At 49.0% G+C, this 68105-nt stretch overlaps 2 protein-coding genes across 2 annotated transcripts in view; one reads left to right on the forward strand and one right to left on the reverse strand.

Moving 5' to 3' along the window:
- Window positions 1-18325: 18325 nt before the first annotated feature.
- Window positions 18326-58306, reverse strand: COTL1 (coactosin like F-actin binding protein 1). Its single transcript, XM_060253931.1, has 4 exons — window positions 57901-58306; window positions 57188-57270; window positions 28590-28747; window positions 18326-21407 (listed from the first exon to the last, which is right to left on the reverse strand). The coding sequence occupies exons 1-4, from the start codon at window positions 57975-57977 to the stop codon at window positions 21297-21299; spliced, it is 429 nt and encodes a 142-aa protein (XP_060109914.1). The 5' UTR covers window positions 57978-58306; the 3' UTR covers window positions 18326-21296.
- Window positions 58307-65653: 7347 nt separating this feature from the next.
- Window positions 65654-68105, forward strand: part of USP10 (ubiquitin specific peptidase 10) — a 37606-nt gene continuing 35154 nt past the window's right edge. The window contains exon 1 of the mRNA XM_060253856.1: window positions 65654-65699. Within this exon, the coding sequence (XP_060109839.1) occupies window positions 65654-65699 (46 nt within the window). The remainder of the gene's footprint in view (window positions 65700-68105) is intronic.

A 68105-nucleotide genomic window follows, 5' to 3' on the forward strand; every position in this document is an offset into this window, starting at 1 on the left:
GCGGCCAGGACACTGGCACTGCTCCTTGGAAGTAAATTGTCAGCCATAGGGAAGGGCTTCAGAACATTGCCGGCGGGGAACAGTTGGTTAGCAGCAGCTCAAGGGAGTCTTTAAATCCACTCACTGGGTCTCAGAGGGATCTGGCAAATGGGTTAGCGGTTACTGAAAACATGTGGGCCTTGCAAAGTCTGCTTGCAAAAAAAGTCCCAAACATAAGTGTTATGCAGATGCTTAGAAATACTTGGCTGGGTCCCCAGACCTTATTTTTGCTTCCCCCACTTTGCATTTCAGAATGCCTTAAAAATAGACTTTGTGAATTGCATATCGCAGAATCTCAGCCCCTGCACAAGCATGCCTGCGAGGGGGCTTTGAGCTTGGGAGACTCAGGTCTGACTGACTACATCTGACTGGGGAGGTTCACGTCTGGAACGTTGGTTTCTCTCACGAGCAGTTCTTGAAAGAGCTCTCTCACAGCCCCACCAACCTCACAGGGTGGCTGTGGTGGAGAGGGAAAGGGAAAGGAGATTGTAAGCTGCTCTGATACTCCTTTGGGTAGGAAAGGAAAGGAAAGGTCCCCTGTGCAAGCACCAGTCATTTCTGACTCTGAGGTGACATCGTTTTCACGGCAGACTTTTTACAGGGTGGTTTGCCCTTGCCTTCCCCAGTCATCTACACTTCCCCGTGGCCCCCCCCCCCCCCAGCAAGCTGGGTACTCATTTTACCGACCTCGGAAGGATGGAAGGCTGAGTCAACCTTGGGCCGGCTACCTGAATCCAGCTTCCGCTGGAATCGAACTCAGGCCGTGAGCAGAGAGTTCAGACCACAGTACCGCAATACAGCTGCTTTAGCCGGCCCAAGGTTGACTCAGCCTTCCATCCTTCCGAGGTCGGTAAAATGAGTACCCAGCTTGCTGGGGGGAAAGTGTAGAGGACTGGGGAAGACAACGGCAAACCACCCTGTAAAAAGTCTGCCATGAAAACGTTGTGAAAGCAACATCACCCCAGAGTTGAAAACTCTGAGCCGCCCTGAGCCACTTGTGGGAAGGGCGGGATATAAGTTACCAAATAAATAAATAAATAAAACGACTTTCCTTGGACCTTTCCTTGGGTAGTAAGGAAAGGAAAAAGAAAGGTCCCCTGTGCAAGCACCAGTCATTTCCAACTCTGGGGTGATGTTGCTTTCGCAACGAGCAGAGAGTTCAGATCACCGTACTGCAGTACTGCTGCTTTACCACTCTGCGCCACGGGGCCGCATCTTGAGTAGTAAAGAGGGGTATAAATCCAATTTCTTCCTCCTCCCCTCCCCCCCTCTTCTTCTTCTTCTTCCTCCTCCTCCTCCAGGTTTGCAGTTTGATTGGGCAATCCCCCGAAATGTTAATATTCATTTGGCAGTTTCAGATGCAGTCTCTTTGTCAAGTCGTCTGGAGAAGGACTGTTTGATTGGTTAATGGTTTCCTCCACATACACTTGGTGGCATGACCTTGTGTCGGTCACAGTTTTCGAAAGAGCTGCTCTCTCAAGAGCAGTTCTCTCAGCGCTCTCTCAGCCCCACCTCCCTCACAGGGTGTCTGTTGTGAGGAGAGGAAGGGAAAGAGATTAGAAGCTGCTCTGAGTGAAAGGCGGGGAATAAATCCCACGCTTCTACTTCTACCGTGCGGTCAGCTGTCGATTGGAAACAGTGTTCCCTCTAAGCTGAGTTAGTGTGAGTTAGCTCACCGATTGTTAGCCTCCAGCTCACAGATTTTTGTCTTCGCTCAGGAAAAATGGCCCCAGAGCAAACGAACGTATGCAGTAGCTCACAGCTTTCGTGCCACGAAGCAGAATTTTCGTGTCTTTCGTGTCTCTCACGAAGCAGAATTTTCACTCACAAGACTCTACAGCTTAATCATTGTTTGATTGTAACTGCAGTTAGCCTATGTACAGGAGAATTCCCTGCGCAGGACGAATTTTCACCCTCAAGCTGCAAATCTGAAGGGAGAAGGGAGCTAATGCACTCAGCAGCAGGGCCGTCCCAGCCACAAAGCAAACTAGACGGTTGCCTAGGGCGCCAGCATTCTGGGGGCTCTGAATTGGGTGTCCCTCAAGTGACTTGGTGACGTTGTCAGGGGAGGGGGCACCAGAAGTTGGCCATGCCAAGGGCTTTTTTTTGGTAGAGAAAAGCCCAGCAGGAACTCATTGGCATATTAGGCCACACCCCCTGACACCAAACCATCCAAAACTGTGTTCCTGCTCAAACAAAGCCCTGGATGCTAGACAGTCTAGGGGCTCTGCTTAGTACTGGAATGCAAGGATGTTTCTGCCCTGTGCCCCAAAGGGCCCTTCTGGCCACAGGAGTAGGGCTGCGAACCCCCGGATGGGAGCCTGGAGATAACCGTGTCAGAAAATATGAGGTGCAACAATTCAGTGCACTACCATATATTATATACCATGTAACAAAAACTATTTCTGAATTCGTTAACAGTTCCAAGTTGTTTGGTGTGGTGGTGAAGTGCATGGACTCTTAACTGGGAGAACCGGGTTTGATTCCCCACTCCGCCGCTTACAGATGCTGGAATGGCCTTCGGTTAGCCATAGCTATGGCAGGAGTTGTCCTTGAAAGGGCAGCTGCTGTAAGAGCTCTCTCAGCCTCACCCACCTCACAGGGTGTCTGTTGTGGGGAAGGAAGGTAAAGGAGATTGTGAGCCACTCTGAGGCTCTGAGATTCAGAGTGGAGGGCAGGACATAAATTCAATCTCTTCTTCTTCATTGATTTTAATCGCAACAGTGTATCAATTAATGAATTAAATAATGTTGCAAATTCAGCCTTTGTTCGTTTAAGGATATAGCGTCCATTTTACATAGGAAGCATATCACTTTAATTCTGAAGCTTGTTCCTAACCTGAAGGGAATTGTCTGCACCTGTTGGGTACTTCTGTATGGAAGAAAAAAGGGAATTTTCATCTATTGTGAACCCTATATCCTTAAACAAACGGAGACTAAATTTGCAACATTATTTCATTCATTATTTGATACACTGTTGTGAGTAATATCAATATTGAAATTCTTAACAAATTCAGAAATAGTTTTTGTTATATGGTATATAATATATGGTAGCTCAATGAAGTGTTGTACCTGGTATTTTTGACATGGTTATCTCCAGGCTCCAACCTTTTCTGTGTTTTTCCCTTATATGGCCAAGTGCAAAGTAATGCACATTGGGGCCAAAAATCCCAGCTACAAATACAAGTTGATAGGTTGTGAACTGGCAGAGACTGACCATGAGAGAGATCTTGGGGTCGTGGTAGATAATTCACTGAAAATGTCAAGACAGTGTGCGTTTGCAATGAAAAAGGCCAATGCCATGCTGGGAATTATTAGGAAGGGAATTGAAAACAAATCAGCCAGTATCATAATGTCCCTGTATAAATCGATGGTGCGGTCTCATTTGGAGTACTGTGTGCAATTCTGGTCACCGCACCTCAAAAAAGATATTATAGCACTGGAAAAACTCCAGAAAAGGGCAACTGGAATGATTAAAGGGTTGGAACACTTTCCTATGAAGAAAGGTTAAAATGCTTGGGGCTCTTTAGCTTGGAGAACGTAGACTGCGGGGTGACATGACAGAAGTTTACAAGATTATGCATGGAACAAAGCAGGAGTCAAGTTTCACCTTTAAGACCAACCAATTTTTATTTAGAACTTAAGCTTTCGTGTGCTCTTAAGCACATTTCACCAGACGAGGAATCCAGCACAATGAGCAAAGCCATACATAGCTGGTAGGCAGTGGCCCAGAATGCAACATGGTACAGATTTAAGAACCATTTAAGAAGATTATGCATGCAATGGAGACAGCAGAGAAAGAAGTACTTTTCTCCCTTTCTCACAATACAAGAACTCGTGGGCATTCAATGAAATTGCTGAACAGTCAAGTTAGAACAGATAAAAGGAAGTACTTCTTCACCCAAAGGGTGATTAATGTGGAATTCACTGCCACAGCAGGTGATGGTGACTAGAAGCATAGCCAACTTAAAGAGGGGATTGGATAAAAATATGGAGCAGAGGTCCATCAGCGGCTATTAGCCACAGTATAGTATTGGAACTGTCTGGGGCAGTGATGCTCTGTATTCTTGGTGCTTGGTGGGGGGCAAAGTGGAAGGGCTTCTAGACCCACTTGTGAACCTTCTGATGGCACTTGGGGGGGGGTTGTGGGGGTTTTTTGCCCACTGTGTAACACAGAGTTTGGACTGGATGGGCCATTGGCCTGATCCAACATGGCTTCTCTTATGTTCTTCTGTGACAGAGTGTTGGACTGGATGGGTCATTGGCCTGATCCAACATGGTTTCTCTTATGTTCTTCTGTGACACAGAGCGTTGGACTGGATGGGTCATTGGCCTGATCCAACATGGCTTCTCTTATGTTCTTCTGTGACACAGAGCGTTGGACTGGATGGGCCATTGGCCTGATCCAACATGGCTTCTCTTATGTTCTTCTGTGACACAGAGCGTTGGACTGGATGGGCCATTGGCCTGATCCAACATGGCTTCTCTTATGTTCTTCTGTGACACAGAGTGTTGGACTGGATGGGCCATTGGCCTGATCCAACATGGTTTCTCTTATGTTCTTCTGTGACACAGAGTGTTGGACTGGATGGGCCATTGGCCTGATCCAACATGGCTTCTCTTATGTTCTTCTGTGACACAGAGTGTTGGACTGAATGGGCCATTGGCCTGATCCAACATGGCTTCTCTTATGTTCTTCTGTGACACAGAGCGTTGGACTGGATGGGTCATTGGCCTGATCCAACATGGCTTCTCTTATGTTCTTCTGTGACACAGAGCGTTGGACTGGATGGGCCATTGGCCTGATCCAACATGGCTTCTCTTAAGTTCTTATGTGGAGGCAGGGGATCCCCTGCTTTGGAAGCCCTCCCCCTGCTTCAGGGTCATCAGAAAGCGGGGGGGGGGGAGGAAATGTCTGCTGGGCACTCCATTATTCCCTGTGCGGACCAATTCCCATAGGGCATATTGGAAAATTGATCCATGGGTACTTTGGACTCTAGAAGGGCTGCTTTATGAGGTAAAGCCACCAGATTTGCAGCATAATATCTGATGCTTCTTCTCAAAACACCCTCCAAGTTTCAAAATGATTGGACCAGGAGGTTCAATTCTATGAGCCCCCCAAGAAGGTGCCCCATCCTTCATTATTTCCAATAGAGGGAAGGCATTTAAAAGGTGTGTGGTCCCTTTAAAAGTGATGGCTAGAACTCCCTTTGGAGTTCAGATATGCTTGTCACAACCTTGCTCCTGGCTCCACCCCCAAAGTCACCAGACATTTCTTGAATTGGACTTGGCAGCCCTACACAGGAGGGAGATTTTTGCAAACTGGGACGACACCTAGAAGCGGAGCCTTCCGTCTCTCCTCCAGCTTCCTTGCTTTTAATGACAGGGGGAGATGAGGACAGTAAACCTTCAGAGCGTGAGAGATTTACAACTCCCGCATAAACTGTGCCATTGCTGAAGAAGGTCACAAGCGAAATTCATCCTTAAATCATTCCATAATTGCGCTTGAATTATTTCCCTAGTGGTTGAAATGAGGGCCAACCTTTCCCACAGCGATGCATGAAAGACCTGAGAAGCCGAAGCCGGGCGAAAAGTGCCCCAGTAAAACTTGCACGGTCCTTTAAATGGGTCTGTTACATATCTCAAAGCGTGAGATAGAAGCACAGGCAATTGCATCTGGATAAAACCATTTCCAAGTTGTGCATTTGTGTCGGTCCCCCCACCACACACACACAAACACTTTGGTATAGTGGTTAAGTGCACAGACTCCTATCTGGGAGAATCGGGTTTGATTCTCCACTTCTCCATTTGCAGCTGCTGATGTGACCTTGGGTCAGCCATAGCTCTCGCAGAGCTGTCCTCAAAAGGGCAGCTTCTGTGAGAGCTCTCTCAGCCCTACCCACCTCACATGGTGTCTGTTTTGGAGGAGGAAGGCAAAGGAGATTGTGAACCTCTCTGAGGCTTTGAGATTTGGAGTGGAGGGCAGGATATAAATCTAATATCCTCCTCATCCTCCTCTTCTTTTTCTCCTCCTTCTCCTGAGAGCTAGTTTGGTGTAGTGGTTAAGTGTGTGGACTCTTATCTGGAAGAACCAGGTTTGATTCCCCCATTCCACCACGTGCAGCTGTTGAAATGGCCTTGGGTCAGCCATAGCTCTCACAGAGTTGTCCTTAAAAGGGCAGTTTCTGTCAGAGCTCTCTCAGCCCCACCTACCTCACAGGGTGTCTGTTCTGTGTGGGTGTGGGAGGGGAAGGTAAAGGAGATTGTGACTGCTCTGAGATTCAGAGTATAAGACTGGATATAAATCCAGTATCTTCTTCCATATTATCCTATTAGTTCAATGGGAATGATTTAGAAGCATGTTTAAATAATTTTGCATCGTTATAACAGTTTTCTGTGAAATGCACTAGCACCTTAGAGACCAACAAGATTTTTAGGTTATTACCATTTGAGATTCAAAGTTCCCTCCATCAGATACAAGTTGGAATGGAGATCCTTGACTCCTTATCTCTCAGTCAGGAGATGGGAGGGGTGTTGCAAGGAATGCTTGTAAAGAATGCAAAGGTACAATGTGTATTGTAATTAAATTGATTAGAACAGAGGGGCAATGCTTGAGGGCAGGTGATTAGCATCTGCAATGAAGATAAGAATCCTATGTCCCTATTCAGCCCAGGGGGAGGAGTGCCCATTGTTCCAGATTTGTGAATTAACTCAAATTCATCCATCTCACATTGTAATCTTCCTTTGAAGCGTTTCCATTTGAAGACTGACACACTTGGGTCTGCAGCGGAATGACCTGGAAGATTAAAATGTTCTCCCACCATTTTTCGAGTGTTGTGTTTTTAAGTTCTGTGCCACGTTGCCATGCAGAACTGAATTATTTCCAGTTTTCATGCAGAAGAGTGCAGGATTCTTAAAACATACAACTGAACCACAGATATATGTACCATAGTTCTGCCCAACTTCTCCTGGATCCTCCTGTAACCTTCTCTGGGTCCATAAATTCCTTTCAAAAGCCTTTCAACCCAAATGCCTCTTTCTGGGGTATTGCGACACATTACTGATATACACTGCCTGGAGCCCTGTCCCACAGGGGAGATAGGGCTAAAAAATCTAATTTAATCGTTGTAATCTCACCGCCAGGGTTCTTCATTTCCCCAAATTTAATTTAATCCACTGTTAATTTAATTTAATCCATTTTGCCCCAATTTCTCTCACACAATAAGATCTGGATTTGTGGTATAGGCCTGCACAGAGCTTTTTTTTTTTAGTAGAAAAAGCCCAGCAGGAACTAATTTGCATATTAGGACACACACCCTGATGCCAAGCCAGCTGGGACTGCAGTTTTGTGCGTCCCTGTTCAAGACAAGAAGAAGAAGACTGAAGATTTACACCTCGCCCTTCTCTCTGACTCAGAGAGCTTACAATCTCCCATATCTGAGTCAGAGAGCTTACAATCTCCCATATCTGAGTCAGAGAGCTTACAATCTCCCATATCTTCTCCCTCCAAAACAGACACCCTGTGAGGTAGGTGGGGCAGAGAGGTTTCTCACAGCAGCTGCCCTTTCAAGGACAACCTCTGCCAGAGCTATGGCTGACCCAGGGCTATTGCAGCTGCTGCAAGTGGAAGAGCGGGGAATCAAACCCGGTTCTCCCAGATAAGAGTCCGCACACTTAACCACTACACCACACTGGCTCTCACTGGGCCTGTACTGCTCTGCAATTTCAAATGGATGAAAGATTTGTTATTTATTTATTTATTTAAAAGACCATCAGGCATGTATTGGAATTTGTGTCCATGGGAGCATATGGTCCCCTTGTGACCAGCAGCCTCCGGGAGTGGCAGAACCATGATTTAAAAGCTCCGTTTAGAGAATGACCTCAAATTTCCGAGTTCTTAAGATTGAGGATGGTTGGCATAATCCCGAGAAGAAAAGGGGATGGAAAGAGACAGCTGTGGACCAATCCCAAAACCGAAGGGGGTGCCTCAACCGCACAGCTCTGTCCTCGGCCCCAGAGGTCACCTGGTCAGGCCTGCATGAGAAAAACATGAATGGCAGCAAGGCTTTTTTTTGTAGCAGGCACCCCTTTGCATATTAGGCCACACCTCCCTGATGTAGCCAATCCTCCTGGAGCTTACAGTAGGTCCTGCACTAAGAGTCCTGTAAGCTCTTGGCAGATTGGCTACATCTGGAGGGTGTGGCCTAATAGGCAAAGGAGCTCCTGCTACAAAAAACGCCCTGCCAGCAACGGTAAAGGGGTCGAGCCAATCGAGGTGTTTCCCAGCCTGGACTGGAGTTGGCAACCAGGGCTTTTTTGCAGCAGGAACTCCTTTGCATTTTAGGCCACACACCCCTATGTAACTGATCCTCTTGGAGCTTACAATAAGCCCTGCACTAAGAGCCCTGTAAGCTCCTGGAAGAGTGAACATAAGAACAAAGCAGTAGTCAAGTTTTACCTTTTAAGACCAACCAATTTTTAGTTAGAACGTAAGCTTTCATGTGCTGTTAAGCCCACTTCCTCAGACGAGGAATCCAGCACAGTAAGCAAAGCCATACCTAGCTGAGCAGAGCCATCCATAGCTGGTAGGCAGTGGCCCAGAATGCAACATGGTACAGATTTAAGAACCAATGACAGTGAAGTAAAATTATCTGGTGGGCAGTGGTTTAGAATGTAAAATGGTACAATGACAGAATAGTGAAATTAACAAATTGAGCAAACCTTTGATCTGAGTAGCATGAGCATGCGAAAGCAACAAAACAGCAGTATGCATTCACAAATTGAGCAAAGAAATTGATTCCCCACTCCACCAGTTGCAGCTGCTGGAATGGCCTTGGGTCAGCCATAGCTCTAACAGAGTTGTCCTTGAAAGGGCAGTTTCTGTCAGAGCTCTCTCAGCCCCACCTACCTCAGAGGGTGTCTGTTCTGTGTGTGGGGGGTGGGGAAGGAAGGTAAAGGAGATTGTGACTGCTCTGAGATTCAGAGTATAAGATTGCATATAAATCCAACATCTTCTTCCATATTATCCTATCAGCTCAATGGGGTTAATTAATTAATTATTTAGTTCAGTTAGTTCATAGATCCTGCTTGGATCTATGAGCATAAGAACATAAGAGAAGCCATGTTGAATCAGGCCAGTGGCCCATCCAGTCGAACACTCTGTGTAACACATTGGCCAAAAAAAACCCAAGTGCCATCAAGAGGTCCACCAGTGGGGTTAGAAGCCCTTCCACTACCTCCCTCCCAAGCACCAAGAATACAGAGCATCACGGCCCCAGACAGAGAGTTCCAACAATAAACTGTGGCTAATAGCCACTGTTGGACCTCTGCTCCATATGCTTATCCAATACCCACTTCAAGCTGTCTATGCTTGTAGCCGCCACCACCTCCTGCAGCAGTGAATTTCACATGTTGATCACCCTTTGGGTGAAGACGTTATCTACACCCCAGGCCTCGTTAAATAAGGGATCGGCTACATCAGGGGTGTGTAGCCTAATATGCAAAGTAGTTCCTAGGCTTGCCAATCCCCAGGTCCCAGCAGGGGTTCTTCCGCTTTCCCAGGCTCCTTCCCGCCCCCTGTCAGCTGGCCGGCGGGGGGAAGCCCCGCCTCAACAGCCCCCATGTGCCTTTCGCCCTCCGGAGGCTTCAGTCTCTACTTGGATAGCCTTCCTCTTGGGATGGTGTGTCTGCGTCTTTAAGGCTGAAGGGGAGTGGGTGGGGGGGGGGGAGGAGGCAGAACAACATGGCTGTGAAAGGAGCCCAGACCCTCCGTTTGTTGCTCAGTCTTTGCAGAGGTCGTCTGCATAGTGCGAAGGAAAACTTAAACCTTTGGTCACCCTGTGTTACTGTGGAAAACTTGGAAGTTCAGCAATTCATGAGTAGAGGTGCCAATCCCCAGGCAGCGGCAGGGGATCCCTGGTATGGAGCCCTCCAAAGCTTCAGGGTCATCAGAAACGTGGTGGGGTGGGGTGGGAGGGAGGGAAATGTCTGCTGGGCCATAGGGTATAATGGGGAATTAATCCCAGGGTATATGGGGCTCTGGAGGGGCGGTTTCTTGAGGTAAAGGTACAAAAGTTTCAGCGTAGCATCTGATGAGTCTCCTCAAAATGCTCTCCAAGTTTCAAAGCGATTGGACCAGGGGGTCCAATTCTATGAGCCCCCAGAGAAGGTGCCCCTATCCTTCATTATTTCTAATGCAGGGAAGGCATTAAAAAGGTATGTGGTCCCCTTAAATGTGATGGCCAGAACTTCCTTTGGAGTTCAATTCTGCTTGTCACAACCTGGCTCCACCCCAATGTCTCCTGGCTCCACCCCCAAAGTCTCCTGGCTTCACCCAAAAGTCCCCAGATATTTCTTGAATTGGACTTGGCAACCCTAACCCCGGCCCTCATTACATCAGGGATTGGCTACATCAGGGAGGTGTGGCCTAATATGCAAAGGAGTTCCTGGGTGGCAGTATCAAACTGGGAAACCTTTTCCATTTTTCTTTCCTCTGGGGATGAACCACAAATTCTGAACGGCATGCGCTAGAGCCTAGAAGAGGATGTGAGAAATTATTCGACCGGTCTTTGCAATTTGGCTCACGGTGCATGCCAAAATGTTCTAATAAAGCAAGAAGTGGCGTGCGAAGGCTGCCACGTGACAATTAAGTCCCCTTCAGGGGTCAGAGCGAGAAAGATTAGAAGGAGCGCTGTGGGGTTCCAAGCGATGCGGTTTGCCAACCTGTTAATCCGGCTTAACGAGGCCCGGGGTGTAGAAAAAGACCTGCGGCTCAGAGGCCATTGTCCTGTAAGTTGCAAAGAGAAGGTCTCGGCCGCTTCTAGGAGTGAGAAAGGGGTCGTCTTCCAGTTTACGTCCCAGCCGGCCACTTAGAAAAGGTCAGCGGCAGACAGGGGTTGATCTTCTCGTCCGCTTTCTGGGACCGGAGCTCTTTCAGCATGGCTGGTACATGGGAGTAGACCGAGTAGGTAGCTGCCTAGGGCACTACCTGGTCTAGGGGCTGCCACCAGGCACCTTCTCTCCCCACACGCAGCATGTGTGCTCCTTGGAGCCTGCATTCCTCAATAGAAAGCAGGCTCCTTGGAGAGCCAGTTTGGTGTAGTGGTTAAGTGTGCGGACTCTTATCTGGGAGAACCGGGTTTGATTACCCGCTCCTCCACTTGCACCTGCTGGAATGGCCTTGGGTCAGCCATAGCTCTGGCAGAGGTTGTCCTTGAAAGGGCAGCTGCTGTGACAGCCCTCTCAGCCCCACCCACCTCACAGGGTGTCTGTTGTGGGGGAGGAAGGGAAAGGAGATTGTGAGCTGCTCTGAGACTCTTCGGAGTGGAGGGCGGGATATAAATCCAATATTTTCATCTACCTCACAGGGTATCTGTTGTTGGGGAGGAAGGTAAAGGAGATTGTGAGCCACTCTGAGACTCTTCGGAGTGGAGGGCGGGATATAAATCCAATATCTTCATCTACCTCACAGGGTATCTGTTGTTGGGGAGGAAGGGAAAGGAGATTGTCAGCCACTCTGAGACTCTTCGGAGTGGAGGGCGGGATATAAATCCAATATCTTCATCTACCTCACAGGGTGTCTGTTGTGGGGGAGGAAGGGAAAGGAGATTGTGAGCTGCTCTGACACTCTTCAGAGTGGAGGGCGGGATATAAATCCAATATCTTCATCTATCTCACAGGGTGTCTGTTGTAGGGCAGGAAGGGAAAGGAGATTGTGAGCCGCTCTGACACTCTTCGGAGTGGAGGGCGGGTTATAAATCAAATATCTTCATCTATCTCACAGGGTGTCTGTTGTAGGGCAGGAAGGGAAAGGAGATTGTGAGCCGCTCTGACACTCTTCGGAGTGGAGGGCGGGATATAAATCCAATATCTTCATCTACCTCACAGGGTGTCTGTTGTTGGGGAGGAAGGGAAAGGAGATTGTGAGCCCCTCTGAGACTCTTTGGAGTGGAGGGCAGGATATAAATCCAATATCTTCATCTACCTCACAGGGTATCTGTTGTTGGGGAGGAAGGTAAAGGAGATTGTGAGCCGCTCTGAGACTCTTCGGAGTGGAGGGCGGGATATAAATCCAATATCTTCATCTACCTCACAGGGTGTCTGTTGTGGGGGAGGAAGGTAAAGGAGATTGTGAGCTGCTCTGAGATTCTTCGGAGTGGAGGGCGGGATATAAATCCAATATCTTCTTCACCGCAGGCGCTGCCCAACTGGTTTTTCATTCCCCGAGTCTGTTACAGACCTGGGAAATGTAAAAGTGGACAACACCCACACAGTACGCTCCTCGGAGCCCGGAAGGGATAAATTAACCAATTGTAAAAGCTGAAGAAGAGTCAATTGCAGTTTCTAAAAACTGGCTCCTGTTGAAGTTGTCAGCTGCCACTCATCCTTCCTACTCTACTATAACAGAGCCATGGGGTGGAAGTCATAGCTCAGTGGCAGAGCATCTTTCTCGCATGCACAAGGTCTTGTCCCTTCCACCTCCAATGAAAAGGAGAGCCATGGAGTGGGAGAGAAAGCTCAGTGGCAGAGCATCTTTCTCGCTTGCTCGAGGTCTTGTCCCTGGCCTCTTCTGCTAAAAGGAGAGCCATGGGATGGGAGCCATAGCTCAGTGGTAGAGCATCTTTCTCACATGCACAAGGTCTTGTCCCTGGCCCCTCCTACTTAAAGGAGAGCCATGGAATGGAAGCCATAGCTCAGTGGCAGAGCATCTTTCTCTCATGCACAAGGTCTTGTCCCTTCCACCTCCAATGAAAAGGAGAGCCATGGGGTGGGAGAGAAAGCTAGTGGCAGAGCATCTTTCTCGCTTGCTCGAGGTCTTGTCCCTGGCCTCTTCTGCTAAAAGGAGAGCCATGGGATGGGAGCCATAGCTCAGTGGTAGAGCATCTTTCTCACATGCACAAGGTCTTGTCCCTGGCCCCTCCTACTAAAAGGAGAGCCATGGAATGGAAGCCATAGCTCAGTGGCAGAGCATCTTTCTCGCATGCTCAAGGTCTTGTCCCTGGCCTCTTCTACTAAAAGGAGAGCCATGGGGTGGGAGAGAAAGCTCAGTGGCAGAGCATCTTTCTCGCATGCTCAAGGTCTTGTCCCTGGCCTCTTCTACTAAAAGGAGAGCCATGGGATGGGAGAGAAAGCTCAGTGGCAGAGCATCTTTCTCGCATGCTCAAGGTCTTGTCCCTGGCCTCTTCTACTAAAAGGAGAGCCATGGGGTGGGAGAGAAAGCTCAGTGGCAGAGCATCTTTCTCGCATGCTCAAGGTCTTGTCCCTGGCCCCTTCTACTAAAAGGAGAGCCATGGGATGGGAGCCATAGCTCAGTGGCAGAGCATCTTTCTCTCATGCTCAAGGTCTTGTCCCTTCCACCTCCAATGAAAAGGAGAGCCATGGGGTGGGAGAGAAAGCTCAGTGGCAGAGCATCTTTCTCGCATGCTCAAGGTCTTGTCCCTGGCCCCTCCAACTAATAGGATCAAGTAGTATTCTCACAATTTTTATTGCTTAATCTCTCATTTAAAAAAAAAATTAAAATCTAAAATAAAACACTGTAAATTAAAAAATGTAAATAGTTTCCAGTTTCTTCATTTCTCCTACCATTCTGTTTTTGAAAAAAAAAATTTAGGGGGGCACTAGTGGGCACCAAAAACCCTAGCACCGGCCCTGTCTTTCAGGCATCGTTTTCTGGGCGCATTTGTTTGCGATCCCCACACACTGAACAAGCAGTAGAAGAAGGCAAGTGTCCAGGAGCGCCTTAAAGACTAACAAAAATTTGCGGCAGGGGAGGAAGAAGCGAGCGGTGACACCGGAAAGCTCATAACCTGCCGCAAATTTTGTTAGCCTTTTCGTTAACGCTACTGGGCTCTGGCTCTTTCCTCCTGCTACAGACAGACTAACACGGCTACCCGTCTTGATCTAACAGAAGAAGCTCTCTGAGTCTGGCCCAGACAGACTAATAAGCAGGGGTGCGATTCTAGCAGGAGCTCCTTTGCATATTAGGCCACACACCCCTGATGTACCCAATCCTCCAAGAGCTTACAAAAAAAAGAGCCTTGTAAGCTCTTGGGAGGATTGGCTACATCAAGGGTGTTTGGCTTAAGATTCAAAGAAGCTCCCGCTAGAATCCCACCCCTGCTAATAAGAGATATGGAGCTATGCCTAATCGGAATATTTTGATCGTGACCTCGATTGTACATGTATATCAGGGTTGCCAATCCCCAGGTGGGGGCAGGGGATCCCCTGGTTTGGAGGCCCTCCCTTCGCTTCAGGGTCATCAAAGAGAGGGGGGAAGGGGCGGAGGGAAATGTCGGCTGGACACTCATTATTCCCTATGGAGAACGATTCCCATAGGGAATAATGAAGAATTGATTCGTGGGTATCTGGGGCTCAGGAGGGGGGGCTGTTTTTTGAGGCCAAAGCACCAAATTTGCAGCATAGCATACAACCCGTCTCCTCAAAATACCCTCCAAGTTTCAAACAGATTGGACAAGGGGGTCCAATTCTATGAGCCCCAAAAGAAGGTGCCCCTATCCTTCATTATTTCCAGTGGAGAGAAGGCATTTAAAAGGTGTGCAGTCCCTTTCAATGTGATGGTCAGCACTCCCTTTGGGGTTCAATTGTGCTTGTCACACCCTTGCTCCTGGCTCCACCCCCAAAGTCCCCGGATATTTCTTGAATTGGACTTGGCAACCCTAATGTATATCTATGTCTGTAAAGGAAGACTTACCTGAGTTCTCCTGAGGATGGAACAGACCCAAAATACTAACTATCTGGAACTGCATAGAGCAGATTCTATTTTCTATAAGCCACAATACTCTGACGATTCAAAGACCTTCAGAACTCATATAACAGTGTATTCCGTTCTGAGCTTGTTTTGGTTTATGAAGGAAGTCTTCCGCCTTAGATTTGTGCTGTGACTCCAAAGAGGGTTTTTTTGCCACTATCTACTTTTGGATATCCACTTATAATCAATGTTTATGAGTTGCTTATTCTATTATATACATATGCTTGCAACATACTGGACTTTGGTTCTTACCTCCCTTTTGTTGGCATGCATTTCGTCTGTTTTGACCACAGATACGGAGCTATGCCTGATTGGAATATGTTGATCGTAACCTCAATTGTACATATATATCAGGGTTGCCAATCCCCAGGTGGGGGCAGGGGATCCCCTGGTTTGGAGCCTGAAGAAGTGTGCATTCACACGAAAGCTTATATCCAGCATTAAAGAGGTCTGAAAGGTACCACTGGACTCAAACTTTGTTCTGCTGCTTCAGAAAAACACGGCAACCCACCTAAATGTAGATGACCGTTGGTTCCTCTAGTTCAGTGTTGTCTACTCTGGTGAGAAACAGCCGACAAGCAAAGGAAAGGCCTGGCCCAACACTAGAGACCCTTCCTTCGGAGATGAGAGGAGGAGAAAAAGAAATTGGATTTATACCCTGCCCTTCACTTGGAGTCTCACAGCAGCTTCCAATCTCCTTCCCTCCCCCTGACAAAGAACAAGCTGTGAGCACAAAGATCCCAAAGAAGAAGATACTGGAGAAGATGATACTGGAATTATATTCCGCCCGATACTCTGAGTCTCAGAGCAGTCACAGTCTCCTTTACCTTACCTTCCCCCCCACAACAGTCACCCTGTGAGTTAGGTGGGGCTGAGAGAGCTCTTTCAAGAACTGCTCATTCAAGAGCAGCTCTGTGACTGACTCAAGGTCACCCAGCTGGCTGCATGTGGAAGAGTGGGGGATCAAACCCGGTTCTCCGGATTAGAGCCTGTACTCTTAACCGCTACACCAAGTGTAGTAGGGTTAAGTGTGCGGACTCTTATCTGGGAGAACTGGGTTTGATTCTGCACTCTTCCACTTGCAGGTGCTGGAATGGCCTTGGGTCAGCCAGAGCTCTCATAGGAGTCATCCTTGAAAGGGCAGCTCCTGTAAGAGCTCTCTCGGCCCCACCCACCTCACAGGGTGTCTGTTGTCGGGGGAAAGGGAAGGTAAAGGAGACTGTGACCGCTCTGAGACTCAGAGTATCGGGCGAGATATAAATCCAGTATCATCTTCTTCAGTATCTTCTCCTTTGGGATCTTTGTGCTCACAGCTAGTTCTCTGTCACCAAGCCATAACCCTTCTCGTTGCTCCCAAGGGGTGGGTGGTGGTGGGATCGGTGCTATGACACAGGCACGGGTCATCTGAAAACAAGGAGTGTGTGATGTTTGCTTCGGAATGATTAGCAGCTGTTTTTACTTATATTGTAAATGTAACTGATTCATCGCCTACGGCTCATGCAATTCATTGCCTTAGATATCTTTTGTCGGATGACAGCCCTCGGAAAGGCACTGTGCACCTCACGGAGACTGCCGTGAGCAAGGATCTAAGTGGGAAAACATACCGTTCCCCTAGACCAGGGGTGGCCAGCGGTAGCTCTCCAGATGTTTTTTTGCCTACAACTCCCATCAGCCATTGGCCATGCTGGCTGGGACTGAGGGGAGTTGTAGGCAAAAAAAAATCTGGAGAACTACCTTTGGCCACCTTTGGACCTAGACCTGCCCACCTTTTGGTGGGACCTGAAGGTCTCCTGGTATTACAATTGATCAACAGACAACAGTTCCCCTGGAGGAAATGGCTGTTTTGGAGGGTTGACTATATCTCAGTGAGGTCTCTCTCCTCTCTTACTCCACCCCCTAATTTCCAGAAATTTCCCAACCTGGAGTTGGCAACCTTATGATTCCCCTCCACACCCTTGGTTGCCCGCAGGAAGTTTCACAAGTTACAATGCAGAGATTGTTTGCTTAAAACATGTAATAAGACAGAGGTGTCGAACTCATTTGCTATGAGGGCCAAATCTTGACCTTGTCGGGCTGGGCCGTGTGTGTCATAAAATGTAATGCCAGGTCAGGGAGATACAAACTTCATCAAGGACACAAACAAGCACACACACTCAGCCTAATCCACCTCGCTGGCTTGTTGAGCCTCAGCCAACAGAAGGAAGAGAGGCTTGGCTCAGTAGCTCTTCTGTGCAATTGAGAGAGCCTGGCAAAGCAAGCTTTCCCCCCCCCATCCTCCCCAAGGGAGGAGCTTTGCTCTGTCGCTCTTGTGTGATGGAGCAAGCCTGAGAAAGCAAGTGATTGTGCAGAAGGAAGCAAGAGAGAGGGAGAAGGAAGCAGGCGACAGTGAGTTGCTCATGGGCTTGAAAGGAGCCCTCCGGGGGCCTGATTAAGCCCCCTGGGCTGCATGTTTGACACCCCAAGAGCTTACTTCCATGCAGAGGTCTCTGCACCCAACCTCAGACTGCCCAGTAAGGGACCTGACATATTTATAAAGGGAACAGTATTGCAGTCTATTTCACAGCTTATTTCATGTCTCATCTTGCTCTCGTTGTAATGTTTTCTATTTTTTGTAGTCCCATTTTTTGCATTGTTTATGACATATCTTGATACTTATTGTGCTTTGTTTCTAATTTTTGTACGTGTATTTATGATCCTGGCGGAAGCCGGGTTCAGGTACCTGGCTCGAGGTTGACTCAGCCTTCCCTCCTTCCGAGGTCGGTCAAATGAGTACCCAGCTTGCTGGGGGGAAAGTGTAGATCAGGGGTCCCCAACCCTCAGGCCACGGACCGGTACCAGTCCATGGCCTGCTAGCAACCGGGAGTTGTATAATTATTTCATTATATATTACAATGTAAGAATAAGACTTTGGATTGATATCCTGCCCTCCATTTCAAATTTCAGAGTCTCAGAATGGCTCACAATCTCCTTTACCCTCCTCTCCCACAACAGACACTCTGAGGTAGATGGGGCTGAGAGAGCTTTCCCAGAAGCTGCCCTTTCAAGCACAGCTCCTGCGAGAGCCATGGCTGACCCAAGGCCATTCCAGCAGCTGCAAGTGGAGAAGTGGGGAATCAAACCCGGTTCTCCCAGATAAGAGTCCGCACACTGCATCACCACACCAAACTAATAGAAATAAAATTCACAATTGTATCATCTCAAAACCATTACCCCCCCCCCCCCCGGTCCATGGAAAAATTGTCTTCCACAAAACCGGTCCCTGATGCCAAAAATGTTGGGGACCACTGGTGTAGATGACTGGGGAAGGCAATGGCAAACCACCTCGTAAGAAGTCTACCGTGAAAACATTTTGAAAGCAACGTCACACCAGAGTCAGAAACGACTGCTGCTTGAACACCTTTACTTTTGTATTTATGTGTCGCCTCTTGGTAGTCTGTCTCCCCCTTCCCTTTACTTTTGCCAATTTTAAAAGTGCCGTGTGCATTGAGCGCCCTGTATAAAGAAATAATCATTTCAGGAGGAGAAAAAAAAGAAACCTTTTTATTTGACAGGAGAGAACCGTCTCCCCCAACTCGAAAGGTACAGTGCCCCCCCCCAAGCATAATCCCATTGATAATTAAACATTCTTATCGATGAGCTGAGGAGAGGGGTCTGTAAAGCATAAAAAGTATTCCAGTTGCAACTTTAGAAAACCAGCTATGTTATTTTTTTTTTTAACTTCTGCCAACGATCAGGTGACTACAGTCAATTCAAAACCCCGTTCGGTCCCTACTTTTGGGGGTCACAGATTTTATTTTATTTTATTTTAAAAAAAGAGGAGACTCTCAAACTTCAGGAAACATCTATGCCTAAAATTTAAACCAGTTTGGAAGTGTGGAAGTTGCCCAGGGTTTCTAAAAGGGCCAGGAATTTTGACAGATAGCACCCACCATAATGGAGAATGGCAGTTCCAGACCCTATTTGAGGGACTTGGCCACCAAATGGGTTTGAAACTGGTTTAAATTTGCGGAGTAGACATACCCTCCAATGTCAGATTTGATTTTCCAAAGGATGGATAAAGGGACGCCCCTTTTCTATTTGGCTTATATGCAGGGCTTTTTTTTGTAGCAGGAACTCCTTTGCATATTAGGCCATACCCCTCTTATGTAGTCAATCCTCCGAAAGCTTACCGGGCTCTTCTTACAGGACCTAATGTAAGCTCCAGGAGGATTGGCTACATCGGGGTGTGTGGCCTGATACGCAAAGGGGTTCCTGCTACAAAAAAAGGCCTGCTTATATGTGCTTCCAAAACGGAGGTTAGGCAAACCAGAAACCGCAGGGCACTGATAAGTAAAAACTGAAATAAACACCGCGTAACTGTATGTTGCAAATAATTGTGAAGCAATTTTTTTTCATGCAATACTCATATATTATTTACTTAAATTCCACGAATCATTCATGCAAATTAATGAGTCACAATATGTTATGTGAGCTATTGCCTTAGCACGGGTTCCAGAATAGAAGAAATGTGGCCAGTGGAAGTGGCAAATGAAACACGGGTTGAACCTAGGGCTCGCGTAGCTGCACCTGTTGGACTGAGGACTGCTGCCTAAGGAAGAAGTAGCACATTTATTAGTACTGTCTGCATCTATCAACAAGAGGATTACAGACAGTAGACTTTGGTACCTTTTCTTTACAGCATCTAGAGTCGGATCTCTATTTTGAACTGTGCTTCATTTATGGACATTAGCAAGGATTTTGGTTTGTGGAATTTAAGTAAATAATATAAGAGTGTTGCACGAAAGAAATTCGCTTAGCAATTATTCGCAACAGCTATGCCGTGTTTATTTCAGCTTTTTCTATCTGTACTTCCATGCAAGCCCCGTGGAAACAACGGGAGTTCACTCAGAGCCAGCATCTCCCAGAGTGGGCAGCGACGCTATCATGCCACTGAATTTCTCTGGAGACTCCTGTGCGGTAAAGATTTCATACGCTACAATATTCAAGACACAAATGCAGAGATTTAAAAAAACAAACAAACAAACCACCAGTACAAAATAGCACAATCAAGTCATCTGAGATTTGGCTTCCCGTCCCCTGTTTTACTGTTGTTATAGCAACCTTTTTAAAAAAGACAAATCAAAGAAAAAACAACGGAAAAAAAAGACCCTTCCTTTAGGAGAGGGGGAACACAAAGCACACGGCCAAGCAGTTTTGTTAAGGCAAATTATATTCCTCCCTGTTTCTTCGAGAACTGAAACACAGGTTACTGCCTCTCAACCAATCGACACCGTCCCTGCCGGATACCGAAACTCGTGTCCGATTTCGGCGAGAATCGGCTTGGGCCACCAAACAAAACGATGCACGTTCTCAAATCAAAAATCGCCCCCACGGAACCAACAAACAGACAGCAAAATCCCATACTGGTAGGGTTGCCAGCCTCCTGGTGGCAGCTGGAGATCGCCTGAGATTACAACAGATCCCCAGGCGACAGACATCAGGTCCCCTGGAGAAAAGGGCTGATCGGGAAGATGGACTCTATGACCTTGCGGCTCACTGAAGTCCGTCCCCTCTCCAAATTCTGACGTCCCCAAAATCACCCCCAAAATCTCCAGGTGTTTCTCAGCCTGGAACTGGCAACGCTATACCGGAGTAACCGCAGCTGCAAAGCTATAGGCTATTGACTAACAGTTCCATCCCAGGGACAATTATTCCAGTCGAAACCCAACACTTTCCAGGGGTTTAGGCTGGACTAAAAGCAAAGGATAGCACCAGAAATCTCTTGCGCAAGCGCGCCTTCTACACTGGAGCAATGAGTTTAAGCCTCAGCAAACACTGGGGCATCCCAGATCGTACAGCCCACGGCTAAGACTCCAATTCTCCGCAAGCTTTCTTGAGAATGGATCCCGCCAAATTCAGCAGGGGATCGGGCCCGAATGACCGGGTTCAGAGCTGGGATGCAGGGGTGCAGTGTTGTGCAAAATATGTTTGGGACTCAGCCTCCCCCACCCCACCCCAGTGGCATTTGCTTTGTAATAAAAGTCTGTAAAGATCAGATTGCAGCTGACTAATTCTGCATTCATAATTTCTGGATGGGCTTCTACCATCAGAAGCCTCTGCGCGAAGCTCCCGTTCGCTCTCTTAAAACTTTAAGATGAGAGCAAGAAAGGATCCAGCAAGTTCAGAGCAAACCACGAGAACAGAACTTTGAGAGAACTGGGCCACCCGTGCCTAAAAAGCTGTGCAACGTTTGTTAAAAGAGACAGATTGGGGAGAGGGGGGAAGTGGGGGTGAAAAGGAGCGATCAAAGGCAAAAGAGATGATTCACTGGTTGCAACGAGAAGTCAAGGTCTGTTTGGGAAGGTAGGAAGGGGCTTCGAAAGTGCTTCACTGGGCGCTTCCTCCCGCTCGCCTTGGCTTCTCTCTCTGTTTTTTTTTTTTATTTTGAAGATCTGTTGTGCTTCCTTCCCCCTTCCTGATCCGGGCCGTGGCACCAGGAAGGCAGAGTGGGCTCACTCCACCTGCGCGTCGTAATTCGCGCCCCCGGCTTTCTTCAGCTCGCCCTTGATGTAGTCTTCGTCCAGTTCCTTGCGGTCGCTGATCACAAACTCTTTGGCAAAATTCTATGGAAAAGCAAAAAAGGGGAAACTGGCTAAAAATGACATTAGCAAAGGTGAGGAAGAGACATTGGGTGTAGTGGTTACAGGGCTTTTTTTGCAGCAGGATAGGGTTGCCAATCCCCAGGTGGGGGCAGGGGATCCCCCGGTTTGGAGGCCCTCCCCCCGCTTCAGGGTCATCAGAAAGCGGGGGGAGGGGAGGGAAATGTCTGCTGGGAACTCTTTTATTCCCTATGGAGATTTATTCCCATTGGAAATAATAGAGAATTGATCCGCGGGTATCTGGGGCTCTGGGGGGGGGGCTGCTTTTTGAGTTAGAAGCACCAAATTTTCAGTGTAGCATCTAGTGCCTCTCCCCAAAATACCCCACAAGTTTCAAAAAGATTGGACCAGGGGGTCCAATTCTATGAGCCCCAAAAGAAGGTGCCCCTATCCTTCATTATTTCCTATGGAAGGAAGGCATTGAAAAGGTGTGCCGTCCCTTTAAATGCGGGGGGAGGGCCATAGGAAATAATGAAGGATAGGGGCACCTTCTTTTGGGGCTCATAGAATGGGACCCCCTGGTCCAATCTTTTCAAAACTTGGAAGGTCTTTTGAGGAGAGGTGTTGGATGCTATCCTGCAAATTTGGTGCCTCTACCTCAAAAAACAGCTTCCCCAGAGCCCCAGATACCCATGGATCAATTCTGCATTATTCCTTACGGGGATCAGTCTCCATTGGGCAGGGGTGGCCAACGGTAGCTCTCCAGATGTTTTTGGCCTACAACTCCCATCAGCCCCAGCCATTGGCCATGCTGGCTGGGGCTGATGGGAGTTGTAGGCCAAAAACATCTGGAGAGCTACTGTTGGCCACCCCTGCCATAGGGAATAATGAGTGCCCAGCAGACATTTCCCTCCCTCCCCCCCGCTTTCTGTTGACCCTGAAGCGGGGGGGGAGGGCCTCCAAACCGGGGGATCCCCTGCCCCCACCTGGGGATTGGCAACCCTAGCTGCCAGACTGAGTAGACAAGACTGCGTTCGATGGACCAGGGTCTGATTCAACGTAAGATAACTTCTCACTTGTTCATGCGCACAGAATTTTGTAAAACAACACAAAACCTCACGATTCAGACACGGCCTTGTCGATGCGCAAGAAGGAAAGCGCCAACTGTCCGTTCCACTTCCAGCAAGTTTCTAGTTCCTTTGAAACCGCAGCCCTAAGACACACATTCCAAAGACAAGAAACCTTCTGCTTGCCTCACATCCCCCCCACCCCCCGCCTATCCTGTTCTCGGCATGGCCCTGGGAATGAATCACAGCTATTGTGTTTATGCCGCAGGCTCTGGGGCCCACAAACAAGCGTGGCCATTTATCCTGGGCCGGGATGTGGCGACAACCTGAATCGCTTCACGACAACAAGCAAAGACTGAATAACACCCAGGGCAAGCCTTGTCTCTGTAAAATTTGTTTGGCTGCTAGCCTTAGGGGCTTAGGGATTGGTGCAAGGAATCCAGTTTGCTCAATTAGGGTTGTGTTATGTATGTGGAGAGAGCCCAGTGGCACAGAGTGTTAAAGCTGAGGTACAGCAGTCCTAAGCTCTGCTCATGACCTGAGTTCGATCCTGGCAGAAGCTGGTTCAAGTAACCGGCTCCAGATTGGCTCAGCCTTCCATCCTTCCAAGGTCGGTCAAAGGAGTCCCCAGCTTGCTGGGGGGGGAAGTGTAGATGACTGGGGAAGGCAACGGCAAACAACCCTATAAAAAATCTGCCGTGAAAATGTGAAAGCAACGTCACCCCAGAATTGGCAACGACTGGTGCTTGCACAGGGGACCTTTCCTTTTTCCTAGGTATGTAGACTCAAGTGAAGGCTTTGGGGCTTCCTGCCTGGCTCATGGGAGCCATACGAACTGAGCTTGGGGACTTGGGAACAATGGGCTGCAGGATCCAAATCTCTGCCACCCTGGACCATTCACAAGCCCCCGCCAGTTTGAATAACCCAATAATGTGCTTGCGCGGGAATCCTGAGATGTATATAAGTTTGGCCCCGTTGGACCAGTCCCTAGCCTTGTAGTGCAGCCACCAACTATGCTGCAAAGAGCTTGTTATCACTTATGCTTCGACTAATCAATGCATAGACCCTACTATACAATAGGTTGCCAATCCCAGGTGGGGGCAGGTTTGGAGGCCCTCCCCCCACTTTAGGGCCATCAGAAAGCAAGGGGTGGGGAGGGAGGGAAATGTCTGCTTGCCACTCTATTATTCCCTATGGAGACAGATTCCCGTAAGGTATAATGGAGAAGAAGAAGAAGAATTGCAGATTTATACCCCGCCCTTCTCCCTGAATCAGAGACTCAGAGCGGCTTACAATCTCCCATATCTTCTCCCCCCACAACAGACACCCTGTGAGGTAGGTGGGGCTGCGAGGGCTCTCACAGCAGCTGCCCTTTCAAGGACAACCTCTGCCAGAGCTATGGCTAACCCAAGGCCATTCCAGCAGGTGCAAGTGGAGGAGTGGGGAATCAAACCTGGTTCTCCCAGATAAGAGTCCACACACTTAACCATTACACCAAACTGGCTCTCAGTCCGTACACTTAACCACTACACCAAACAGGCTCTCAGAACTAATCCACAGGTATCTGGGGAGGCTGTTTTTTGAGGTAGATGCACCGAAGTTTTAGCACCGCATCCAGCGCCTCTCCCCAAAATGTCCTCCAATTTTCAAAAGGATTGGACCAGGGGGTCCAATGCTATGAGCCCCCAAAGAAGGTGCCCCTATCCTTCATTATTTCCGATGGAGGGAAGGCATTTAAAAGGTGTCCGATCCCTTTAAATGTGATGGCCAGAACTTCCTTTGCTTGTCCCACCCTTGCTCCTGGCTCCACCCCAATGTCTCCTGGCTCCACCCCCAAAGTCCCCAGATATTTCTTCAACTGGACTTGGCAACCCTACGTTCAATGAACGGAAATGTTGCCAGGGTTGATAATAGCATCTCCTGTTAAAGGAGCTTTCTCTGCTCCAGGCCGCAGAGAGCTGTTGCTGTTAGTCACAGTAACCAATCTTGAGCTGCTGCACCCAGGGCTTTTTTTGTAGCAGGAACACCTTTGCATATTAGGCCACACCCCTGTGATGTAGCCAATCCTCCAAGAGCTTACAGGGCTCTTAGTACAGAGCCAACTGTAAGCTCCAGGAGGATTGGCTACATCAGGGGTGTGTAGGGTTGCCAAGTCCAATTAAAGAAAAATCTGGGGACTTTGGGGGTGGAGCCAGGAGACTTTGGGGGTGGAGCCAGGAGACATTGGGGGGGTGGAGCCAGGAACAAGGGTGTGACAAGCATAATTGAACTCCAAGGGAGTTCTGGCCATCACATTTAAAGGGACAGCACAACTTTTAAAATGCCTTTCTTCCATAGGAAATTATTAAGGATAGGGGCACCATCTTTTGGGGCTCATAGAATTGGACCCTCTGGTCCAATCATTTTGAAACTTGGGGGGTATTTTGGGGAGAGGCACTAGATGCTATACTAAAAATTTGGTGCCTCTACCTAAAAAAATAGCCCCCCCCCCAGAGCCCCCAATACCCACGGATCAATTCCCCATTATTCCCTGTGGGAATCATTTTCCATAGGGAATAACAGAGTGCCCAGTAGACATTTCCCTCCCCACCCATGCTTTCTAAAGGGGGGGAGGGCCTCCAAACCAGGGAATCCCCTGCCCCCTCCCTCTCTCTCACACACAAATACTTACTAGATCTTCTTCCTGCAGAACTCTAATTGCTGTGAAAACGAAAGCAAAAGAAAGGGAGGGGCCGTTCTCCATGGAAACTATTACTGACCCTTTCCAATGAAGCCCTTCCTGTTTCCTGCGCAGCCTTAAAGGGGCACACATTTTACAAATGGATCAGGAGCTCTACAACTACATGATGCCTACACGTATGTTCTCCCCCCTCCCCCCGCTTCCGTTTTTTTGGAGAGCGGGGGAGGAGGCTGCAAATTCAGGGGTCCCACGCCAGGGCGGGGGGGTTGGGAAGCCTAGGGGTGTGCCTAGGGTTGCCAAGTCCAATTCAAGAAATATCTGGGGACTTTGGGGGTGGAGCCAGGAGACATTAGGGGTGGAGCCAAGATCAAGGCTGTGACAAGCATCATTGATCTCCAAGGGGAGTTCTGGCCATCACATTGAAAGGGACGGCACCTTTTCAATGCCTTCCTTCCATAGGAAATAATGGATAGGGGCACCTTCTTTTTGGGCTCATAGAATTGGATCCCCTGGTCCAATCGTTTGGAAACTTGGGGGATACTTTGGGAAGAGGCACTAGATGCTGTACTGAAAATTTGGTGCCTCTACCTCAAAAAACAGCCCCCCCCCAGAGCCCCAGATACTCACGGATCAATCCTCCATGATTTTCTATGGGAATAAATCTCCATAGGGAATAACAGAGTTCCCAGCTGACATTTCCCTCCCCTCCCCCCGCTTTCGGACGACCCTGAAGCGGGGGGAGGGCTTCCAAACCGGGGGATCCCCTGCCCTCAGCTGGGGATTGGCAACCCTAGGTGTGCCGCCTAATATGCAAACGAGTTCCTGATTAAAAAAAATAGCCCTGACCATACCTTTGAATAAGGCTGCATCCTGTTTCTGAGAACTGAGAACAGGCATCAGAAGATGCTACGTTGTCGTTTTTATGCACACGGAATAATACACTTTTAATTCGCTTTGCAACTAAATTTCACTGTGTGAAACAGCAAATTTTGTTTGCAGACAATTGCTAAAGTGCTTTGAAAATATATTGAAAGTGCATTATATAGCATGTATGAAAGTGTGACTTTTCTGGCTGTTCAAGAGATATCAGAAAGGAAATGGGAAGCGGCAGGGCCTTCTTTGCCTATTAGGCCACGCCCCTCTTATGTAGCCAATCTCCCAAGAGCTTACAGGGCTCTTAGTACAGGGCCTACTGTAAGCTCCAGGAGGATTGGCTACATCAGGGGATGTGGGGCCTACTGTGCAAAGGAGTTCTTGCTCCAAAAAAAGCCCTGGGAAGTGGACTAGACAGCCCAAGACAGCGACAGTGTTTAGAGAAACTGCCTTTAAGGTGTGGAAGAGCCTGAACTGAAAATGGTCTGCAAAAGTTTAAAAGTCACAGCAGAGCCAATTCCTTTGACTTCAAATAATAATAATAATAATAATAATAATAATAATAATAATAATAATAATAATAATAATAATAATAATAATAATAATAATAATAATAAATTTTATTTCTATCCCGCCCTCCCCACATCGGCAGGCTCAGGGCGGCTAACAACATTTCATAAAAACATACAATGGTTAAAACTTTTAAATTTAACAATATAAAACAGTAAATATTAACTTAATAACATTGAAACAATCCAGTAAGTGCAGTTATTCAGTGGTGTGAACATAAGAACATAAGAGAAGCCATGTTAGATCAGGCCAATGGCCCATCCAGTCCAACATTCTGTGTCACACAGCGGCCATATATATATATATATATATATATATACACACACACACACACACACACACACACACACTGTGGCTAATAGCCACTGATGGACCTCTGCTCCATATTTTTATCTAACCCCTTCTTGAAGGTGGCTATGCTTGTGGACGCCACCACCTCCTGTGGCAGTGAATTCCACATGTTAATCACCCTTTGGGTGAAAAAGTACTTCCTTTTATCCATTTTAACCTGTCTGCTCAGCAATTTCATCGAATGCCCACGAGTTCTTGTATTGTGAGAAAGGGAGAAAAGGACTTCTTTCTCTACTTTCTCCATCCCATGCATTATCTTGTAAACTTCTATCATGTCACCCCTCAGTCGACGTTTCTCCAAGCTAAAGAGCCCTAAGCGTTTCAACCTTTATTACTCCTTTGCACAGTGGTCTTAACCGCATTGGCGGGTGCTTAATTGCCGATCTTCTTAACAGTCCAGGTATGCGAGTTTAAAAAGGGCGGTCTTGCAGGCCCCGCAGAACTGGTCAAGGTTCCGCAGGGCCTGCACCTCCTCGGGGAGTCGGTTCCATAGGGTAGGGGCCGCGATTGAAAATGCCCGTACCCTAGTATTCTGATATTTAGTCTCCCTCGGCCCGGGGATGGTCATTAGATTTTTCCCAACTGATCTCAGTGCCCTCTGGGGTTCATACGGGGAGAGACGGTCCCTCAGGTAGGTAGGTCCTCGGCCATATAAGGCTTTAAAGGTAATGACCAACACTTTGTACTGGACCCGGTATATGATCGGCAGCCAGTGCAGTTCACGTAGCCTCGGCTGTATATGTTCCCGTTTTGGGAGTCCCAACAACAGCCTGGGCGCCGCGTTCTGCACTAACTGCAGTCTCCGAGTCCAGCACAAAGGTAGCCCCAAGTAGAGGGCATTACAGTAGTCCAATCTTGAGGTGACCGTTGCATGGATCACTGTTGCGAAGTCCCGGCGCTCAAGGAAAGGGGCCAACTGCCTTGCCCGCTTCAGATGGAAGAATGCTGACTTGGCAGTGGCTGCTATCTGGGCCTCCATCGATAGTGAAGGCTCCAGTAAAACACCCAGGCTCAAAGAAGAAGACTGCAGATTTATGCCCCGCCCTTCTCTCTGAATCAGAGACTCAGAGTGGCTTACAATCTCCTATATCTTCCTCCCCCCACAACAGACACCCTGTGAAGTGGGAGGAGCTGAGAGAGCTCTCACAGCAGCTGCCCTTTCAAGGACAACCTCTGCCAGAGCTATGGCCGACCCAAGACCATCCCAGCAGCTGCAAGTGGAGGAGTGGGGAATCAAACCTGGTTCTCCCAGATAAAGAGTCCACACACTTAACCACTACACCAAACTGGCTCTTTCAACCACCCTTTCAAGGACAACCTCTGCCAGAGCTATGGCTGACCCAAGGCCATTCCGGCAGGTGCAAGTGGAGGAGTGGAGAATCAAACCCAGTTCTCCCAGATAAGAGTCCACACACTTAACCACTACACCAAACTGGCTCTCTAAGGCACAAAACTTAGAAAAAGAACTGTCTTTTTTCTCTAACCAGCGGGTAAACATCGGCCCAGCGGGTTCTCATAAGGAAAGAGAATTGAAACTTACCAACCTCAGTACCCCGCTCCATTGCACAACACACGTCCAGAAAACTGCACTAATGATTCAAGGCTCTTGACCTCAAAGGATCTCTACAGTCGACATTTCCAGGCAGAACATTCCAGACAACTTACCTGCACTACTTCTTTAACCAAAGTCTTGTCGGTGCCTGTTTTGGCTCTCTGCAGGCCGCTGACGCTCTCCCCGATCCAAGTGATCAGGGCAAACTTGACCCGCTTGCTCATGGCGTCCCCGGTAGTAAATCGGACAAACCCAAACAACCGGATATCATCTGGAATGAAAGCAGATAGGAGAATTGGTGGTGAGGGTGGGGGCAGTTGGCTTCAAGAACTTTTGTCTTATTTGCTTGTCAATAATTCCATTGAGAGTGCGGCTGAGTTTCCAAAGTAAATTCATTCTATAGTAATGACAAAGAAGCTTGTAAATTTTCTTTAAGTGCCCTTTGTGAAATTCTTAAAGAACGCATTGTCTCTTGGTCTGTAACCTTCTGGTGTTCTTCCCTTTTGGCTTACGATTCCCCAAGTGGGGGCAGGAGATTCCCCAGTTCAGAGGCCCTCCCCCCGCTTCAGGGTCATCAGAAAGCAGGTGGGGGTGGGGAGGGAAATGTCTGCTGGGCACTCCCATTATTCCCTATGGAGACCGATTCCCATAGGGTATAATGGAGAATTGAACTGGGGCTATCTGGAGCTCTGGGGAGGGGGCGTTTTTTGAGGTAGAGGCACCAAATTTGCAGTATAGCATCCAGTGCCTCTCCTCAAAAGACCCTCCAAGTTTCAAAAAGATTGGACTGGGGGGTCTAATTCTTTGAGCCCCAAAAGGAGGTGCCCCTATCCTTCATTATTTCCAAATGGAGGGTAGGCATTTAAAAGGCATGTGGTCCCTTTAAATGTGATTCCAGGACTCCCTTTGGAGTTCAGTTCTGCTTGTCCCACCCTTGCTCCTGGCTCCACCTCAATAGTCTCCTGGCTCCACCCCCAAAGTCCCCAGATATTTCTTGAATTGGACTTGGCAACCCTCAATGCCCTAGAGTCCACCTTCCAAAGCAACCATTTTCTCTGGCATCTGCAGGGGTGGAATTCTAGCAGGAGCTCCTTTGCATATGAGGCCACACCCCCTGATGTAGCCAATCCTCCAAGAGCTTACAAGTCTCTTTTTTGTCAACTCCTGGAGGATTCGCTACATCAGGGGTGTGTGGCCTCATATGCAAAGGAGCTCCTGCGAGAATTCCACCCCAGGCCATCTGGAGATCAACTGTAATCCCAGGAGATCTTCAGCCACAACCCTAAACTGGATGCAGCCATAACAGAAGGTTTCGTGATGCCTTCTTGCTCCGACCGCCCCAAATGAAGCAACGTTGCACCAGCAGTTCCTTTTTGAGTGGTCAGATGCAAGCATCCAGCAGCTGAGCGGCTGCCTTGCCGCCTTCTTACATGCATCTTTCTTTCCAAACCGCCTCTTGATTCTGAATGGAAATTGCCCTCCCCTGCCGTTCTGCTTTCTGAAAAACTGACTGTCCTTTCTGCAGGTCTTGCGACAAAGCCTTATCGTTTCTTGTTTTTAAAAAAAGCCAACTTCCCTTCAAAAGAGGAAACGCCGCCCGGCTCCCCTGTGCACACAAGCGGCTTTCCTTGCCAGGAAGCCCAAAAATATTGCTGAGGTCTGGAGGAAACACAGCTGTTGCACAGATAATCTCCGCCCGATGCCTAGCAGACGGGATGCAGTTGACGGGGCCCCAGTTGCATGGACAGGTCTGCTGAAAAGCAGAAAGGGGCTCTTGTCCCTGGGGTTGCCGACCTCCCAGAAGTACAGTTAATCTCCAAACTGCATGCATCACTTATTATGTATGCATTTAAAAGAAGAAGAAGATACTGGATTTATATCCCGCCCTCCACTCTGAAGAGTCTCAGAGCGGCTCACAATCTCCTTTACCTTCCTCCCCCACAACAGACACCCTGTGAGGTGGGTGGGGCTGGAGAGGGCTCTCCCAGCAGCTGCCCTTTCAAGGACAACTTCTGCCAGAGCTATGGCTGACCCAAGGCCATTCCAGCAGGTGCAAGTGGAGGAGTAGGGAATGAAACCCAGTTCTCCCAGATAAGAGTCCGTGCACTTAACCACTACACCAAACTGGCTCTCCAGATGAAACAATTCTTCCACCCCTCCAAGAGAAAACGGCTGCTTCAGAAGGGGGACTGCATGGTGTTATAGTCGGGTCGCCAATCCCCAGGTGGGATTATAACAGGAAAAAAGGGAGAACACAGTAAATGGGATAGGCAATAGAAGTTAAACAGGCTCGTAGCATCTGGTTGAATTAGGGTTGCCAAGTCCAATTCAAGAAATAGCTGGGGACTTTGGGGGTGGAGCCAGGAGACATTAGGGGTTGAGCCAAGATCAAGGCTGTGACAAGCATAATTGAACTCCAAAGGGAGTTCTGGCCATCACATTTAAAGGGACGGCACACTTTTTCAATGCCTTCCTTTCATAGGAAATAATAGGGGCACCTTCTTTTGGGGCTCATAGAATTGGATCCCCTGGTCCAATCTTTTTGAAACTTGGGAGGTATTTAGGGAAGAGGCACTAGATGCTATACTGAAATTTTAGTGCCTCTACCCCAAAAAACAGCCCCCCCCCGAGCCCCAGATACCCGCAGATCAATTCTCCATGATTTTCTATGGGAATAAATCTCCCTAGGGAATAACAGAGTTCCCAGCAGACATTTCCCTCCCCTCCCCCCGCTTTCTGACGACCCTGAAGCAGGGGGAGGGTCTCCAAAGCGGGAGATCCCCTGCCCCCATCTGGGGATTGGCAACCCTAGGTTGAATGTATCAGGTTGAACTGGCTGTGGCTCCTATATGAAAAATGTACACAATTAAGTATTTTGTAGTGGTAAGTTTTTCACTGAAATATTTATTTTTGAATTTTTGGTTCCATTCAGCTGTGTGCTCTCTTGCTCTGTCATTATCTTGGTTTATTCCAGATTGAGAGTAAAGATGTAATAAGAAGAATCATAAACATGGGTCAGTACTAATGGCTGTTACTCCTGAAAAAACATAGGAAGTCTACTGATGAAATGGGCCTCTGTCCGGATGCTCATTGACCTTTTTTTTGCAATATGGAAATGTTAATATTGGACTGCTTTAACAACATGAAGCATGCCTAGTTTACAATATGAAACATGACTTCTTTGCAATATGGAAATGTTAATATTGGACCTCAATTGGAATATGAAGGATGCCTAATTTATAATATGAAATACATGAATGAATATTTATTATGATATGAAGTTTGTAAATTTTAAAATGTTGAGCATTAAAATATATGAGAGTCTTTTTAATTGATTATTATATTCTTTGTTTACCATCACAGTAGTTGTTTAACTTCTATTGCCAATCCCCAGGTGGGAGAAGGGGATCCTCTGCTTTGGAGGCCCTCCCCCCGCTTCCGGGTCATCAGAAAGCAGGGGGAGGGGAGGGGAATGGCTGCTGGGAATTCTAATATTTTGTATGGAATCTTGTTTCCATAGGAAATAATGGAGAGTTGATCCATGGGCAACGGGGGCTCGGGGGGCTGTTTTTTGAGGTAGAGGCACCACATTTGCAGCATAGCATTCAGTGACTCTCCTCAAAATACCCCCCAAGTGTCAAAAAGATTGGACCAGGGGGTCCAGTTCTATGAGCCCCAAAAGAAGGTGCCCTTATCCTTCATTATTTCCAATGGAAGGAAGGCATTTAAAAAGATGTACGCTCCTTTAAATCTGATGGCCAGAACTCCCTTGGAATTCAATTCTGCTTCTCACACCCTTGCTCCTGGCTCCGCCCCCAATGTCTCCTGGCTCCATCCCCAAAGTCTCCTGGCTCCACCCCCAAAGTCCCCAGATATTTCTTGAGTTGGACTTGGCAACCCTATGTTCTGCCCTCAAATCTCCAGGCACTTGGCAACCCTCTTTGTCCCTTGAGCAGTTGAGCCCACGGAAGAATTTCAGAAAACGCAGCTTCACTCTTCCCATCTGAACTCTGTCTTGTACTCAACAGCCACTGAGAGAGGAGACCATAGCCTTAAATCTCTACCGAAATAGAGAGAAAACAGTACCTTTGGCATTCTGCCACGTTTCAAATTTGCATCCTATGTACTTGAAAATTAAAAGGGACTGGATTTGAGAAGGCACCCTGGCGGAGACAACTGCTCTAATCTGTTGCAGCTAAAAGAAGATCCATGCAGCCTCTTAAAGATTAATATGTTTTGGGAGGGACGGTGGCTCAGTGGTAGAGCATCTGCTTGGGAAGCAGAAGGTCCCAGGTTCAATCCCCGGCATCTCCAACTGAAAAGGGTTCAGGCAAGTAGGCATGAAAAACCTCAGATTGAGACCCTAGAGAGCCGCTGCCAGTCTGAGTAGACAAGACTGACTTTGATGGACCGAGGGTCTGATTCAGTAGAAGGCAGCTTCATATGTTCATATCGTATTTGCATTTGTGGACTCAAAAGTCTGGTGGCCCTTTGAAAGACTCGGGTTGCTATATGAGCCATCAGGTGTTAAGTCTTCAGTGCAATGTGAGACCCTGCTTTTCTTTCCTTCTGAAAACTGTAAAAGATGTAAATGATTTTTTTCAAAATCATGCCAAAGCCATTCCGATAACTTTTGTGACTAGCACCGGACGAGCGGTGGTAGACGAGCCATGTTGCTTTTGAGTCAGACGAGGGGTGGCCAAAACTTGCTTAATGCAAGAGCCACTTAGAATAAATGTCAGATGTTTGAGAGCCGCAAGACATGAATGTCAGACATCCGAGAGCAAAACAGATGGGGAGGGAGAGGTTGAAAGAAAGCAACTTTTAATTTTAAACGCATTCTCCTAGCTGCTGGGTGGCTTGGCAAAGTGATTGAAAGAGACAAATGCCTTTTACAAGCTGGCTGACAGGGCAGTGGGGACTTTGAGAGACACACAATATGTGCGAAAGAGCCACAGGTGGCTTCTGAGCCACAGTTTGGCCACCATTGAGTCAGACCAAGACCATCCGTGTGACTGGGAATAATATTTCGCATCTGCAGAGCCCTTCCAGGCAGGTCCGGCCCTAGACAAGGCTAATTTTTCCCCTCCCTGCACTGATAACGTCACTAAGTCACATGGGGGGGGGGTTGCCCAATCAGCGCTTCCCAAAGGCCAGCGCCCTAGGCAATCACCTAGTCCGCCTGCTGGCAGGGCCACCCTGCTCCCAGGTGCTCAAAGCATCTCAGATACACCTTCTTGCTTTCAGGCAAGCCGAGGTGGGCCAAGACTGGCTTGATCGAGGGCGCCCGACGAATGTTCACTCTCAACTGCGCTGTCCTATGCGGATACGTTCAGAGGGGAGCTGCGTTAAAAGTCAGCAGTTGGAGCGGTTCGATGGGAACTCATCAGCACCTGAAAGACCAACCGGATTTTCCCAGGATACAAGCCTTTGAGAACCGAAGCTTCCTTTGCCAGATACAAAGAGGGTTGTCGCCGGGGCTGTTTTTGGAGCAGGGACTCCTTTGCCTATTAGGCCACACACCCCTGATGTAGCCAGTCCTCCTGGAGCTTGCAGCAAGCTCATAAGAACATAAGGGTAGCCATGTTGGATAAGGCCAACAGCCCATCCAGTCCAACACTCTGTGTCACACAGTGGCCAAAAAAAACCCAAACCAGGTGCTATCAGGAGGTCCATCGGTGGGGCCAGGACACTAGAAGCCCTCTCAATGTTGCTCCCCTCCCCAAGCACCAAGAAGACAGAGCATCAATGCCCCAGACAGAGAGTTCCAACAATACACTATGGCTAATAGCCACTGGTGGACCTCTGCTCCAGATGTTTATCCAATCCCCTCTTGAAGCTATCTACGCTTGCAGCTGCCACCACCCTGCAGTTCTTTGGAGGACCGGCTACAACATAAGAGGGATGTGGCTTAATATGCAAAGGAGTTCCTGCGACAAAAAAGTCCTACAAACATCTAAAAAACAGTATCCCAGAGAGTGAGAGGCAAACTTTCATATTCACTTCATTTATATCCAGCCTTTCTTCCCAAAGGGGTTTATAGGGCTCCATTTTATCTTAACCCTGAGAGGTGAGTTCAGCTGAGTGTGTGTGTCTGGCCCATGATCCCCCAGGAAGGCTTCATGGGGATTCGAACCTGGGTCTCCCAACAATCCTAGTCATTTGCATATTAGACCACACCACTGATGTCACCATTGTTTCACACAGGGCTTTTTTGTGGGAAAAGTGCAGCAGCTACTCATTTGCACTCACCCTCTGACACCAAGCCAGTCAGAACTGTGTCCCTGTGCATTCTTGCTCCAATAAAAAAAAGCCCTGGAAATTCCTGAAGATTTTGGGAGCAGAGCATGGGAGGTAGGGTTGCCAATCACCAGTTGGGGGCAGGGGATCCCCCAGTCTGAAGGCCCTTCCCCCACTTCAGGGTCATCAGAAAGCAGCTGGGGGGGGAGGGAAATGTGTGCTATGCACTCCATTATTCCCTATGGAGACCAACTCTCATAGGGTATAACAGAAAATTGATCTGTGGGTATCTGGGGCTCTGGGGGAGCTGTTTTATGAGATAGAGGCACCAGTTTTGCAGCATAGCATCCAGTGCCTCTCCTCAAAACACCTGCCAAGTTTCAAAAAGATTGGACCAGGGGGTCCAATTCTATGAGCCCCCCAAAAGGTACCCCTATCCTTCATTACATCTAATGGAGGGAAGGCATTTAGAAGGTGTGATTCACCTTTCAGTGTGATGACCACAACTCCCTTTGGAGTTCAATTATGTTTGTCACAACTTTGATCCTGGCTCCTCCACCAAAGTCGTCAGATATTCTTTGAATTGGACCCGGCAACCCTATTGGGAGGTAGCAGTCCCCTGTGGCCCCCGACAGGGAACTGTTTTTTGCGTGTGCAAAGTGCGCGCGGCGCAATGGCATCACCCACAAGCGATGTCATCACATCGATGACGTCGCACACTTGCCACTCTAGGCATTTCCGGGAAAACTCTATGGTTTTGACTACAGAGTTTTCCGTCCCAAAATGCTAGAGCGTCTGGGGATGCCATGGACTCAACCCTCTAAAGCATCCATTTTCTCCAAGGGAACTGATCGCTGAAGTCTGGAGAGGAGGTGCTCTCTCAGGGGATCCCCAGGCCTCATCTGGAGGCCTGGCAACCCTACTTTGCCCCCTGGACCATGCCACTTTAGTTCAGGGCCCAGTAAGTCGCTCGCTCTCAGCCTAAGCCACCTCACAAGGTCATCAAGAGGACCACCGTTCCGATTTGCTGCTAAGACTCCCCTGCAAGGTTTCTTTGGCTTCCAGAACATGATTTAGGAAGATGATGATTTTGGATTTATATCCCACCCTTTATTCTGAATCTCAGAATCTCAGTGCGACTCACAATCTCTTTTACCTTCCTCTCCCCCAAGAGACACCCTGTAAGGTGGGTGGGGATTAGAGGGCTCTCACAGCAGCTGCCCTTTCAAGGACAACCTCTGCCAGAGCTATGGCTGACCCAAGGTCATTCCAGCAGCTGCAAGTGGAGGAGTGGGAAATCAAACCCATTTCTCCCAGATAAGAGTCCGCACACTTAACCACTACACCAAACTGGCTCTTTCAAGCACCCTTTCAAGGACAACCTCTGCCAGAGCTATGGCTGACCCAAGGCCACTCCAGCAGCTGTGAATGGAGGAGTGGGAAATCGAACCCAGTTCTCCCAGATAAGAGTCCGCACACTTAACCACTACACCAAACTGGCTCTTTCAACCACCCTTTGAAGGATAACCTCTGCCAGAGCTTTGGCTGACCCAAGGCAACGCCAGCAGGTGCAAGTGGAGGAGTGGGGAATTCAACCCGGTTCTCCCAGATAAGAGTCCGCACACTTAACCACTACACCAAAATGGCTCTTTCAACCACCCTTTCAAGGACAACCTCTGCCGGAGCTATGGCTGACCCAAGGCCATTCCAGCAGCTGCAAGTGGAGAAGTGGAGAATCAAACCCGGTTCACCCAGAGAAGAGTCCACACGCTTAACCACTACACCAAACTGGCTCTTTTGATGCCCAAAACCCTGGACTTTCCTGCTACGCTTAAGCGGAAACATCTCTCTCTGCTGCTGTAGAGGAGAAATTAATTGCACAGCCCACACCTGAAAAACACATAACCTGATCAGGACTTCCAAAGTCCACTTCCTCTCAAAGCCCGGGTGGTGCTCTTTCTCCAAGTGATTTCCTGCAAGGGTGGACAAAACCAACCAGTACTTCGGAGCCCCGTGAGAGTACTTCTCTATATAAAATAGAATAGCTTTGTACAGGGCTTTTTGTTTGTGTGTAGAAAAAGCCCAGCAGGAACTTTACTTTCTACTTTCCGCAGGGCCTGTAAGACCGAATTGTTCCAACAGGCCTTTGATATCTAACCGGGAGAGATTGCCACCCCACATCATTATAGAGTACATATGAACATATGAAGCTGCCTTCTACTGAATCAGACCTTTGTAGATTTCCCAACCTTCCCACCCTGGCGGGGGACCCCAGGATTTCCAGCCTCTTCCCCCGCTCCCCCAAAAAAACGGAAGCGGGGGGAGGGGGGAAACGGCACCAAGGAACGTGGCGAGCCACCCCATCTCGGAGCGGGTGACGCCGCTGCGCGGCTGCCGCCTCTTCTCCACTTCACCGTGGCTGCTCCTCCGAGATGGACTCAGGCTGGGCCCATCTTGGAGGAGCAGCTGGGATGGGGCGGGGAGGGGGTGGCAGCATCGCCCGCTCTGCCTCTGAGGTGGAGTCAGGGGGGGTGGGGGAGGGCCAGGAGTGTGGCGGGCCACGAGTCTGGGTCCTTCTAGGACCCGGACTCGCGGCTCGCCGTGCTCCTGGCCTGCCTCCACCCTCCCCTCCCCTTCTCTGGTTTCGCCTCGGCTGCTCCGTGGCTGCTCCTCCGAGATGGGCTCAGGCTGGGCCCAACTCGGAGGAGCGGCTGCGGTGGAGCGGGGAAGAGGCGGCAGCAACGCGGCGGCGGCGCCCGCTCCACCTCTGGGGTGGAATCGGAGAAGGGGAGGGTGGAGGGAAGGAGTTCAATTGTGCTTGTCACACCCTTGCTCCTAGCTCCACCCCAGTGTCTCCTGGCTCCACCCCCAAAGTCCCCAGATATTTCTGGAATTGGACTTGGCAACCCTAGACCCCTGGTCCATCAAAGTCAGTATTGTCTTCTCAGACTGGCCGCAGCTCTCCAGGGTCTCAAGCCGAGGTTTTTCACACCTATTTGCCTGGACCTTTTTTTGGAGATGCCAGGGATTGAACCTGGGACCTTCAGCTTCCCAAGCAGATGCTCTGCCACTGAGCCACCATCCCTCCCCATGTGATCACCATCAGAAAAGAAGAACTCACTTATATTTTAGTGATACAGCACCAAAAAACGGTTTTAAAATCTTAAATATGCTTTCTTGATTTTTATTGGTTTTAACATATGAAACAACATATGAATGTTGTCAGCCACCCGGAGTCCGCTTGCGGAGAGGGCGGGATAGAAATTTAAAGTACTAAATAATAATAATAAACTTATTTGCATATTAGGCCACACCCTCTGATACCAAACCTGTTGGAACTGTCCACTCCTGCTAAAAAAAAAGGCCTGGTGTTGCATATCATTGCCTGCCTTGCCTTTGAGTAAAATGCAGACTACAAAAATAACAGAACTGCTAAAAAGTGGGTCTGTTTACCGCCACAGTGTAATAATCTGTGGGCTTGCCAACCTCCAGGAATGGTCTGGAGATCTCCCAGAATTACAGCTGCTCTCCAGATGGCAGAATTCAGTTCCCCTGGAGGAAATGGCTGCTTTGGAGGGTGGTTAAGTGCACAGGTTCTCATCTGGGAGAACCGGGTTTGATTCCCCACTCCTCCACTTGCAGCTGCTGGAATGGCCTTGGGTCAGCCAGAGCTCTCGCAGGAGTTGTCCTTGAAAGGGCAGCTGCTGTGAGAGTCCTTTCAGCCCCACTCACCTCACAGGGTGTCTATTGTGGGGAAGGAAGGTAAAGGAGATTGTGAGCCGCTCTGAGACTCCGTCCTTGAAAGGGCAGCTGCTGTGAGAGCTCTCTCAGCCCCACCCACCTCACAGGGTGTCTGTTGTGGTGGGGGGGAGGTAAAAAGAGATTGTAACCACTCTGAGATTCTGGGTGGGATATATATCCAACATCATCTTCTTCTTCCAAACCCTGCCCTTCTTATGCATCACCTCCAAATCTCAAGGAATTTCCAAACTTGGAGTTGGCAACCCTACAGCTAATGTCTTTGACCTTTTAGCAACAGAGGAATCTGAAGAGGTTAGCAAGTGATGGATGCATTTCCAGGCTGTGAAAACCAATCCCCAGAAACTGAATTGCTGTCAGGAGCGGGTCAGGGTGGGATTAGTTGGCAACTATAGGGGAAAGCCATGGCAAACCACTCCGTAAAAAGTCTGCCATGAAAATGTTGTGAAAGCGACATCATCCCAGAGTCGGAAAAGACTGGTGCTTGCACAGGGGACAGTGTGATTAACAGATATTATCACATTTTGACATGTTACTGTTTTATTGGTTTCTCACACTCAGGCTACCCAGATCAAAGGTTTGCTCAGTTTGTTAACTCTACTATTCTGTCGTTGGGTCTTAAATTTGTACCATTTTGCATTCTTGTGAATCCAGTAGTTACATTCCAACTTGTTCTTACAGTCTGTTTTGAATCCTTGTGTAATCAATTCATAGAATTAAAAAAAATATTTTTAACAGATTTAACCGACTACAAAAATCTCAAAAAATTATTAACACAGAAAGCAAAGGTGGATTACATCGTTGATTTATACATTAATTAATATTCTTACATACTACTCGGTCTCTTTTCATTTATCTCGTCTCTATATTTCTATAATTCGTTTGTTACTCTTTTAAATCCATTCGTTTCCTCATCTTTTACTCTATTTTGTATCCAAACACAGAGCTTCTCCCATTTTTTATTAGCCGTTTTGCATTCTAAACCACTGCCTGCCAGCTCTGTGTAGCTCTGCCCACTGTCCCTGATCCCTCGTCTGATGAAGCGTGCTCAGAGCACACAAAAGCTGACGTTCCAAACAAAACTTTGTTGGTCCTAAAGGTTCACCTTGACTAGGGTTGCCAATCCTCAGGTGGGGGCAGGGGATCCCCCGGTTTGGAGACCCTCCCCCCGCTTCAGGGTCGTCAGAAAGCGGGGGGAGGGGAAGGAAATGTCTGCTGGGAACTCTTATTATTCCCTATGGAGATTTATTCCCATAGAAAATCATGGAGAATTGATCTGCGGGTATCTGGGGCTCTGGGGGGGGGCTGTTTTTTGGGGTAGAGGCACCACATTTTCAGTATAGCATCTAGTGCCTCTCCCCAAAATACCCCCCAAGTTTCAAAAGGTTTGGACCAGGGGGTCCAATTCTATGTGCCCCAAAAGAAGGTGCCCCTATCCTTCATTATTTCCTATGGAAGGAAGGCATTGAAAAGGTGTGCCGTCCCTTTCAATGTGATGGCCAGAACTCCCTTTGGAGTTCAATTATGCTTGTCACAGCCTTGATCTTGGCTATACCCCTAATGTCTCCTGGCTCCACCCCCAAAGTCTCCTGGCTCCACCCCCAAAGTCTCCTGGCTCCACCCCCAAAGTCCCCCGATATTTCTTGAATTAGACTTGGCAACCCTATTGACAGGAAATGCAAACCAAAATCCAGATGGCGGTGAGGAAAGGAAGGAGCCTATGAACTGGCATCTGCCCGCCAGCCCAGAGGTTGGTGCGTTTTGCAAAAGCAGAGAGGAGGAAGGGGGTGGGTGGGAAATGATTTGCAGAGAGGAACAGGCTGTCAATGAAAAACCGAGCCACAATCCTTCCCATTCAGGCTGATCCTTCTTCCCTCCCTCCCTCGCCCTCCCTCTCCCACAAGTCTTACCCTATAAAGTAAACATTAAGGAGAAAGGCTTGGAAAAGCAGAACTTGGAGGGAGATTAAAATACAAATCCTGTTAACCCTTAAAGGCTACAGAGTTTTGCAGCAGGCTACAATACAGCGACCAATCCCCAAGTGGGCAGGAACAACGGGGGAATCACAGCAAGGATATATACAAAAAACAAAATACATGGCTGTGATATGAATAGGCTACCAAACTTTTAAATGATTTTTAAATATGTTTACATGCTTTTTAAATATAAAACTGCTTCAGACTTAATGTATTGTTTGGAGATAAAGTTTTTGTTTCACCCCTGGGTCCTTGAAATACATCATACTAGTTCATAAGAGAAGCCATGTTGGATCAGGCCAACGGCCCATCCAGTCCAACACTCTGTGTCACAGAAGAACATAAGAGAAGCCATGTTGGATCAGGCCAACAGCCCATCCAGTCCTACACTCTGTGTCACAGAAGAACATAAGAGAAGCCATGTTGGATCAGGCCAACGGCCCATCCAGTCCAACACTCTGTGTCACAGAAGAACATAAGAGAAGCCATATTGGATCAGGCGAATGGCCCATCCAGTCCAAAACTCTGTGTCACAGAAGAACATAAGAGAAGCCATGTTGGATCAGGCCAATGGCCCATCCAGTCCAACACTCAGTGTCACAGAAGAACATAAGAGAAGCCATGTTGGATCAGGCCAATGGCCCATCCAGTCCAACACTCTGTGTCACAGAAGAACATAAGAGAAGCCATGTTGGATCAGGCCAATGGCCCATCCAGTCCTACACTCTGTGTCACAGAAGAACATAAGAGAAGCCATGTTGGATCAGGCCAATGGCCCATCCAGTCCAATACTCTGTGTCACACAGTGGCCAATATGTGTGTGTGTGTATACTGTGGCTAATAGCCACTGTTGGACCTCTGCTCCATATTTTTATCCAATCCCCTCTTAAAGCTGGCTATGCTTGTAGCCATCACCACTTCCTGTGGCAGTGAATTCCACGTGTCAATCACCCTTTGGGTGAAGAAGTACTTCCTTTTATCCGTTTTAACCTGTCTGCTCAGCAATTTCATTGAATGCCCACGAGTACTTGTATTGTGAGAAAGGGAGAAAAGGTCTTCTTTCTCTACCTTCTCCATCCCATGCATTATCTTGTAAACCTCTATCATGTCACCCCGCAGTCGACGTTTCTCCAAGCTAAAGAGCCCCAGGCGTTTTAACCTTTCTTCATAGGGAAAGTGTTCCAAACCTTTAATCATTCTAGTTGCCCTTTACTGCACTTTTCCCAGTGCTATAATATCCTTTTGGAGATGCGGTGACTAGAATTGTACACCGTATTCCAAATAAACAACCTGTACTAGAGTTTTGTTATTTACATTTTCAAGGCGGCTCCTTCGTGAAGCCTTAGTGCTTGTATCCAATTTGCGTGAAGAGTCTTGTGGCCAGCGATGGAGTGGAAGGCCTTGCTATGCTTCTAGCAAAAGGAACTGGCTTACTCCCTTGTAATCTACAGCACAAGTGGAAGAGATCGTAATACTGAAGAAGTGGGAACACGAAACACGTCTATTATATTATTAACTGGTTGTGTGTATGCTGTATCAGTTAAATACTACATGGGCTCTATTTATAAGGATCCAAATGCAATTCATGGTCGCCAGTGTGCACTTGTGTGTCAAATGCGTTAAGTCTGAAGCAGTTTTATATCTAAAAAGCATGTAGGCCTATTTAAAAATTATTTAAAAGTTTGGCAGCCTATTCATATCACAGATGTATTTTGTTTTTTGGTATGAATCCCCAGGTGGGGGCAGGGGATCCCCCAGTTTGGAGACCCTTCTGCCGCTTCAGGGTCATCAGAAAGCAGGGGGAGGGGAGGGAAATGTCTGCTGAGCACTCCATTATTCTCTATGGAGACCGATTCCCATAGGATATAATGGAGAATTGATCCACGGGTATCTGGGGCTTTGGGGGGGCTGCTTTTTGAGGTAAAAGCACCAAAATTTCAGCATAGCATCCAGTGCCTCTCCTCAAAATACCCGCTACGTTCCTAAAGGATTGGACCAGGGAGTCCAATTCTATGAGCCCCAAACGAAGGCGACCCTATTTCCAGTGGAGGGAAGGAATTTAAAAGGCGTGCAGACCTTTTAAATGTGATGGCCAGAACTCCCTTTGGAGTTCAGTCATGCTTGTCATACCCTTGCCCTGGCTCCACCCCCAAAGTCTCCTGGCTCCAGCCCCAAAGTCTCCTGGCTCCACCCCCAAAGTCCCCAGATATTTCTTGAATTGGACCTGGCAACCCCAGACTGCAATAAAACAAAACAAGTCCGGAAGAAAGGTGGCCTATTGAAGGAGATGATCTTGCTGTCCAACCACTAGAGAGCCAGTTTGGTGTGGTGGTTAAGTGCGCGGACTCTTTATCTGGGAGAACCGGGTTTGATTCCCCACTCCTCCACTTGCAGCTGCTGGCATGGCCTTGGGTCAGCCATAGCTCTCTCAGAGTTGTCCCTGAAAGGGCAGCTGCTGTGGGAGCCCTCTTAGCCCCAACCACCCCACAAGGTGTCTGTTGTGGGGGAGGAAGGGATAGGAGATTGTGAGCCGCTCTGAGACTCTGAGTAAAAGGCGGAATATAAATCCAATATCTTCATCTTCTTCACTAGTTTATTTATCTGTTTTTAAAATCAATATGTGGAATTCAAATCCTCCTTGGCTCAGGGACTTTCTGCAACAGCAGCTGCTGCCCTGTCTGGTTATAAACAGACCTAGTGACTTCCAAAGAGCATTCAACGCTTACCTAGTTTGTGCATTTGTTTAGCTGTATAATAATAATAATATTTTATTTCTATCCCGCCCTCCCTGCCGCAGCAGGCTCAGAGTGGCTCACAACATATAATAAATGCAAAGTTACAATATAAAAACTTTATATCAGTACAATACATGATTTGCTAATTAAAACCATTGCAATTAAAACCATCAAAAGTTAAAAACTAACATTTACAGGTGCTATGTTCTGGATGTTCTCCTCATTGTAACTTATGATGGCCGTATGTAGTAGACTAAAATCCATATTAAGCGAAGGCCAGTTGGAAAAGGGTAGTCTTGCAGGCCCTAAGGAATTAACCAAGACTCCGCAGGGCCCGCACTTCATCCGGTAGTTGGTTCCACCAGTGTGGAGCTGCGATCGAAAAGGCCCTTTCTCGCTAGGGTTGCCAAGTCCAATTCAAGGAATATCTGGGGACTTTGAGGGTGGAGCCAGGAGACTTTGGGGGTGGAGCCAGGAGACATTAGGGGTGGAGCCAAGATCAAAGCTGTGACAAGCATCATTGATCTCCAAGGGGAGTTCTGGCCATCACATTGAAAGGGACGGCACACCTTTTCAATGCCTTCCTTCCATAGGAAATAATGAAGGATAGGGGCACCTTCTTTTGGGGCTCATAGAATTGGACCCTTGGTCCAATCTTTTTGAAACTTGGGGGGTATTTTGGGGAGAGGCACTAGATGCGGTGCTGAAAATTTGGTGCCTCTACCCCAAAAACAGCCCCCCCCCCGAGCCCCAGATACCCGCGGATCAATTCCCCATTATTTCCTATGGGAATAGATCTCCATAGGGAATAACAGAGTTCCCAGCAGACATTTCCCTCCCCTCCCCCGCTTTCTGATTACCGTGAAGTGGGGGGGAAGGCCTCCAAACCGGGGGATCCCCTGCCCCCACCTGGGGATTGGCAACCCTATTTCTCGCATACTCTTCAATTTGACCTCCTTCGACCCAGGGATTGTCAACAGATTTTGTGCAGCTGATCTCAGCACTCTCTGGGGTACAGGTGGGAAGAGACGGTCCCTAAGGTAGGCAGGTCCTCAGCCATATAGGACTTTAAAGGCAATGACCAGCACTTTGTAATGAATCCGGTATATAATCGGCAGCCAGTGCAGTTTGCGCAGCCCCGTCTGAATGTTCGGGAGTCCTAGTAACAGGCTGGCCGCCGTATTCTGCGCTAGCTGCAACTTCCGGGTTTGGCGCAAGGGCAGCCCCATGTAGAGGGGGTTTTTAAATCTGTTTTAAATTTAATTTGCACCCCAGCTTTGGAAAAGGGAGTCTCAAATAGTTCTTCAATGAAATACAAAGCCTATTCAGACAGCTAAGATCTGCACCACATGGCATACTTAGTAGATTTTAAAGGGATAGATCACGAGATCTGCAGCATATGGAGATCACATCGCATGCAGGCCCCAAATCAAGGGGGGGTGCCTCAATCTCAGTCAATTAATCTCAGATGTTTCAATGCCTGGTCGTACAATCCTAAAGAAAGCTATGCCCTACCAAGTTAATTCAAGGGAAGGGGTTTAGAGGGGCAGACGTTTGCTTAAGATAAGAAGAAGAGATTGGATTTATATCCCACCCTTCAATGGGAGTCTCAGAGCAGCTTACAATCTCCTTCCCTTCCTCTCCCCACAACAGACCCCCCGTGAGGTGGGTGGGGCTGAGAGGGCTTTGAGAGAGCTGCTCTTGAGCAGAACAGCTCTGAGACAACCGTGACTGACCCAAGGTCCCTCCAGCAGTTGCATATGAACAACCAGACCCTCGCTCCATCAAAGTCAGTAGTGACTACTCAGACTGGCGGCAGCTCTCCAGGCTCTCAAGCTGAGGTTTTTCATGCCTATTTGCCTGGACCCTTTTTTGGAGATGCCAGGGATTGAACCTGGGACCTTCTGCTTCCCAAGCAGATGCTCTACCACTGAGCCACTGCCCCTCCTCCCATGCATGTGCAGGAGTGGGGAATCAAACCCAGTGCTCCAAGAAGAAGATGATATTGGATTTATATCCCACCCTCCACTCAGAGTCTCAGAGCGTCTCACAATCGCCTTTATCATCCTCCCCCAGAACAAACACCCCGTGAGGTGGGTGGGGCTGAGAGGGCTCTCATAGCAGCTGCCCTTTCCAGGACAGCCTCTGCTAGAGCTATGGCTGAGCCAAGGCCATTCCAGCAGGTGCAAGTGGAGGAGTGGGGAATCAAACCCAGTTCTCCCGGATAAGAGTTTACACCCTTAACCACCACACCAAACTGGCTCTTTCAACCACACTTTCAAGGACAACCTCTGCCAGAGCTATAGCTGGCCCAAGGCCATTCCAGCAGCTGCAAGTGGAGGAGTGGGGAATCAAACCCGGTTCTCCCAGATAAGAGTCCGCACACTTAACCACTACACCAAACTGGCTCTTTCAACCACCCTTTCAAGGACAATCTCTGTCAGAGCTATGGCTGGCCCAAGGCCATTCCAGCAGGTGCAAGTGGAGGAGTGGGGAATCAAACCCAGTTCTCCCAGATAAGAGTCCACACACTTAACCACTATACCAAACTGAGTGGGGCTGAGAGAGCTCTGACAGAAGCTGCCCTTTCAAGGACAACCTCTGCCAGAGCTATAGCTGAGCCAAGGCCATTCCAGCAGGTGCAAGTGGAGGAGTGGGGAATCAAACCCAGTTCTCCCGGATAAGAGTTTACACCCTTAACCACTACACCAAACCGGTAAATGTGCACGAGTGTCTTATATTTTAAGTTAACTGTGGCCTAATCTGTGGAAACCTGAATCCGCAGACTGGAGCCACGATGACTAAAAACAGAGACTTCTGCAAATTGCACCACTACATTTGCAGAAAAACTTGAAGATACCTCTGTGTTGAAGAGGCAGCTATCTCACAGGCCCTGCTCATAAAAATTATTCAGAAATCTATGCCACAGTTTGGCCGCCCCTGGCCTAGCCTATTTCACTTGTCAGTTGGAAGATAAAATGGAGAAGAGGAGAAACAAGTTTGCCCCCTTCGACGCAGGGTGGGGGCAACACTGACAGGGGTGGCCAACGGTAGCTCTCCAGATGTTTTTTTGGCCTACAACTCCCATCAGCCCCAGCCAGCATGGCCAATGGCTGGGGCTGATGGGAGCTGTAGGCGAAAAACATCTGGAGAGAGAGTGACCGTTGGTCACCTAATAGAACCTCCACTGAGCAGGGGGTTGGACTAGATGGCCCCTTCTGACTCCGTGATTTTATGAACCAATGAAAGTTGATAACGGTATAATATTTGAAACCCTCCTAATGCCCTGGTCCAACAGAAGGCCGGAAGCAACTGCTGTTGTGCTCTGAAGTCGACCCAACGAGCTGGATCCCTCGGTCCTGTGCAAACACTGACTTGTTGACTAGATAGCAACTCCCACACAATCGGGAATCCCCCCCGCAAGACAAAAGGCCAGTCAGTCAGCAAACATAGAGATGTACAGGAAGGACAGACCTACCTCTGCAGAAAGCTCTCAACAGTTTCTAATAAGGGTGGACTTTCCGCCTCCCCCATGTAATGACAGCTGCTCTTTCTTGCTAGCAAACTGCTTCGCCAGCCCCGCCCCTCTGAACTGAGCTGCTTCTATTCCCCCACCCCCGATTTCACGCACTCCAAAATCCAGACTCTAAAAGAAGTAAAGGCTGTTTGGCCAACAGTAGTCGCAGAACAGGGGTCCCTTCGTTCTCTGCAGTGCCAACTCTAACCGTTCCCTGGAGAGAAGGAACGCCCCTATCTCCAGGAGGAATTCTGGGATATCCCTGCACGCAGGGGTCCTTTTGTAGACAAATAGGTGGTGGAGCTCATTAGCATAATCATTAGCATAAGCCGCCACCCCCACCAGCCAAAAGCAACCCGATGCAAAAAAGAAGAGCCCCGGGTGAGGGAGGCCTGCTTGGGCTGGCTGGAGATCCAGCCAGCCCAAGCAGGCCTCGCTCACCTGGGACTCTCCTGGACTACTGCCCTCCCCACAGTCAAAAGGCCAGCAAGCCACCCACCACCCAAAATCACATAAGAAGTGGAGAAAGGGTGGTGCAGGCTTCTCCAGGGGTTAACGAGGGCTGCTGGGGGTGTGGCAAAGCCCCTGGTGGCTGGCTGGCTGCCTGCTCTCCCAATCCAGGGATTGTTATGCAGCTGCACCTGCTATTCAATGGACAAGATAGGTAGGTGGGGAGGAGGAGGGGGGCCGTCAGAAAGGTTCAGGAGGAACCAAATAGGAATGAGTTTATAGTTAAATTAATGGAGACTGTAGAAATGGATCTCTTAACCACGAGGTTGAGAGATGGTAATATTACGGAATGTAATGATACTTGGAAATCGGTGTACGAATGGGTGGAACATTGAAGATTTGAATAGATAGAATAAGATATAAGTGTTAGAAAGTTATCTATACGTTCCTTTGTAAATGGTGGTGGGTATGTTGAATTCTCTGAGTATGTATGTTTGGCTATGTTATATGTTGTATGTATAATATAATAAAACAACTTATTTTTCTGAGGAAAAAAAAGAAAGGGTCAGGAGCTGTGCTCCTGTTGAATTCTAGGCCTGCTTGTGTGACCTCTCTGCCCACACTTGACTTTGCTGCACAGAAATTGCACCTGGGCAGCATCCAAACGAACACCTTCTACAGGACCTGCTGTTTGCCTTTGCTCACCTCAGTCGAGCTGTTTTGGTAATCACCGATCCCCTACAGTAGTGGTCTCCAATCTTTTTGGCACCAGGGACCGGTTTTGTTTAAGACAATTTTTCCACAAACCGGGGGTGGGGGGGGGGAGCGTGATGGTTTCAGGATGATACAATTGTGTCTTTTATTTCTATTAGTTTGGTGTAGGGGTTAAGTTAATAGACTGCTATCTGGGAGAAACGGGTTTGATTCCCCACTCTTCCACTTGCAGCTGCTGGAATGGCCTTGGGTCAGCCATAGTTATCTCAGCAGTTGTCCTTGAAAGGGCAGTTTCTGTGAGAGCCCTCTCAGCCCCACCTACCTCACAGGGTGTCTGTTGTGGGGGAGGAAGGCAAAGGAGATTGTGAGCTGCGCTGAGACTCTGAGATTTGGAGTGGAGGGCGGGATATAAATCCAATGTTGTCTTCTTCTTCCATTGTAATATATAATGAAATAATTATACAACTCGCAGCCTGGTTGCTAACAGTCCACGGGCCCGGACCGGTCCACAGATCAGGGGTTGGGGACCCCTGTCCTAAAGGAAAAGGGAACACCTCCCGCCCAGGGAAAAGGGGGCCCAGCAGAGCAGAATCGCACCCAGAGCAGAATCGCAGCAGAGCAGAATCGCACCCACAAAGGCATCTGTCTCGGACAAAATCTCATCTATCTTTCGGCCTCCCTGCGGAGTAATCCTCTCTCTCCTTTATTATGCTAAGGCGAGCTGAAACCACACATGGGTAACCTTTGGATGTTTGCAAATGGAAAAAAATGAGAGCCAGAGGGCAACTTACATTTTGCAAACAGAGGAAATTCATAAAGAAATGGTCCAGAGTCTTAAACTAACACATGCAGTGGTTTGGGGGAAATTTAAGCAAAGGGTGAGAAATATGGCTTCACACCCTACCCAGCCTTTGAAGGAGAAAGTTCTGGATCAGACATGGCCAAACTGTGGCTCGGGAGCCACATGTGACTCTTTCATACATGTGTGGCTCTTGAAGCCCCCACCAACCCCACCCCATTAGAAAAAATATCTCTCTCTTTAAATCACTTCTCCAAGACAAGCAACCTGGTGACTTGGAGAAGAAGAAGACTTGCAGATTTATACCCCGTCCTTCTCTCTGAACTCAGAGCGGCTTACAATCTCCTATATCTTCTTCCCCCACACCCTGTGAGATGGATGGGACTGAGAGAGTTCTCACAGCAGCTGCCCTTTCAAGGACAGCTCTGCGAAAGCTATGGCTGACCCAAAGCCATTCCAGCAGCTGCATGTGGAGGAGTGGGGAATCAAACCCGGTTCTCCCAGATAAGAGTCTGCACACTTAACCACTACACCAAACTGGCTCTCTGTTAGAGCTATGGCTGACCCAAGGCCATGCTAGCAGGTGCAAGTGGAGGAGTGGGGAATCAAACCCGGTTCTCTCAGATAAGAGTCCGCACGCTTAGCCACTACACCAAACTGGCTCTCATTTAAAGAAAGCATTTAAAGGTAAAGTTGCTTTCTTTCCACCTCTCCCTCCCCCATCCATTTGCCTGCCTGCCTTCCCTCCCGTCTTGCGGCTTTCAAACATCTGACATTTATTCTATGCGGCTCTTACATTAAGCAAGTTTGGCCACCCCTGCTCTGGATGATAATGGTGCCTTGGGCAATAATCTGTGTTCACATACAGGTTGAGCAGGTATTACCTTATCTATGTACGGGTGTAATCTGGCATACCTGGTATAAAACCTGGCACTCGCTGACCCACCCTCCACAACCCCTTCCCGCCTAGGCAGTCTGTGGGAGCGAAAAAACTCCCCCCTACCACCATCTTGGGAAAGGTTCTGTTTATCTGCTGCTATGCAGGGGTGGAATTCTAGCAGGAGCTCCTTTGCATATTAGGCCACGCCTCCTGATGTAGCCAATCCTCCAAAAGGAGCCTTGCAAGGCTCTTTTTTGTAAGCTCTTGGAGGATTGGCTACATCAGGGGTGTGTGGCCTAATATGCAAAGGAGCTCTTGCTAGAATTCCTTACAGGGCTCTTCGTACAGGGCCTACTGGAAGCTCCAGGAGGTTTGGCTACATCAGGGGGGTGGGGCCTGATATGCAAAGGAGGTCCTGCTAGAATTCCTTACAGGGCTCTTCGTACAGGGCCTACTGGAAGCTCCAGGAGGTTTGGCTACATCAGGGGGGTGGGGCCTAATATGCAAAGGAGCTCTTGCTAGAATTCCTTACAGGGCTCTTCGTACAGGGCCTACTGGAAGCTCCAGGAGGTTTGGCTACATCAGGGGGGGTGGGGCCTAATATGCAAAGGAGCTCTTGCTAGAATTCCTTACAGGGCTCTTCGTACAGGGCCTACTGGAAGCTCCAGGAGGTTTGGCTACATCAGGGGGGTGGGGCCTGATATGCAAAAGAGGTCCTGCTAGAATTCCTTACAGGGCTCTCAGTACAGGGCCTACTGGAAGCTCCAGGAGGATTGGCTGCATCAGGGGGGTGGGGCCTAATATGCAAAAGAGGTCCTGCTAGAATTCCTTACAGGGCTCTTCGTACAGGGCCTACTGAGAGCTCCAGGAGGATTGGCTGCATCAGGGGGCGTGGCCTAATATGCAAAGGAGGTCCTGCTAGAATTCCTTACAGGGCTCTCAGTACAGGGCCTACTGGAAGCTCCAGGAGGTTTGGCTACATCAGGGGGGTGGGGCCTGATATGCAAAGGAGGTCCTGCTAGAATTCCTTACAGGGCTCTTCGTACAGGGCCTACTGGAAGCTCCGGGAGGTTTGGCTACATCAGGGGGGTGGGGCCTGATATGCAAAGGAGGTCCTGCTAGAATTCCTTACAGGGCTCTTCGTACAGGGCCTACTGCAAGCTCCAGGAGGATTGGCTACATCAGGGGTGTGTGGCCTAATATGCAAAGGAGCTCTTGCTAGAATTCCACCCCTGCTGATATGTATTAAGTATTGTTGTTTTGTTGTAAGCCGCCCTGAGCCCTGCTTGCAAAGAAAGGCAGCCTAACCCCCCCCCCCAAAACCTCATTTAATTAAATAAATAAATCCGCTCCAGTCTGAGTCTACCCACCAGGCCAGGTCTCCTTCAGAGACCTGGTCTATTTGCTCCCACTTTCTGAGGTCAGCAGAGCCTTCCTAGTGGTGGCAACATGGCTGCGGAATGACCTCCTGAGCCCCTATCTCCTGTTACATAGGTATATATATATATATGCTCTCAAGTCACAATCAACTTGTGGAGACCCTAGCCAGGGGCTTTCAAGGCAAGCGGGAAGCAGAGGTGGTTTGTCGTTGCCTTCCTCTGCAGACCTTCCTTGGTGGTCTCCCATCCAAGTACCGACCCCAGCAAGGGGCTTTCAAGGCAAGCGGGAAGCAGAGGTGGTTTGTCGTTGCCTTCCTCTGCAGAGCCTTCCTTGGTGGTCCCCCATCCAAGTACCAATGCAAGCAACGGGCTTTCAAAGCAAGTGAGAAACAGAGGCGGTTTGCCATTGCCTTCCTCTGCAGAGCCTTCCTTGGTGGTCTCCCATCCAGGTACTACTGACCCCAGCAAAGGGTTTCCAAGGCAAGTGAGAAGCAAAGGCAGTTTGCTGTTGCCTTCAGAGTCTTCCTTGGTGGTCTCCCATCCAAGGGCCAACCCTGCTTAGCTCCCGATGAGCTCAGGCTGCCCCGTGCTGCCTTCTCTCCCTGAGCATGCGGGATAGTTGCAGAAGGAAGCGGCGTGAAGACGGACTGTGACAGCCCCACCATAATATCACTCTTGTCTTCCAATTTCACCCAGCCAAATCAGTTTTCTCTCAGCCCAAGTGAAACTCCTTGGCCTCCCCCTCCACCTCGGATTCAAATAATTTTTTTTAAAAAAAACCCTGGTGCTTTCCAACTCCAGGAGACTGACGAATACAAAGAGATCTCTGAACCGAAATGATGGCATTCCCTCCCTTTCCATCTTCCCATTTTGGAGATGGAAAACACAGCAGGGAAATCCCTGTTCTTAACAGCACCTGGGATACAGTCTTGAGCCCAGGGCAACCAAGTTTTAGTCTGGGTGTAGACTTCCGTGTGGAAGCACACTTCAGTTAACAGTGAAACAGAATTTCCCCAACCATTACATATAGAAAGAGAGAGGTGATGGGGGGGGGGGGGCAGGTTGGTTGCCAGGAAGGGCCTATGATAAGAATTAAGACAGACGTAGAAACAAAACTGGAAATTCTCAGTCCTTACATATAGGGCTGGGGTGGTCAAACTTACTTCCAGTAAGAGCCACACAGAATAAATGTCAGATATTTTGACAGCCGCAAGACATGAACAAACAGATGCTTGAGAGCTCAAGACAAGGGAGGGAAGGAAAATAGATGGGGAGGGAGAGGTGGAAAGAAAGCACCTTTAACTTTAAATGCATTCTCCAAGTCACCAGCTTTGGCTTGGAGGAGTGATTTAAACAGACAAATGCCTTCTCCAAGCCGACCGATGGGGCGGTGGGGGCTTCGAGAGCCACACAGTATGCATGAAAGAGCCACACGTGGCTCCCGAGCCACAGTTTGGCCACCCTTGCTATAGGGTGAGCAGTAAATTTGAGAGCCAGTTTGGTGCAGCATTTAAGTGCGCGGACTCTGGTTTGGGAGAGCCGGGTTTGATTCCCCACTCCTCCGCTTGCAGCTGCTGGAATGGCCTTGGGTCAGCCAGAGCTCTCGTAGGAGTTGTCCTTGAAAGGGCAGCTGCTGTAAGAGCCCCACCCACCTCACTGGGTGTCTGTTGTGGGGAAGAAGATACAGGAGATTGGAAGCCACTCTGAGTCTCTGACTCAGAGAGAAGGGCGGGGTATAAATCCGCAGCCTTCTTCTTCTCCTTCTAAACTATCATCAATTATTATCTAGCATAAGAACCTGGAATGGCATCTGTCCTCCTACTGACAACCGAGGTCAGACGCATGTCACTTTTGCCACTCTTCCCAAACAAATACAAAATGGTACTTGGAAGCAGCTCACCCAAAAGCTCTCGGGTGGAAAATTGACCGGCCCTGGGATTTAACTTTAAAGGCGAGCACACAGACGCACAAACATGCTTCGAACAAAGCTAAAACAGGAAACAGTTCTGATACTGATCATCTTGCCCCAGATTTCTCAGCTCCAACATTCCAGCCGGGGCCAGCTCTGCCACTGGACAAACTAGGTGATTGCCTAGGGCGCCAACCTTCTGGGGGCACCCACACGTGACTCAGTGATATTACCAGTGCGGGGGGAGGGGGGCGCTAGAAGCTCTGGTCCTCTCTAACACACACGCACGCAGAGCTCTGGGAAGGCTCCAATGTCCGCTCCCTAAGCCTCCCCATGGATTTCAAAGGACAGTTCAATAAGAATAATTGCAGCTTTATACCCCGCCCTTCTCTCTGAATCAGAGACTCAGAGCAGCTTACAATCTCCTATATCTTCTTCCCCCACAACAGACACCCTGTGAGGTGGGTGGGGCTGAGAGGGCTCTCATAGCAGCTGCCCTTTCAAGGACAACCTCTGCCAGAACTATGGCTAACCCAAGGCCATGCCAGCAGGTGCAAGTGGAGGAGTGGGGAATCAAACCCGCTTCTCCAGATAAGAGTCCGCACACTTAACCACCACACCAAACTGGCTCTTTCAACCACCCTTTCAAGGACAACCTCTGCGAGAGCTATGGCTGACCCAAGGCCATTCCAGCAGGTGCAAGTGGAGGAGTGGGGAATCAAACCCGCTTCTCCCAGATAAGAGTCCGCACACTTAACCACTACACCAAACTGGCTCTTTCAACCACCCTTTCAAGGACAACCTCTGCCAGAGCTATGGCTGACCCAAGGCCATACTAGCATGTGCAAGTGGAGGCATGGGGAATCAAACCCGGTTCTCCCAGAGAAGAGTCCACGCGCTTAATCACTACACCAGACTGGCTCTCAACATGCGAGCAATGGACACGGTATCACAAAGCTCCCTCCCCCCCCATCAGAACAAAAGGAAAAAGAATAAGCTGAGTTCTGCAGCTGTGTCATTCACCAAAGCAAAGGTGGCCAAACTTGCTTGATGCAAGAGCCACACGCAATAAGCGTCAGATGCTCGAGACCTGCAAGACGTGCACGTCAATTGTTGGAGGGAGGGAGAGGTGGAAAGAAAGCAACTCTAAAGGCATTCTCCAAGCCACAGTTTGGCCACCCCAGCACAAAAGAGTGTTAGGATTAAGATGAAAAGTGTTTTAACCCTCCCCCCTCCTAAATTGGATAACTCAATGAAAATGTCAACCCGGTGTGTCACAGCAGTGAAACAGAAAACTGGAGCTGGGGGAGGCAAACTCTGTGATGGAGATGATTAGGAAAGGAAGATAGAGCGGCCGGTATTACAATGTCCCTGGATAGAACTATAGCATGGCCTCATTTGGAATACCATTGTGCGGATCTGGTCACTGTATCTCCAAAAGAACATTGCAGAGCTGGGAAAAGTACAGAGTAGGGCAGCTAAGATGCTTAAAGGGTTGGAGCACCTTCCGTACAAGGAAAGATTGAAGAGTCTGGGACATTAGAGAGACGACTAAGGGGCAACGTGATCATAGAATCATAGAGTTGGAAGGGACCTCTAGGGTCATCTGGTCCAACCCCCTGCACAATGCAGGAAACTCACAAACACCTCCCCCTAAATTCACAGGATCCTCATTGCTGTCAGGTGGCCATCTAGCCTCTGTTTGAAAACCTCCAAGGAAGGAGAGCCCACCATCTCCCGAGGAAGAAGCCTGTTCCACTGAGGAATCGCTCTAACGGTCAGGAAGTTCTTCCTAATGTTGAGTCGGAAACTCTTTTGATTTAATTTCAACCCTTTGGTTCTGGTCCTACCTCCCGGGGCCACAGAAAACAATTCCACACCATCCTCTATAGGACAGCCCTTCAGGTACTTGAAGATGGTGATCCTATCACCTCTCAGCCGCCTCCTCTCCAGGCTAAACATGCCCAGCTCCTTCAACGTTTCCTCATAGGGCTTGGTCTCCAGACCCCTCACTATCTTCGTCGCCCTCCTCTGGACTTATAAAACTATTAAGAGGGTGACCCTTTCTTAAAATACTAGAACTTAAAGGCATCCCTTGAAGTTGATGGGAGTAGATTCAGGGCAGACAAAAGAAAATATTTCTTTATCCGTTGGGTGAATAAAATATGGGCAGGCATAGACAGCTTTAAAGAGTATTCGGTAGATTAATGGAGGAGAGGTCTCTGAGATCATCTCTCAAAGGATCCTAACCAGGGCTTATTTGTAGCGGGAACTCCTTTGCATATTAGGCCACACACCTCTGATGTAATCAATCCTCCAGTAGCTTAAAGCCCCTGTGCAAGCACCAGTCATTTTCGACTCTGGGGTGACGTTGCTTTCACGTTTTCACAGCAGACTTTTTTACGGGGTGCTTTGCCATTGCCTTCCCCCGTCATCTCCACTTCCCCCCCAGCAAGCTGGGTACTCATTTTACCGACCTCGGAAGGATGGAAGGCGGAGTCAACCTGGAGCCCGCTACCTGAACCCAGCTTTTGCCAGGATCAAACTCAGGTCATGAGCAGAGGGCTCCGACTACAGTACTACAGCTTTCCCACTCTGCGCCACGGGGCTCTTATTATAAGGCCTATTGTAAGCTCTTGGAAGACTGGCTACATCAGGGTGTGTGGCCTAATATGCAAAGGAGCTCCTGCTCCAAAAAAAAGCTCTGCTCCTAACAACGGTGACGTAAGAGAGCCTCCACATTCAGAGGCAGTCGACCTCTGCGTGCCAGAGCCAGAAGGCAGCATCAGGGGAAGGCCTTGGCCTCTAGTCTAGAGGAAGTGGTTGGCCACTGTGTGAGACAGGATGTTGGTCTCGAAGGACCACTGGTCTGATCCAGCTGGGCTCCTCGGATGTCCTTATGAAACCTCACCCTCTATATCCTGCGGCTGACCTTCCAGAGCAGGGGGGCGGGGCAAACTTGCTTAATGTAAGAGCTGCATAGAATAACTTGTCAGATGTTTGAGAGCTGGAAGGAAGGCAGATGGGGAGGGAGAGGTGGAAAGAAAACAATTTTAACTTGAAATGCCTTCTCCAAGCCGCCAGCTGGCTTGGCAAAGCGATTCAAAGAGAGGAATGCCTTCTCCAAGTCAGCTGACGGGGGGGGGGGAGGGCTTCAAGAACCACGCGGTGTGTGAAAAAGCAATATGTGGCTCATATGAATATATGAAGCCGCCTTCTACTGAATCAGACCTTCGGTCCATCAAAGTCAGACTGGTAGCTGCTCTCCAGGGTCTCAAGCTGAGGTTTTTCACGCCTGTTTGCCTGGACCCTTTTTAGGTTTAGGATTGAACCCGGGACCTTCTGCTTACCAAGCAGATGCTCTGCCACTGAGCCACTGTCCCTCCCCAAACATGAAGCTGCCTTCTACTGAATCAGACCCTCCTGGTCCATCAAAGTCAGTCTTGTCTACTCAGACTGGCAGCGGCTCTCCAGGGTCTCAAGCTGAGGTTTTTCACGCCTGCTTGCCTTCACGCCTGGACCCTTTTAGTTGGAGAGGCCGGGGATTGAACTGGGGACCTTCTGCTTACCAAGCAGATGCTCTACCACTGAGCCACCGTCACTCCTGTAAAATAGTTGAACATACGAAGCTGCCTTCTACTGAATCAGACCCTCCTGGGTCCATCAAAGTCAGTCTTGTCTACTCAGACTGGCAGCGGCTCTCCAGGGACTCAAGCTGAGGTTTTTCACGCCTACTTGCCTGGACCCTTTTTAGTTGGAGATTCCAGGGATTGAACCTGGGACCTTCTGCTTACCAAGCAGATGCTCTACCACTGAGTCGCTGTCCCTCCTGAGACGCAGTATGGCCACCCCTGAACCAGAGGAAGTGGTTAGCCACCGTGTGAGGCAGGATGCTGGACCAGATGGGCCAAGTGGTCTGATCCAGCAGTGCTCTTCTTATAGTGCAAAATAATAACAATAAATAACCCGCATTACCTTTAAGAGACCCTTGACTTATTAGAAGACATGCCATTTTAGTCTTTCAAGAGAAAGAAATAGAGAAATGTCATGTTTTTTAAAAAATATATATATCCTCCCCCAGGGCCATGCAGGGATGAGACAAAAGAAGGATTAGCAGGCTGAGATCATCCTTGCCTGGGGCTTTATGGCATGCACACGGGGTGAGGTCATTCACCCCCCCCCCCCTTTATTCAAACAATCCAGGAATAAACGTTTTGGGGAGGGCAATAAAAGCCATCAGCACAGAGAGTTCTGTCATTGGCGACTTCCCTTTCCCTCCTGCGAAGTGGGAAGGAAGGTGTATCAGTGAAGTCCTATCCAGAGAGAGAGAGAAAAAACCCAAAGTGCTCTTACCTGTGCATTCCAGTGTGAACTCCTCGTAGTCGACTCCGCTGTGACCAGGCACTATCGTGGCTCCTTCGTACTTAAACGTCACCCTTGGAGAGGAAGGGCAGGGTCAGGCGTTTGAAAGGGACACGCAAGGGCGAAATTGAAATTGACACGCAAGAGCGAAATTGACATGCATAGGGGCGACCTGGGGACTTTTGACTAGCTCATTCAAGGCGCTACCAACTTCCAGCCTTTCCCATCAGACTTTTTTTTTGTAAGGACTTAAACGACTGGCTGAGGGGGGGGGGGGGCGGGGTACGTGGCATCTTTCCTAACTCTCTGCTCCCCACCCCCCTCCGGTGCTGCTGAGAGCCAGGGTGGCGTAGTGGCTAGGGTTGCTGCTGGGAGGCTCAGGTTCAAATCCCGACTCTGTCCTGGAAGCCAAGCGGGTGACCTTGGGCCAATCACGCTCTCCCCGCCTAGTCTAACACCCCAGGGTTTGGCGTGAGGATTAAAAAAAAAAAAAGATGGAGGTGACAATGTCAGCCGCTTCGGGGGCCCCCATCGGAGAGAAAGGCGTGGTAGTATAAAAGAAGCAAATAAATAAATATTATGCCTAAGAGAGAGAATAAAAGTAAGCTGAGGGCCAACACAGAGGACGCTTCCAACCCCCTCCCCCCGCCCATACTAGAGGGGTTTTTTTAACCGTTTTCCCCCAGTCGAATATCGGATTTTACCAGTTCACATCTGTGCTGTCGTCCCTGACAAGGTTATAGGCTTCTCTGCACGCCTCTTTGTCGATTTTCGTGGCCATTTCCTTGCTGGCGGTGGGGGGGAGGGGGAAGGAAACCCGGCGACGAGGTTCAAGGAAGGGGGCGAAGAAGCAAAGTGCGATCCGGGTGAGTGGCAGCGGCGGTCCCCCCTCGGACTGGCGCAGACGGCGCCCCCTGTCTCATCCAGGCAAGGGGAGAAAGAAAGGCGGTTCCAACGCCGAGTGGATTCTCGGGTCTGCTTGCGGGTGGTGGATTCTCGGGTCTGTTCTCAAGAGCCGCAAGATTCCGGAGGGGAAAAGGCTGGGCGGGCTGCTTCGGGCTCTGCAGCCGCCGGACTTGCGCTTCTCCTCTTCGCAGCCTTCGCCGGAATGAGCAGTCGGCGCAGCTCCGGCTTAACCCCTTCGCTGCCCCGCCTGGGAAGAGCCTCTCGATTGGTCTTCTAGCCGCGAGGGGGCGGTCGGGGGCGGCTCTCTTGCTTCCACCCCACCTCTCTTTTCCCGCTTGCAACCCCCCCTTTTTTTGGGGGGGGGAGGGCGAACACCCCTCTCTCCTGCAAGCCAGTGGTCTTTCCCTCGTCGCCCACCGTGCTACCCTTTTCTTCTCTGTCTTGTAAAAAAAAAAAAAAAGCATTGCTAGGATTTTAATGCGGTGATGTAATCGAGTCTCTCCCCTCCTCTCTTTTTGGCTGGAAATGCAGGGAGCCTGGGGTTGAAATGGACGTGCAGAGATTCGGGGAGGGAGAGGAGTGGGGGGTTGCCTTTCGAGGAAATCTGAGGGGGCCCCCCAGCTGAGGATGGAGTGGGCAGGTTGCTATGGCAACTAACCGATCAGGAGCTCGAGGGCCAAAGGGAGGGGGGGGGCACCGATGTGGTTCCAGGCCCATGGAAACAAACAGGCCCGACTATGAAATCCTTATGGACATCTAGGGGGGACTGGCAGCCGGGCGGGGGCGGGCGGCAACCTCCACCTCCAGGTGGGAACAAAAACAATAAGAGAAATCACATGAATGATAGGCAACCAAAAACCTCTCCGGTTATATGATCCAAATTACTAGGCTACATTGTCCCTTCTATATTGCAAAATATTCAATCCACTGCGTATCATACAAAAGCGTCACAGAAACAAGGCTGGCGGTAGAACAAATGTATCTTCGAATCCCATAAATTGTAGTCCGCAACAGGACTGTTAAAGTGTAATTTCTGTTTCTTTCACTGATTTCATCTGGCTAGGGATTTACTAAGAAACACAGAGCCGACAAAAAAACCTCAGTCAGGCTATAGAATTGTTGTGGAGACCTTCAGGTGCCTTGGAAATGCAATAGAATAGAGTACTAGATTAACTTCTGTGTTTCTAGGTGTCAAATATGCAGCCTGGGGGCCCAATTAGGACCCCCGAGCAACTGGATATCATCTGCTTCCTTCTCCCTCTCTCTTACTTCCTGCTGCATAACAGCTTGCTTTGCCAGGCATGCTCAATCGCACAGGAGCTACAGAGCAAAGCTTCTGCTTTCTCCATTGGCTGAGACTCCTCCCTTGTGGAGGATTAGCTTGCCTTGTCGGGCTCTCTCAATCACGCAGCAGAGCTACTGAGCCAAGCCTCTCTTCCTTCTGTTGGCTGAGGCTCCTCCCCCTCGTGGTCCCCCGGGGAGGGAGGGAAAGAGCTTCCTTTGCCCAGTTTCCTGGATCCCGTGGAAGAAATACAAAGGAAGCACCTTATAAAACCTAATGTTTTAAGCATGTTTTATTTTAAGGGTTAAAAGACACACACACAAACCTTTAATCGTGTTTGTCTGTGTCCTTTAGAAAGTTTATATCTCTGCTACCTCATCTTAAATAGAAGAAGAAGATGATATTGGATTTATATCCCGCCCTCCACTTCGAAGAGTCTCAGAGCGGCTCACAAACTCCTTTACCTTCCTCCCCCACAACAGACACCCTGCGAGGTGGGTGGGGCTGGAGAGGGCTCTCACAGCAGCTGCCCTTTCAAGGACAACCTCTACCAGAGCTATGGCTGACCCAAGGCCATTCCAGCAGGTGCAAGTGGAGGAGTGGGGAATCAAACCCGGTTCTCCCAGATAAGAGTCCGCACACTTAACCACTACACCAAACTGGCTGTTTCAGCCACCCTTTCAAGGACAACCTCTGCCAGAGCTATGGCTAACCCAAGGCCATTCCAGCAGCTGTAAGTGGAGGAGTGGGGAATCAAACCCGGTTCTCCCAGATAAGAGTCCGCACACTTAACCACTACACCAAACTGGCTCTTTCAACCACCCTTTCAAGGACAACCTCTGCCAGAGCTATGGCTGACCCAAGGCCATGCCAGCAGGTGCAAGTGGAGGAGTGGGGAATCAAACCCGGTTCTCCCAGATAAGAGTCCGCACACTTCACCACTACACCAAACTGGCTCTCCTACACCAAATTGGCTCAATAGGTACACACATGGCCCTGCCCAACGTGGCCTGGCCCGACAAGGTCTCCTTTATGTCAGATCTGGCCCACAAAACAAATTAATTTGATGCCCCCGAACCAGACATTGGGGGGAATGGCAGACATAGAAGGGGCATCAACTCTATGGGCACCTGATACAATAGACCAGAATTTTTTAGAGTTCTTTTAAGATTATGGCCTGGTATAGCTCCTCCACTGAAGTTTAGCATAATCATCCTTTTTGCTTAGAATAACCTGGGACAGCTGATTTTTAAGATCAAAGTACTCTGATGGTAAAGACAAAGCCCCAGAGGCGCGGTTAACATCTGCAGGTGTCACGCAACAGAGTTTTAACGGCTCGACATTCTTCATCAAACCAGGGCTGCAGAGATTTTATGTTTCTTCCCTTTTTTTACATTTTTAGGTTTAACATTTAGCGAACTAAGAATGTTAGATGCTAGAGAATCATAGGCTATTATTAACACTGAAGAATTCGTTGCGGTGGTTAAAACCCTTCTAAGATTCCCAAACCTATAAAGCTATATTCTACTGAATTTGAACACAGGCCTTTCTGGCTCCGTTGCGCCTCTTGCAGTGACTCTAAGGCAGCCCAAAACTCTTTCCCTGCAACCCGAAATCCCTTAACAGTTGGTGCCAGGGATTGAACTTGGGACTGCAAGCCGGTGAAGCCCAGCCAGTCAGCACCAGCTCAGTATAGTCTCTCACATATGCAAGCCTTGGCTATTAAGCTAATAAGGCTATGATTATTTTACCCGCTCCGCCTTCTGGTTGGCCCTGCTCCGGATTGTTTGCTCTGACCTGCAGCAGCTCTTCAGGCTCTCAGGCAGAGAAAAGCCTTCCCCAGGAGCTGGTACTTGGCCTCTTCCACTGACATATGCCAGGCATAGGGTTGCCAACCTCCAGGTGAGGCCTGGAAAGCCCCTGGAGTTCAAACTGATCTCTAGAAGATAGAAGACGAAGTTATTGGATTTATGCCCCACCCTCCACTCTGAATCTGAGAGTCTCAGAGCGGCTGACAATCTTCTTCACCTTCTCCCCCCAGAACAGACACCCTGTGTGGTGGGTGGGTCTGAGAGAGCTTTTACAGCAGCTGCCCTTTTACAGAGCCTTTTTGCCCTCGGCGCTTCTCTTGGTTTTTGCACCAGCTGCCCCGGAGCTGTGAGTTGGCGCATCACTTTCCCGCGGCAAGCAGAAACCGCTTGTAAGAGGATCTCACTTTCTGCAGAAAAGCGGGACGTGAACTTGCAGCCCCGGGGCAGCTTGTGCAAAAACCAAAAGAAGCGTCAGGAGCGAAAGGGCTCTCCGCCCAGAACAAGCCTAGTGAGAAATCGGCCTCTGAGCTGTTTTGCTCCAGAGCAGTTCTTGGAGAGTTCTCTCGGCCCCACCTACCTCATAAGGTGTCGGTTGTGGGGAGAGGAAGGGAAAGGAGATGGGAAGCTGCTCTGAGACTCCTTTGGGTAGTGAAGAGTGGGGTATAAATCTAATCTTCTCCTCCTCCTTCTAACAATATGGCATCCCAGCTTGGTCCATTGGTATACTCAGAAGCATCTTTTCTGGCTGGTAGGTGCTCTCAGGTGATACAGGTTCTTTTTAACACCAGCTGCTACTGCCGGCATTTAACTGGAGGCAGCTGTTTGTTTTATAATAATGATAATAATAATAATACTTTTTATTTATATCCCGCCCTCCCCGCCAGGGCAGGCTCAGGGCGGCTCACAATATATGAGTATAAAATACAACAAAACCATACATAGTAAATTACAATTTCAATAATAAAATCATCATTAAACCATTAACAACTATATTAAAATTAACATTGTGGTGCTATAACTTAGGTCTTAAAATTCAGTGGCTAAAACATGTCCAGCGAAACTGTCTTGCCTCGGTATTAGGTGAAGGCTAGTTTGAAGAGGTAGGTCTTACAGGCCCTGCGGAACTGATCTAAACATCGCAGGGCCCGTACCTCCTCCGGGAGTTGATTCCACAGCAATGGAGAAGGCTCGATCCCGGGTGGTCTTCAATCTGGCCTCCCTCGGCCCAGGGATATTCAGCTGGTTCTTTCCAGCTGACCTCAGCGCTCTCTGGGGCTCATAAGGGGAGAGACGGTCCCTCAAGTAGGCAGGTTCTCGGCCATATAGGGCTTTAAAGGTAATAACCAGCACTTTGTAACAGACTATATCCAGGGCTTTTTTTTTGAACAGGAACACAGTCTCAACTGGCTTGGCATTAAGGACTGTGGCCTAATATGCAAATGAGTTCCAGCTGGGCTTTTTCTACCAAAAAAAGCCCTGCCTCCAGCTATTACACCCCAAAGTTGCTTTGTTTTAGCACCTTTGTTTAGCTGGATCCTCCACTGATATCATATTATGTGTTTTCTAATGTGGTAACCCACACCACGTAAGGATAGAGCAGAACACCACATTTAAGTGGACAGATGCGGCAAACTGCCAAAGAGGAAGACGGGGAAGCCGATGATGCTGAAACAGGGTAGAACTGCTATAGCAGACATAGAGTTGGAAGCCTTGGCTCACCGTCTGAATCCCCGATTCGTTGCTGAATTGCTGAGTCGGTGGTGGAAAGAGCCTGCCAAGCCACAGGAGCAAACCCAGAGGGTTTTTGAGGCGAGAGACGAACAGAGGTGGTTTGCCATGCTCTACTTAGGGCCAGCCCTAGACTGTCTGGCATCCTAGGCAAGGCTAACGTCTGCCCCTCACACACACAATTTTTCACCCCCAGAAGTCTGGCGCCCTAGGCAATTGCCTAGGGGCAGGGCCAGCTCTGTGCCTACTTCTCTTTAGTGACCCTGGACTTCCATGGTGGTCTCCCGCTAAGCATTAATCAGGGCTGACCCAGCTTAGCTTTTGAGATCTGATAAGATTGGGCAAGGCCGGGCCATCCAGGCGGCAAAGTGCTGACGTAGCCCCTGAATTAAGAATTCTAAAACTTGAATTGGTTTGCCTGGCAGAGTTTCAGTTGCATTTCAGAGGCTGCTGCTGCCCCCTGCTGGCCAGGAATGTTTCTGGTCTCTCTGATTACGAATTGCACAGCAGCTGAAAAGACAGGTTAGAAAATTCCTGGAGGGTGGAACCAGGGGAGGGACATAAGCAGAGAATCTGCAGCACAGAGTCCATTAGGGTGGTCAGGAGCTCCTGGCTTGTTGCAGAAGTCCAGAAAAAGAGGTCTCTTCCTTTTTAGCATCTGGAAAGAAGAAGAAGACCGTAGATTTATATCCCGCCCTTCTCTCTGAATCAGTCTCAGAGTGGCTTACAATTTCCTCTACTTTCCTCCACCAAAACAGTCTGTAAAATGGGGGGGGGGGCTGAGAGAGCTCTCCCAGAAGCTGCCCTTTCAAGGACAACTCGTACGAGAGCTATTGCTGACCCAAGGCCATTCCAGCAGCTCCAAGTGGAGAAGTGGGGAATCAACCCCGGTTCTCCCAGATAAGAGTCCACACACTTAACCACTACATCAAATGTTGTTAGGCTTTAACTTGCCACTGGACTTCTGTTTTATTTTCCCAGAAAATCTCTCTGAATCTTGCATGCTGTATATTATTTCCATTCCTGGTAAGATTGCCGTCCTCCAGGGGGGCGGCTGGTGATCTCCAGACTACAGAGGCCAGTTCCCCTGGAGAAAATGGCTGCTTTGGAGGGTGAACTCAGTGGCATAATGACCCACTGAACTCTCTCCCTTCCCCAAGTCCTCCCTCCCTCCCGTTTCAAAAGACCCAGCCCAAAATCTCCAGGGATTTCTCAAAATTCACACAGTGGCCAATATATAGAAGCCATGTTGGATCAGGCCAGTGGCCCACCCAGTTCAACACTCTGTGTCACATAAGAGAAGCCATGTTGGATCAGGCCAATGGCCCATCCAGTCCAACACAGTGTCACACAGTGGCCAATATATATCCTTCCTTCCCTTCCTTCCTTCCTTCCTTCCTTCCTTCCTTCCTTCCTTCCTTCCTTCCTTCCTTCCTTCTTCCTTCCTTCCTTCCTTCCTTCCTTCCTTCCTTCCTAAGAGAAGCCATGTTGGATCAGGCCAGTGGTCCATCCAGTCCAACACTCTGTGTCACACAGTGGCCCCCCCAAATTTTCTTTCTTTCCTTCCTTCCTTCCTTCCTTCCTTCCTTCCTTCCTTCCTTCCTTCCTTCCTTCCTTCCTTCCTTCCTTCCTTCCTTCCTTCTCTCTTCTTTCTTTCTTTCTTTCTTTCTTTCTTTCTTTCTTTCTTTCTTTCTTTCTTTCTTTCTTTCTTTCCTTCCTTCCTTCCTTCCTTCCTTCTTTCTTTCTTTCCTTCCTTCCTTCCTTCCTTCCTTCCTTCCTTCTTTCCTTCCTTCCTTCCTTCCTTCCTTCCTTCCTTCCTTCCTTCCTTCCTTCCTTCCTTCCTTCCTTCCTTCCTTCCTTCCTAAGAGAAGCCATGTTGGATCAGGCCAGTGGTCCATCCAGTCCAACACTCTGTGTCACACAGTGCCCCCCCCCAAATTCTCTTTCTTTCTTTCTTTCTTTCTTTCTTTCTTTCTTTCTTTCTTTCTTTCTTTCTTTCTTTCTTTCTTTCTTTCTTTCTTTCTTTCTTTCTTTCTTTCTTTCCTTCCTTCTTTCCTTCCTTCTCTTTCTTTCTTCTTTCTTTCTTTCTTTCTTTCTTTCTTTCTTTCTTTCTTTCTTTCTTTCTTTCTTTCTTTCTTTCTTTCTTTCTTTCTTTCTTTCTTTCTTTCTTTCTTTCTTTCTTTCTTTCTTTCTTTCTTTCTTTCTTTCTTTCTTCTTTCTTTCTTTCTTTCTTTCTTTCTTTCTTTCTTTCTTTCTTTCCCCACCGCCTAGCCCCCAGGGAAAGCCGCCTCTCCCTCCTCGCCTGAGCGGAATCTTAATGCCCACAGAGCCTTGACCTTCTGCCGCGTTGCCAGCTGCCGATTCTCTTGTTTGCTTCCAGCGCTTTGGCCGCTTGTCAGCCAGAGCCCCACCCTCCGGGCCTGCCTCTCTCGCTTCTCATTGGCGGCTTCCCTTTCAATCCGGCGAGGGTTTCCTGGATGAGACATGGCTGCAGAGGGAGAGGCGAGCCCTGCAAGAGCGGCAGCCGTGAGCCCTGCGGTAAGAGCCTCCTCTTCCTCCACCTCTTCCAGCTGGGGGCAGCTGCCTGCCTGAGCCTGGCCTTTCTCGGGCTGCGGCATGGTGGGAAACCCCCACTTTACAGGGACCCAGCGCTGGCATCCAGAGCTGCCTCCCCTCCCCCTCTTTCTTTTGGCTCAGAATATGTCTCGGCTTGCAGTGCTATTGCATTAAATGGCGTTGGGCGGTCCTTTTGGAAGACAGCAGGCACGCCCCTTAAGTAGGGGGGCCAGCTCTGGGTTGGAAAATACCTGGAGGCTTGGGGATGGATCCTGGAGAGCAGGGGGGGAATTCTAGCTGGAGCTTCTTTGCATATTAGGCCACCCCCACCACCTATGCAGCCAGTCCTCCAAGAGCCTGCAAGGCTCTTTTTTTGTAAGCTCTTGGAGGATTGGCTGCATCACGGGGTGTGTGGCCTAATATGCAAAGCAGCTCCTGCTAGAATTCCACCCCTACTGGAGAGGGAAGGGGTTGGGGAGGGGAGGGGCCTCGGAGTGGTACAGGGCAATGCAGCCCATGCCTCAAGACAGCCCTTTTCTCCAGGGGTGGCCCAACTTGCTTAATGCAAGAGCCACATTGAATGAAAGTCAGATGTTTGAGAGCTGCAAGACACAACATTCAGATGTTTGAGGGAGGACTTTTTTTTTTGGTAGCAGGAGCACCTTTGCATATTAGGCCACACCCCCTGATGTAGCCAGTCCTCCAAGAGCTTGCAGAGCTCTTCGTACAGGGCCTACTGTAAGCTCTTGGAGGATTGGCTGCATTAGGGGTGTGTGGCCTAATCAGGGCTTTTTTTGCAGCAGGAACTCCTTTGCATATTAGGCCACACCCCCTGATGTAGCCAATCCTCCCAAGAGCTTGCAGGGCTCTTCGTACAGGGCCTGCTGTAAGCTCCAGGAGGATTGGCTACATCAGGGGGGTGGGGCCTAATATGCAAAGGAGGTCCTGCTAGAATTCCTTACAGGGCTCTTCGTACAGGGCCTACTGGAAGCTCCAGGAGGATTGGCTACATCAGGGGGGTGGGGCCTAATATGCAAAGGAGGTCCTGCTAGAATTCCTTACAGGGCTCTTCGTACAGGGCCTACTGGAAGCTCCAGGAGGATTGGCTACATCAGGGGGGTGGGGCCTAATATGCAAAGGAGGTCCTGCTAGAATTCCTTACAGGGCTCTTCGTACAGGGCCTACTGGAAGCTCCAGGAGGATTGGCTACATCAGGGGGGTGGGGCCTAATATGCAAAGGAGGTCCTGCTAGAATTCCTTACAGGGCTCTTCGTACAGGGCCTACTGTAAGCTCTTGGAGGATTGGCTGCATTAGGGGTGTGTGGCCTAATCAGGGCTTTTTTTGTAGCAGGAACTCCTTTGCATATTAGGCCACACACCCTGATGTAGCCAATCCTCCGAAAGCTTACAGTAGGCCTTGTAAGAAGAGCCTTGGTGAGCTTTTGGAGGATTGGCTAAATCAGGGGGTGTGTGGCCTAATATGCAATTGAGTCCCTGCTGGAAGAGAAGCCCTGCTTTTTTAAATATTGGCTGCTTTAGAGGGTAGGTCTTATGGCATTATACCCCCAAATCTGGTGCCTCCCCACCTCCTAATTCAGCAGCTCCAGGCTCCACACCCAAATCGCCAGGAATTTCCCAACGCAGAACTGGCAATCCAGTTAGAATATTGGCTTCTAGCTGCCACTTTTGGTTAATGTTTTTGCATTGTGTGTGTCTGCGCCTAGAAGTCGTGGTGACCTCTGGCGACCGACCCCTACTGGGGGGCTGGAGGAAGTGGCTGAATAAAGCCTGCCTCTGCTTCCCGCCTCTGGTATTCCTTGGAGGTCTCCCATCCAAGTACTTGCCAGAATCGGCCCTGCTTAGCCTCCAAGATCTTGCCCAGTTAAGGCTCATCACTTTTGATTATCTGGGCTATTGCTTTTTCTGTGTTTTTGGTTTGCCAGAAATGCAGTTTCTAACATTTCCAAGTTGCTTTATTGGTGGATTCAGCCTCCTAGCAATGCCTGAAGCGTCCTTTCGGATTGAAAGATTTGGCTGGGTAGCCGTGTTGGTCCGAAGCAGCACGACAAAGTTTGAGCCCTGTGACACCTTTGGTTGTCATAAAAGTGCCAGCGGAGTCGAACTTCCTTCTTCAGATTTTAAAAGAAGATTAACCCAACTTTGTGGTCACACAGCCCTCTCCATACATGTTCATTTCACCCTTTTCATGATGATGATGATGATATTGGAATTATATCCTGCCCTATACTCTAAATCTCAGAGTTTCCCCTCCCCCCACAAAAAAAACAGACACCCTGTAAGGTAGGTGGGGCTGGGAGAGCTCTCACAGAAGCTGCCCTTTCAAGGACAACTCCTACGAGAGCTATGGCTAACCCAAGGCCATGCTAGCAGGTGCAAGTGGAGGAGTGGGGAATCACACCTGGTTCTCCCAGATAAGAGTCCACACACTTAACCACTACACCAAACTGGCTCTTTCAGCCACCCTTTCAAGGACAACTCTGCAAGAGCTATGGCTGACCCAAGGCCATTCCAGCAGCTGCAAGTGGAGGAGTGGGGAATCAAACCCGGTTCTCCCAGATAAGAGTCCGCGCACTTCACCGCTACGCCAAACTGGCATGCAGCACTT

Source organism: Heteronotia binoei, chromosome 14 (assembly GCF_032191835.1).
Source record: "Heteronotia binoei isolate CCM8104 ecotype False Entrance Well chromosome 14, APGP_CSIRO_Hbin_v1, whole genome shotgun sequence".
In the NCBI taxonomy this organism is placed as follows: domain Eukaryota; kingdom Metazoa; phylum Chordata; class Lepidosauria; order Squamata; family Gekkonidae; genus Heteronotia; species Heteronotia binoei.

What these genes read in the sequence shown, in the direction of transcription:
- COTL1 (XM_060253931.1), bottom strand. Translation starts at nt 57,977, where the DNA reads ATGGCCACGAAAATCGACAAAGAGGCGTGCAGAGAAGCCTATAACCTT. An exon ending in GACAGCACAGATGTGAACTG is followed by an intron (nt 57,271 to 57,900) that starts GTAAAATCCGAT and finishes TTCCTCTCCAAG; the next exon opens with GGTGACGTTTAAGTACGAAG. An exon ending in TGGTTAAAGAAGTAGTGCAG is followed by an intron (nt 21,408 to 28,589) that starts GTAAGTTGTCTG and finishes GCTTTTCCATAG; the next exon opens with AATTTTGCCAAAGAGTTTGT.